The sequence below is a fragment of the Prunus dulcis genome, chromosome 6 (assembly GCF_902201215.1).
Source record: "Prunus dulcis chromosome 6, ALMONDv2, whole genome shotgun sequence".
Lineage (NCBI taxonomy): Eukaryota > Viridiplantae > Streptophyta > Magnoliopsida > Rosales > Rosaceae > Prunus > Prunus dulcis.
Window position 1 is genome coordinate 5,557,935 of NC_047655.1, and position 68,871 is coordinate 5,626,805.

Consider the following 68,871-nt stretch of genomic DNA (forward strand, 5'->3'; position numbering starts at 1 on the left):
AAGCCCTTTATAAAATTCTAACAGTGCCTTAGTAAATGCTTAGCATAATTAGTAATCTGCAACCACCCCACCTCACCAAATTTAATAACTAAATTACTTTCCAAATGAAACCAAAATCTCAAAATCAAAATTCCATTTCAATACAAGGTCAAGCACTCAAAGCCCACCTGCGAGTTGACAAAGCACATCGCACACGCAATCATCCCGTGCCACGTGTCCCTCATCCCTTGCATCTCATCAATCCCCCTCTCCCCCGATCCAACGGTGCTCGCGGCACGCTTTTCCAGGCCTATTTATTGGCTTTTGCTCTTTGACATTTCGATGCTGCAAAGGAATTTCACCACGTCATGTCAACGCTTCTCATCGGCGCGTGACCGAACCTCCATTACAAATAAACCACGTCTCTTCTCTTCCCGTGCATTCCACGCTCCGCAAAGAAGGTAATCATGGCGAAGCGAAAACTAATCTCGAAATTAAACCCACGAGTTTACTTATTAAACCCCCCAACCTTGGTCAACGCCCGAAATAAATAAAAAGCACAAAAAAAACATTTTCAATAATTAAAAACAGAAAATAAAAAGTCTATATTTTTATCTCCCATTTCAAAAAGCTTCTGCCTGAAAGTCAACGCCTCTCCCTCTTCTTCTTCTCAGCTTCATTTCTCTATCTGGCGTGCTCTCTCTGTCTCTCTATCTCTCTCAATCGGCCATGAGAGTGAAATCAAAAGCTTGACATATTCAATTGAATTTTATTTATTTGTTAGGGTACGAATTCGATCAATTTATTATGGGGAACGGCTTTGGGAAAGTGAGCGGGTGCTTCACCGGCGGCAAAGAACGACGCTGTCACGGGGGGCACGACGTGGCGGTTGTAGCTTCTGACTCATACGACGAGGGACTCGGGCACTCCTTCTGCTACGTCCGACCCGACCCCACTTGGCTCGCCTCGTCCAAAGTCCACTCTGAAGAAGCAACCACCTTCAGAACCATCTCCGGCGCCTCGGTCAGCGCCAACACCTCCACCCCTCTCTCCACATCTCTAGTCGATCTCTACTCATACAACAGCATCGATCGAGCGGCGGCTTTCGAGAGCTCGACCTCCTTCGCTTCGATTCCTCTGCAACCCATCCCGAGAAATCTGATCAATTCGGGTCCGATTTCAGGTAATCTGGGAGCTGGAGTTCCCGGGTCGGGTCCGCTCGAGAGAGGGTTCTTGTCGGGTCCGATTGAGCGCGGGTTCATGTCGGGTCCGCTCGACCGCGGGATCTTCTCGGGTCCAATGGAAAAGGGTTACTCCGAACAGTTCCAGAGGAGCTTCTCAATTGGCGGTCTCGGGTTTAAACCGAGATCCGGGAAGCGGAAGTTGATTCGGGTTTTGCAGAGGGCGATATCGAAGACGATATATCGGGGTCAAAACTCGATTGTTTTGCCGATAAAAAGCCGGGTCGTATCGGTGAAGGAGGATTGGGTTGTTGGTGGACAAGAGAAGTTTCATCATCACAATGAGAACTTGACTGTGAGCAGTGTGAATTTCAGCAGCGAGGGTAGTTTGGAAGACGACGAGTCATTGGCAAGTCAGAATCTTCAATGGGCTCAGGGGAAAGCAGGGGAGGATCGGGTACACGTCGTTGTTTCGGAGGAGGATGGATGGGTTTTTGTCGGGATTTACGACGGATTCAACGGCCCAGATGCGCCGGATTACTTGTTATCCAACTTGTACTCAGCTGTGAACAAGGAGTTGAAAGGGTTGTTGTGGGATGAGAGGGCTGAATCGGGTGCGGTGGCCGCCCCTGCAACCTCCCCTGTTCACTATGAAGATTCGAATTCGGTTTCGAATATGGAGAGTGATGGTGATTTGGGAAGGAATCCAATGGTGGATGACTGTGCTCAGTGTGTTGAGCAAGAGAATCATCCTTCTGCAAGTGGGGATGGGAATTTAGATTCCAATTCCAGGAGAATGGAAGGGAGGAATTCGAAAACCAAGTACCGGGGCACCGCAAGGAAATGGGAGGATAATCAGAGGAGGTGGAGGTGTGAATGGGATAGAGAGAGAGTGGAGCTTGATAGGAGGTTGAAGGAACAGCTCAGTAAGTTTGTTGGCTCTGATGGGTCATCAGCAGGAGGAGCTACTATTAACCACTCTGATGTTTTGAAGGCTCTGTCTCAAGCTTTGAGAAAAACAGAGGAGGCCTATTTGGAAGTTGCTGATAAGATGCTTTTGGAAAATCCTGAATTGGCTCTGATGGGTTCTTGTGTTCTTGTGATGCTGATGAAGGGTGAGGATGTTTATGTGATGAATGTGGGCGATAGTCGGGTGGTTTTGGCTCAAAAGGCGGAACCCGATTATTGGCTAGGGAAGATTAGGCAGGATTTGGAGAGGATTAATGAGGAAACTTTAAATGATCTTGAAGCCTCTGATGGCGAGAGAGCCAATACAATTCCCAATTTGACTGCTATTCAGCTTACCATGGATCACAGCACCAGTGTAGAAGAGGTGGGATATGATTCCTTTTTGTGTTGTTTTTTGGTTGTTAGTTTGTGAGCTTTGCCTCATCATTTTGTATGCTGCATTTTCCAGGAAGTTCATAGGATCAGAAATGAACATCCGGAGGATCCTTGTGCTGTGATGAATGACCGTGTCAAGGGTTCATTGAAAGTCACTCGGGCTTTTGGTGCCGGTTTTCTCAAACAGGTACTTAAACATTTTACACTTGTTGCTGTTCTTCAACGTTCTTTTTGGCCTTGTTTGATTTAGAAATCCATTACATCTCCTATAATTATGGCTGTGAATCAGTAAAATTTAGCATTAAGGCATTACAGCCACAGTGATTCGTAACGTCCAATCGCAACGATAACTTACTCCTTCACCTCAAGTCCTATCTTGTTAACATGTAGTATGCTTAATCCAGTAAAGGATCTGACCTGAATGAATATGATGATGATATTAATGTGTACCTGGAACAATATAGACCTGCTTTTCTTACTTCACGAAAGCAATGGGAAGCACTTACAATAATCACTGCTAGAGAAAATTAGAGAAAGATTTGAGCTGCTAGATGCAACAGATGGAGGGCGGAACATACTGCAGACTGTTACTTATATACATATATACACATCTATTTTTTGTACTTTGAAAGATCACTACGATTAGATTTACAGTGTGTCATCAAAAAATAGTTTGCTTATTTCTTTCTGTCATTTCTCTCTGTGTGCAGCCTAAATGGAACAATGCACTTCTAGAGGCGTTTCAAATAGACTATGTAGGGACTTCGCCGTACATCACTTGTTTTCCATCTCTCCACCACCACAGATTAGGCCCAAAAGACAGGTTTTTGGTACTATCCTCCGATGGGTTGTACCAATACTTCACCAACAAAGAAGCTGTTTCTGAAGTTGAACTTTTCATCACATTGCAACCCGAAGGTGATCCGGCACAGCATCTGGTTGAGGAAGTGCTTTTCCGGGCTGCGAAAAAGGCCGGTAAGATGTAGTGTTCAAAATTGTTCTTACAATAGAAAAGTTTTATCCATTGCATTGCAGGATACTAACACAGTGAACTTGGTTTTTGTGATTCTCAGGTATGGACTTCCATGAGTTGCTCCAAATACCACAAGGGGATCGAAGGCGGTACCATGATGATGTTTCTATCATCGTTATTTCATTAGAGGGAAGAATATGGAGATCATGTGTATATAAGTAGAGAAAATCACAGATAAATATTTATTAAAAAAATTATAGAGACAGCCCGGAAAAAAGTCAGGCATTTTCCTCATCTTCGTTTTTGTTTTTGTTTATATCCTTAATCACCTTTGTAAAATACCAATTAAGCTTCAGGAAGTGGCTGAGGAACTTGGTTGTCCAGTTTTCTGGGTGGTGAGGACTGTAAAGATGTAAAAGCTGGTTCTAGTTGATTATAGACTGTCATAGAAAAAAAAATTGTAATTTTCTAATAAATGACATTCCTTTCAAAAAGGGTTTTGTTTGGCACTATCTCTACCCATCATTTTCTTTCGTGTAATTCTTGTATCAAAAACTTTATTGGATTGGCAACACTAGTCATATCTCAGCATCTGCATCTTCTACTTTTTGTAAGCAATTGGATAGTTGGCTATCCAAATGTTAATTATATGCCAAATAAGAAAATACTAGGTTTTGGTATTTGTATTCCCCTTTCAGAATAACTAGATATCTTGGTTTCAGAGCCAACGGGGTCTAGCCCAGTGAAAAATGACCTTGACTTGCTCTCTGCGTGTATGTTAGGAACCCTGCAAGTGTCCAAAAACCTGGGCATCCCTCTAAACTATCGCTTGTATTTTTTTTTTTAAAGATATCGTTCCAGAAAAAGTGAACCTCTTTATTTGTGTTGCACTCATTCTATGGGGCATATGTTCTTCGTGAGCTTTCTGTGGTACACCTAACCCTTCAATCTTGTGCTTCAGCTTGGAGGAAACTTCACCTTTTCTTATTTTAAAAATCACGAGGAACCTAAAGTTGACTTCTGTAAATCACAGATTAAGTCTAGCTGGTGGAGAGTTTCCTACTCATTTCGTATCTACTTAGTGCAAAGTCAGCAGCAGATTGGAAACAGTCAAGCCTTCTTCAGTTGACCATGTCCTAAAAATCCAACCCATTTCTTTAAAACAATGAAATCCAACTATACAAAAAAAACCCAAGATAGAAGAAACCCTTTTGAGTTTTGACTCTAAATTCTCACATACATATGTCTTTTGGTCGTGCCACGCAGCAGAATGAGAGCCCCATGCAGAGCAGGACCTTGGCTTTGGAGCTTTAATTATAAATCATAATTTCTCCTAACTGTTATCTACTTCTGAATTCATAGTTAATGCAAATGCAGGTGGGGAGGTTGGATGAATAAAACTCATGAATGATGTAAACCTGTCCGGCATATTGTTGTCATCAAATTGCAAACTGCAAAGCTTTTGATTTCAATTTTCAGTTACATCCTGCGACAGTTAAGCCATTTCAGCCTATCCCAACCAGCTCCTTCTTTGAGAGGTAAAAAGTACAGCATTTTTGTGCCGTCAATTGAAAGTTTTTCTTTGACCCTCCAGAACAAGAGGAAAGGTTTTGGATTTTTGCAATAAATGATGTTTGGTTCCAGTTTCGAAAATTAAAAGGAGGTTTTTGCAGATCACTTCTTAATGTAGTGGTTTGGAGTAATTACTCTTCCAGATAAGGTCTTGAGTTCGAGTCCTAGCATCAGTAGTGTAACATGTGTGAGTCGCCTCTCTCAATAGAAAATGTTCTCAAAAAAAAAAAAAAGAAAAAAAAAAAAGGAGTCTTTTAAGACTGGCCCAAATTTGTAGTGAGCTGAGCTTCCAATTTCCCAATGAGAAAATGGGCTAGAAACTTGAATCAGCCTAATCAAAGAACATGGGCTTTCTTTACTATTTGTGAAGCTTTTTGGTGGCTGTACATCAGACTTGAGATCGCACATTCTAGGCCCAAAATAATTTCCCAAATACATACCTGACTTTGATTAGAACTTTTGAGAAAAATCCTTTTCGATAAAATCATAACTTAATCAACACAATACAAAATTATATGTATTTTATATGATATGAACGCAGACTAGAAGCAGCAGCAACAAATATTTGCAGGTCAATAACAAAAGACTGCAACAAGAAGATTCTGGGATTGTAGAAAAAACTTTTAGCAGAATAATAAAATATGTATGAAGGACAAAAGGAACCATCCATAACAATGATCATCTCTCCCTTTTACCAAACAAATAGCAAATGAAAAGATGAGCAGAAGTACAACTTTCTACCTATATTTGTTTCATGGAACAAGGGCCTAGGAAAAGGAAATTCCTTTTTTCCCATGTTTGGATGGATGGCACAATAAAGCACAAGTTTTGCAAACCCAGGTGTCCTAGTGGGTTTTGTGTTTTCATTGGAATGAACTTCGTATAAATAAGAATTATCAACTTGCATGAGTGCTCCAATGATAAAATGGTTAGTATTAGTAACCGCAAGGGAAATAAAAATCAGAATAATTTAAATTTTTTATGTGTTAATAAATACGTAGAAAATCAGGAATCGAAATTATTCCAACACTTACTGTATTTAAGTAAATATATGCAAAATTAATCAAGTTTGCTCGGTGCTTGTGATTGTCTGTGTAATTTTACTCGACTAGGATAGGAGAGCCCAAGGAGTTTTTTTTCTTCTTCTTTTTTGTCTAAAGACTGGAGTGCTTTTCAATTGTTCGTATAATGAATGTTACATGTGTCCCTTCCTACAAGGAATTAAAGCAAACTTTGATTCTTATTTGTTCACGAACCAAACAAATGAAAACATTCCCACCATTTCTAAACACTCAAATGAAAATAAGTGGTGTAGACAGTAACTTAAAATGATTCACATTTAAGGAATAGGTCCACGATTCCAAGAGCCAATTTCTCAAAACTACAAACAAACTCAAAAACACATATATAATTCAAAATTCAAAACTCATTGCGGGCCTCGCTTCACTACAAATTCAAACCAAAACACCCTCTGCTGTCCAGTAGTGTAGTAGAGAGAGAGAGACAGAGAGACAGAGATGTTGACTTCACAACCTCGATGCCTTTCATACAATTCAAAACTCCAACAACGACTGATATATATATATATATATATATATATATATATATTTACACAACTTTGCTCTCAAACTGGAAATTTCAATACAAACCATCTGACATATGTGACCCTCACGTTGGTTCCAATATCACTCAAATGTATTTATTTTTTTGTACTTAAAAAAAAAAATAAAAACTTTGAAACCTTCTCCTATCCTGTAGCACTCTTGAAATTAACTTAAACTATTGACATTTGTGTCTCATTCTTCCCTTTGATTACATATGCAAGTCTAGCTTGGTCGAATAATACCAAACTGGTCTAGAAAAATTTCTTCTTCTCTTTTGCTCTCTCATTTTTCTCATCTAAGACATGTCTATCCTAAGCAACAACAATAGCAGCAATGGTGCACCCTCATTTCATGAGTTCAAGAAACAAGCTTCTTTTTTCTTTAAGGAGAAGATTAAGACTGCAAGATTAGTCCTCACAGATGTTACACCAGCACAACTGTAAGAATACTTAGAAATTAGCATTTCTCTGTTTTCATTTGTTGAGTTTTGATTTATGGGATTTGGTTTGTTGGTCTGGTTTTGGTCATGGAACTTGTTTCTGGCTTCGGATTCTGATGTGATGAACTTTCTTGGTGGTGCGTGATTGATGTCTTAAGATTGACTGAAGAAGCTACAAATGGAAATCCATGGCCACCAGACACAAGGACCTTGGGTTCAATTTCAAAGGCTGCTTTTGAGCTTGATGATTATACAAGAATTGTGGAGATTTTGCACAAAAGGTTTCTGGGTGTTTTTGCTTTCTTTTCTTCTATTTATTACAGAAATTTTGTGATTATATGATGATGTTTCTATGTTGTTATAAATTGTGCATCAGATTTCTGAAGTTTGAAAGGAAGAACTGGAGGGTCTCTTACAATTCTCTGATTGTAATAGAGCACTTGTTGACTCATGGACCAGAGAGTGTTGCAGTTGAGTTTGAAGTTGACAAAAATGTAATTGAGCAGATGGGAAGCTTCCAGTACATAGATGAAAAAGGGTTTGTAATTCTGATATAGTTCTTCCTGCAAATGTGTCTTTTGCTGCTATATGTTTTCTTTTCTCAATGAATATGGATCTAACAGATCTAAATATTTACATGCAGATTCAATTGGGGCCTTGCTCTTAGGAAGAAGTCAGGGAGAATAGTGAAGCTGCTAGAGAAAGGTCCTCTTCTCAAAGAAGAGAGAGACCGAGCTCGGAAGCTAACGAGAGGGATTCAAGGGTTTGGAAGCTTCTGCCAAAGATCATCTGATTCTCCAGCACAAGGAATTTTAAGAGAATCATCCTTTGAAACATATGGAAGGTCTAATTCTCAATCTCACTTCAGCAACCATGAAAACCAAGAAAATCAGTTTCCGTCCCCCACCGCGGATGATTTTACTAAGAAAGTTGAAGAATCAAAGCATGGCAATGAAAATGTTGTGATCATTGAGGCTGGCAAGGGAGCAGAGAATTCAAGGTCTTGTGGTAGCTTTGGAGATGGTGAGGTGGCTCAGAAACCTGAAACTCAAACAAGTTTTAAAGAAAACATGATTCCAAACAAGGAAGAGTTAGATAGATGGAGCTGCGTGGGGGAGTCTAATCCACTTTTGAGTGGTAAGAGAGATGGGACCAGGGTTGAAAATTCTGCTGAAGATGAACACCCTTTCAATGAAATTAACAATCAAAGTGCTGCTTCATTGATTGCTGAAAGTAATGCTCTAATATAAAAAGAAGAAAAGAAAACTGTCTGCAGATTTCTTCCACTGAATGTGGAATCAGCTACTTGGTTGAAATTTTATTGTTCCTATATAATGTGTAGTTTGAAAATTAGGCAATAGCCAAGACTAAATCTTCTATCTTGATTTTCCTCAATTTTGGTTAATTTAAACTTAAACCATGGTTGATGCATAATGATTCTCTCCATTTAACTTTATAAGGCTTTCATATTTTGGTAGCTTTTGTGCAAGATGCCATTTTCCTCAATGCTTCGGATGCCAACCAACTTTCCTATCATTTGATGATATACAATGGTTACAAGAAGCATCTACACGTGAGAAGGACAAAGCGACGTAAATACATACATACAGACATACATTAATGAAATTATTGAGATTTCAAGACTTGCAAAGCCAATCTTGTATAGCATGCCGTAGGGCATGGTTGGGAGTGAGATGCAAGTTACTCAATTTCAAATTGGTCATCGGAGACGTTTCGCGACAATTTTGCAACCAACCACGCAAAGCTTCACCTTCGTAAGTGAAGCCATCAGCTGCCACCTGAGGGTCGTGCATTATTTCCTGAAACCAACCAATAATGTGCGTAAGCCATTAGCCATGAAAGTCGAACTACAAACTGGACAGCAAATTCCAGCTTAAGTTTGAACCCTGTTTACTACGTTGCCTCTTATGTTCAAGTTAAAAGCTTGGAGCTTTTATGGTGCATATTTTGCAATTCATGAGCTCTCACAAATGCAAAACCCTGGTCGAAATAAATCCAGGTCTAGGGCTTCACAGCACCTTCTTGAATTGAAGAGAAAAAACCAAATGAACCCAAGGGGTTATTAGAATTTAGAACATATAGCAACTGAGCTTGGAGAGTCTGATCCCAACTCTTTTTTTGGTCAATGTCTGATCCCAACTTTAGACTTATGAGTTTTAGGGTAACCTAGTGGTTGATCAGCTGATTTAAAAAATTCAGCACTTCATAACTGGTCATTATAATAGTGCTATTCCTCAACTAAGTTATATACGCGAGTATTGCTCACCTGAAGGATCGGGCACAAGAAAAAAGATGGCACTGGTCGCTCTTCAGGGGCATGCAACTGATGCAATTCCCTCACTAAAGCCGGTGTAATCTCTGGTCTTTCGCTACTATTTAATTCACAGCATTGCAGCCCAAGGTCTACCAATCGCCTTGCCAAAGTTATAGGCCATTCTCCAGCTGAGGAATCCAGAATTGATGCCAAGTTTCCACATAAAACTGCCTTGCGCACCTCACTTGCTAAGCCAACTGGAGGCCGTCTGGTGACTAACTGGAGAATGATTAGCCCAAAGGAATAAATATCAGACTTGGGAGTCAGGACTCCAATTCTCTGAAGCTCTGGATCTGTGTAAGGAAAAGCACCCTTTGGCTCAGTACCCCGGCGGAAACTTCGACAATAAAGATTGTCTTCAGTTACCAGCCTGCAAATCCCAAAATCACAAATCTTGCAGCTAAGTTCTGAATCTAGTAGTATGTTTTGGGGCTTCAAATCACCATGGACAATCTTTTCAGGTTTAGAAGAGTGCAAGAAGCAAAGGGCACTAGATATTTCAGCAATTATCCGTGTTCGGGTCTTCCATGGCACTGATGAACCGTTGCTTTTCCTGAAAAGATGGTCTTGGAGGCTCCCATTGGATAAGTGCTCGTACACAAGCGACCAGGCTTCTGGACACACACCAAGCAAGGTCACAAGATGAGGATGCTGTAATTTTCCAAGTACTTGTACCTGCAAGCACAAAATAAATATTATTGCAGATCTACAATTTTAGATGAGGGGTACAGAATCAAAGAAAGGCAAATATGTGAGCATTGTTTGAAGTACCATAGATATTAACCACTCCATCAGTTTGACATAAATTATGTGAGAGAGGGAGAGAGAGAGAGAGAGAGAGAACCTCTTGTTGAAACTCTGCTTGTCCTTGCATGTTATGTGGATGCAACTTCCTTATAGCGACAGTTCTACCCATCATTTCCCCCTTAAAAACACAACCATATCCTCCCTGCCCAATTTTAAAGCTCTCAGAAAAATTGCATGTTGCAGTTTGTAGATCTGACAATGAGAATTCTGACAACTTTGGCAGTTCTTCAGCAGACCCAACGAGCCCATTGCAGTTTGCAGCTCCAGCCTGTCGATGATTTCTCCACCGCTCAAGCCAGCGTAGGGCTTCCATCTTCTGTCGTTGAATACTCTGTTTTTCTTGCTGAAGAGTTGCAATTGTAGTCTGAATTAGTTTCACTTCCCCAGAAGCTTCATTAAACCTACGATTTGCTTCCTGTGCTCGACTGTCTAGAAGGGCAATATTTGTCATGGTCCTCCTTATCTCTCTACTAACTTCTTCTTTCTCTTGCAAGAGTTTCTGTTGTTCCCCTATCGTAGTTCTCAGGGCATCCTCAGCCTCTGTTCTAAGTTTAACTTCACAGGCCTGAGCTAACTCAAATTGCTTGACCTGAATAAAATGGAGCGAAACAATTTGGAGTTCAGTAGTAATTCACAAGATTCAGGAATCAATTATTTCATTTAAATTCATAACCCAGCTGTGAAGATGATCAGATCTGTTGTTATGACCCACAAATACAAAGTCCTCAAATATACTTCTCCTAGAACTTCCTTAACCAGAATTTTTGAGGTTACTAATTTTATGGTGTCTTTCCAGCAGCCAAGTTTTATATTAGTATCAAGAAGACATAAATGTTGGAAGCCAAACAGAAAATGAAGGTATAAGTAGAATTTACTTTAACTTCTTCTAAAGATGGTCATCTACTGCACCTGCCTAAAAGGATTCACAAAAGCAGTATGGATAACAGCCATGTTTAGAAAGATATATTTGCATTTGTTATATTTCAGGTGAAAGAACCTTTTTTGCTGTAGAAGGAAATTGAAATTTGAAAGTATTGACAAGTTCCCTTAGTCACATAACAAAAAATTACTTTTAGTGATAGCAATGGGGTGTACGTCAGTTTGAAACCAATACAATTTAGTCAATCCGCATTGGATGATTGATTTTGATAATGGAAAAATACAAAAATGAAATATTAAACATTTATCCTTAGGTTTAATCTAATCAAACATATTAATAGACGTAAATGTAAAATATAAATGAAGAACTAGAGAAAATTGTTTTGATTATATAACATATTAAACATAACTCCATTAAATGACTTAAAATATTCATAACATTTTCAACTACAAATACCTACAAGAGCAAAATAAGCATAAAACTAACTAGACTGGATTGGATTTGATTGGATTCTCAAAAGCAAATCCGTCATCCGATCCAATCATGTCAGTTTTGAAAATTACAGATCCAATCCAATCCGCCAAATCATCGAAACCGATAGAAATTGGATTGGATTGATCGGTTTGGGCGGATTGGATTGGATCTTGCATACCCCTAGATAGCATTCATAGTCATAAACTTGAACTAAAATTTATCATGTCATACCCTAACTCCTAGGAGCCATAATACTGAAAATGTAAGTCCTAAAACTGAAATAGGAACACCAACTCGCAGTTACCTTGTAGATAGCTTTCATAGCTTCTGATTCTAAATTTTTGCGCTTCAATAGCTCTGCAAATGCATTGTCCTTTGATGCCTCAGCTTCTAAAGTAGCTTCTGCAAGCCTACCATATAAACTCTGTTCCTCAACATTTATATCAGAATCTGAAGGCATCATTCCCTCGGCAGAATTATATCCTGAACCAGAGCTTGTACTTGAACTAATTGAATTATGAATATTGTAGGGTAAGGACGTATTTGTAGAACAAGATAAAGTTGGTGATGCAGCCGATTCTTGGTGAAATTCCTTATTTTCTCGAGGGAGAACTTTGGCAATCTGCAGTTGCCTACATGAAGGTGGAGAACTTTGGCCTTCTGAAGCATCTCTCGTCCAGACATGTTTCCCTTTGTTGATAAACCATATTTCACAAAACAAGGCAGCATATTTGGCAGCATAATTTGCTTTGCTGGAGTTCTTTTTCACCTTCATGCAACTGTATTAAAATATTAGGAAGACATGCTTTGCAATTATACTAAAATTTAAAAGAAATACATAACGAATAATATATGTCCAAAAATATAACATCTAAGTTTCACGAAGAAGAACAAGAAAACTAGCAACATGTACTTTTCATTGCATTATCTGATAAAGGCAAATTTTCAGAAAACAGAAGTTCACACGTACTTTTTCGTTTTGTTTATCACTTGGTAAATGTACTTAGACAACTGGGGTGGGTTCAACTCCTACTTACTGGAGGAGGAGTATATCCATGGACCCTGAAGGAGCCCCACCCTGAAGATTTTGGGGCACAAGGTGAGTTCTTAAATAGGCCCACAAGACAAAAGTGCTGAAATCTATACTTTCTAAGACAAGAAAAAACAACACATAATAAAAGTTAATACAATAAAACTTAAACCACTTGAAATGAGGTCACCTATCTGGTGTATAAGTAAGCATAATTTTATTGTTCTGTCAAAGATGATACGTGCACGGTTGGACTGAAGTCAGGGCCCTGGCCAAAGGTGAAAATCTGGTGGCCCTAGGCGGCCGCCTCATTTGCCTACCCCAAGGCCAAGGGAGGAGGGATGACCAGTGGACTATAGCATAATCAGTTCACAAATACACTTTAACAATGTCTGAGGAAGCTCTTCATTTTTTTTTTTTTTTTTTATTGCAGTATGAATAAGCTGGATAAGAAAATTTTGTTGTCTAAGTAATTAGCAATTTAACACAACCACAGATTTCAATCCATTGTGCTCTTTTACAATTATGTTAACTTTTGAAAGTAAACTATTCAACTTCCAGTGGAAAATTACCCAAATGTTTTGTGCACCACTTACTTTTCTGGTACAGCCCCCATAACAAGCTTCCTAACCCCATGTCTGTTGACCAAATCTACAATTCCCTTCTGAATTTCATTAGCTTCAACCATGGCAATGCTTGCTTTAACCTGTAAAGTAAATGCTTACAGTGACACTAATATACTTCTTTAGAATAATTGAATTTTAGAAGAGATGTGTAAATTTCTAATCAGTAATGATGCAATTGTCATTTAAAGGAATGTCGGATTTTGCCGCATAGCATTTGACAAAATTTTAACACTAATACTCAACTACCTATCGCATAATATTCTCAGCCCCGACTCAAAATGTATTGGGAGAAATAAAGTAATGGAATAAATCAAGGCTTCTTCCGAAAATAAAGAACATCATAATTGCGAGCAACTATGTTTACCAAAATTTTGCAGCATACAAACTGCTCAAATTTATAATTGTAATGATACTAAATGCTAAACATAAAGAAACCAAGCACACCTTTGCTCTAGAGCAAACCCTCAAATAATTTTGCAAAATCTTCATTTTCCCTTCCCCTTCCTCCCTTCTGAAAGCAGACACCACTTCGGCATTTGCTTGACTTGCTGGTAGCTTTCCTACTGCACAATGTAATCATGAATGAAACACAATTTCAAACAAATCAAAGTAGAACAGAGAAGGTCTCAGATTGCTTAGCAAACTCCTGGGAAATAAGAACCGAAAAGTGGACCCGGTAACACAGCATAATTGAATAGATTTTTCCTCGATTGTTCATTGTCTTAAGAACCCTCTTATTTCTCGGATGCCAAATAGAGCAACAAACAGAAAATAATTGACAATATTCCCAACACGTGGTTAAAGGGTCAATTTTTTTTCCACATTTTAAAATGTTTTCAAACACTTTCTTAATTCAAAGAAAAACCTAAAGACCAATGTATGCATATTCCTCAGAAAATATATAATTAGAGAGTTTCAATAAGAACTTAATAGAAATCAAAGAAATTTAGAGCCTTCCCACAAAAAAAAAAAAAAAAGAATAATTCAGAGCCCTTTACAGAAACACAGAGAGAGAGAGAGAGACTTACAGAGTGTCGGAATGAGCTGAGAAGGCTGATGAACATGAAGTATACAAATTTCTTTACAGCCAAAGTGCTTGAAAGTCCAATGAAGCAAGCTCACAGCTTTCTCAACAGACTTGCCAACTGCCACATGTACCTTATCAACGCCGCCACCATTATCTTCTTCTTCAAAAATCTCAGCCAAATGAGAGGTAGTGGGCGGCCGGTCAAACCCACGTCGGAAACTCACCGGAGACGAGAACCCAGAAAGGGATTCACCAGCTGAGCCGTGCAATGGATGTGAAGGCTGTATGAGCTCCATGGAAGGGTCAAACTCAAGCAGCTCCGGTGATGGTGGAGTTAGGCTTTAAGCTTTGTGGGTTTGTGTTGAGAGGTAATTGGCATTTGATATTACTGATATTTGGTGGAATAGGTTTGGATTTGTTGGAGCTCTTTCTTCTTTGTTTCCGAAGGAGGCTTGACCTTTTGTGCTGACTTGATTGTGACAGAGGAAAAGTTGACGGTGGAGGAAGAAAGAGATTATCTTTTTCCTGTGTTTTCTGGTCAAGACTTTATTTTAAAAAAAATAAAAATTAGAGAGTATCTTCATAGTCATGTGGGCATCTTTGGATTCTTTTATTGGTATTTTCATTATTAAAAAAATTCATTAAACTTGATAATCATATACAAAACAACAAATAGCTATAGTTGCCCAATAAGATCAATGAATTATTATTTTATAAGGAAAATATTTCATAACCCAATTGTTTTTTTCAGTTCTTTTCTGGAAAGTTTCTGATAATAAAGAATTTTGAAAAGGAAATTGGACTTTACATTATTTTCCATCTTTCTGTTTTTGTTATATAATTTCCAAGAAATTATATATGTGATAGAGTTAAGAAAAAACAAAATAGGTTTCTCATCATCTTTCTTCATTTTATCATCTTGTTTTTTTGTTTTTCATTTATGACTTGCAATCTGAAAAGTGAAAGATGTGGATGGCAGTGCAATTGTCACACATGAAGATTGCAATTATCTTTTTCCTGTGTTTTCTGGTCAAGACTTTATTTTTTTTAAAATAAAAATTAGAGAGTATCTTCATGATCATGTGGGCTCTTTGGATTCTTTTATTGGTATTTTCATTATTAAAAAAAATTCATTAAACTTGATAATCATATACAAAACAACAAATAGCTATAGTTGCCCAATAAGATCAATGAATTATTATTTTATAAGGAAAATATTTCATAACCCAATTGTTTTTTTCAGTTCTTTTCTGAAAATTTTCTGATAATAAAGAATTTTGAAAAGGAAATTGGACTTTACATTATTTTCCATCTTTCTGTTTTTGTTATATAATTTCCAAGAAATGATATATGTGATAGAGTTAAGAAAAAACAAAATAGGTTTCTCATCATCTTTCTTCATTTTATCATCTTGTTTTTTTGTTTTTCGTTTATGACTTGCAATCTGAAAAGTGATAGATGTGGATAGCAGTGCAAGTTGTTGCGTTCAATTGAGCATGTGCTGTTATTGGTTAGTCAATTAAAGAATTTAGTATTGAAAGGTTGGTCTATAACAAAGACAAAAACAAAACAAAAAACAAAGCAAACGACTCTTTCCAACGACAGAGAGTAATTAATTAACAATTTTCTTTTCTTTTAACAGTTATTAATCCTTGCTGTCTTTTCATGGAATAAGGCAGGGAAGGGGCCAATTGCTTTGAGTCATTGGATTGGAGCCTTAGATGCAAAGCAATTGTCAAAATATACGTTTCGTTTCGTTTCATTTCTTATCAATAAGACTTTAAGCTTAACCTAACTAATAGCCGTACATGAAATCCTTACCTATCTAATATTTAAATTTAACGGCTATTGTCTCAAGTCACCAACACTCACCACACCACACCAACAAAGAAGATGTCTCAAGTCACCAAAGTAAAACTAGTGGGGCAGCTTGTGAGGGTATCATTCCACCGTGAATAACGGCTACTTAGTAGTTAGGAATTTAAGGAAAAATTATTATATATTAATGATGCTTATGTTATAATAACGGCAAGTTAGTAGTTATATCACGTCATCGTATTTCAATATCACATAATATTTACTTAATTTCACCAACGAAGGCATGATAAATGCCATTGTTGGATAAACACAATGAACGCTCTCTTAAAATGATTATTGGGAGGAACACGAGATATGTTCTATTTGCAGCTTTGGTTTGATCATCAACAGTGAAGTCACTTCCAACTAACCACCATAACTATCCAACAACCAAATACCAGGCAGCGACCAACAACCAACCACGAAATCAACTTTTGCCTAAAGCTTTCAGGTCAAGTCTTAAGGAGATGAGCAAACTCTTCGGGGACGATCAATGGCCAAGGTCAAGTCTAAACACTAACAGACTAGCTCAAAATAAGAAGCATTGAGATTGAGCTTCAGATTTGGTCTCAACCAGTTGTTTGGTAAGCAAGCAAACAGGAACTAAAGAGACCAGGAAAAGAAAATTTTAGATGCGGACGATTCCATAAGAAACTCCATATCAAACAAGTCCTCGGAAAAAATACTCATTGAAACGGAAACTTCTTAAAACTTAAGTGTATGAACTTATTAAACTAAACTTCAATTCATCTGGGCAATAACAGAGCCACTACAAATATATAAAATGAAGGAGAAACATTAACTTATTAAATCATCAGAGAGGCCCTCAAGAATTTAAATGGCAGCATATTTGATTTTGAATCAGCGGGATGGGAGGACCAAAAAATTTATAAATGGCAGAGGCCAGCATTGAACGAATACTTGTTCAACGCTTAATACAAAAAATAACAACTAAACAGTTCAACTCTCTGCCATAACCTCCACATCTCGTAGTTCATTGTTTCAACAACACTGGACACAGAAGTTTTGAGAGAAGCAAAGGTAGAGTAAAAACTTGCGAGCTGCAATTGTTGTGCCGTAAAATACTAGACATCACACACTCCATACCAGGGCCTTAGAAGCACTTCCTGTGTACAATTGATGGGCCAGATTCGTCATACTCTGCCTTTGCGATCCACATCTGCGTTCCAAAAGTAAACAATAGCGCTCCATTAGCATTACTAATATAATAATTATAAAGACTTAGCTATTCCCTTAAGGAGAAAAGTAAATCAGAGAAACAGAAAACTATGATTTGTTAATAAGGGTTGGTTAACAAAAATATGGTTCGCTCAGTACTCTCAGAATCATTATTGGTGTCATATATACTAAGATAACATACCTGCTGGAAAGTGCTAAGAGATGCAAGGATGGATCCACCAATCCAGACACTGTATTTCCTCTCAGGTGGAGCAACAACCTTGATTTTCATGCTGCTAGGTGCTAAAGCTGTGATTTCTTTGCTCATTCTGTCAGCAATGCCAGGGAACATGGTAGACCCACCACTAAGAACAATGTTTCCATACAAATCTTTCCTAATATCGACATCACACTTCATGATAGAGTTGTATGTGGTTTCGTGAATGCCTGCAGATTCCATTCCAATCATAGACGGCTGGAAAAGTACTTCTGGGCAGCGGAAACGCTCGGCACCAATGGTGATCACCTGCCCATCAGGCAATTCATAGCTTTTCTCAACAGAAGAACTAGTCTTTGACGTTTCAAGCTCCTGCTCATAATCAAGGGCAATATATGCAAGCTTCTCCTTCATATCCCTGACAATTTCACGCTCAGCTGTGGTGGTGAAGGAATAACCACGCTCCGTCAAAATTTTCATAAGGGCATCAGTGAGGTCACGACCTGCTAAGTCAAGACGAAGGATAGCATGCGGGAGAGCATATCCCTCGTAAATGGGGACAGTGTGACTGACACCATCTCCAGAGTCCAGAACAATACCTGCATGGACATTCGAGGGAGAAAATTTACAAACAAATAATTGAGATGGAAGTCAAAGAAACATTGTACACCATAGTTGGGGAGAGAGGGGGGGGCATTGCTGTTGGTATGAACATACAGAAATCATTTTAGTTAAGTTAACTAACACCTGCGATATAAAAAAAAAAAATTAAAAGAGGTTATAGAAGGCAATCCCTTGCTGCAGTAAGAATAAATTTCACCTAAACTATACTGAAAACAGAAATTCCATCAACCCTATTGGTTTAAACTTGGAAGCACAAAACTATCCTCCCTTATAAACTTATAAAAACCACTTCACTGTTTTATTCAATGCTTAACACGGTGGCACATGCTTTATCTTAGGAACACTTCAATACTGACCAGTGATCACAAATCAATTTGCAAACCAAGCTCTTTGAAATGCTAACTAACAGCATCTTAAACACATTGCATGACTTGATCAGTCCATTTAAGTCATTCACCACAGAAAATCAACTGACACCAAATAAATTCAAATCCATCACATGCTAAATTATTCAAATTGCTCACCAGTTGTACGACCACTGGCGTATAGGGAAAGAACAGCCTGGATGGCTACATACATGGCAGGAGTGTTGAACGTCTCAAACATAATTTGGGTCATTTTCTCACGATTAGCCTTTGGGTTCAGAGGTGCTTCAGTGAGTAGAACTGGATGTTCTTCTGGAGCCACACGAAGTTCATTGTAGAAAGTATGATGCCAAATCTTCTCCATATCATCCCAGTTGCTCACAATACCATGTTCAATCGGATATTTCAAAGTCAATATACCACGCTTAGACTGAGCCTCATCGCCAACATATGCATCCTTTTGACCCATGCCAACCATCACACCTGTGTGACGTGGGCGGCCAACAATGCTAGGAAAGACAGCCCTTGGAGCATCATCTCCAGCAAACCCAGCCTACAAGTTCACATTGCAACAGAACCATTATATTTTAAGACTGAAACTGCAGATCATGCACATCTTTGCCAGACAAACATTATAGAAAAGGTCAACAGAATCAAATTTAGTCAGCAATATTTGGAGATAAAAGTGTCCTGATGTCATACCTTAACCATTCCTGTGCCATTGTCACACACAAGTGGTTGAATATCCTCAGCGTCGGCCATTTTTCTAATACCAGCTGTAGAGACGTATCAACTGAAATATAATGGGACAAAATATGAACACTGGATAAATAAAAACACTGCAGAGGTAAAATATAAAATAAAATAAATCAATGAATTTCATAAACATACACAAATATTAAGTTTTACACCAATTTATTTAATTTAACACACATAATAATACGATAACTGAAATGATCAACTAGTTTGCACACCAATGGTGGTGAATGTACCTTAACAGATTCTTAGTTTCATCACTTATAGCAAAACAATACAAATTTTCTTAATCATTATTACCGGAATAATTCACAATTCTTGATGGACGAAGCCCATACAATAATATGACAGGAAAACAAAAACCACACTGAAAATTCCATCCTAACAGCAATCCATTCGAGTGATATTTCCATGAAAACATGACTTATGCGAAAGGCAATAGTCAATCGAGATAAATTCTTGAATCTCAGCAATTTGTGCGCCTCATTCATTTCACAGCTATACAAACCATCTCAAAATTACGTTGCTTTGCATTATGAAATTATTAAATGTTTAATCAAGAACCGAATTCTCTCTGAAACAAATTAATAATATATAACAAACAAAATCAGATTGTATATGCCAACGGATTATTCAAAATCCAATAGCCACCTCACAAATCAAAAAGAAACGACAAATAATTCCAACAAATTCAAATTCCCGCAAATTCACGATAACAGATTAACAATGCAGGCGATCCAAAACAACAGGTCGGCCAAAAGTGACAAAATTGCGAACGAAAATGAAACTGTCCTATATCCAAAACCGTCCAGAGAAAAACTTGAAATCGGCAATGACGACATTAGATTAAAAAGATTGTTACGCTTTGTTTGGTTGCAAGGAAAGCGTTTGATTTTCTCGGAAAATGAATGCAGAAGAGAGATCTGACCTTTGATTTGGCGTCGACGAAGGAACACTTGGATCTAAACAGTGGTGCGCGCCTTAGGGTTCAAAATTTAGACCTCAAACCCCACCTCAAATTCGCTTTTTAAATCCACCACTCTCTCAACGTTCAATAAGGGCCGTCGGATCTGTTGAACGAGATCTCAGTTCGTGGCGACGCGTGCCCTTCTTATCTGGGGCTCTCCCGTAAATACAGGCTGTTTCAAATGCTTTGTCAATCAATCCAGGTGTTATAGGAGGGAGAGCTATACTTTTTCCAATTTCTTAGTTTTCTTTTGGACCATATTCCTTGGGCTTGGTTTTCTGGGCCTTAAAACACATTAACCCAAATCTCAACTAACGCATAAGGCTAACCCAGTTATTGACTGGGGAAAATGAAATTTGGTATAGTGGGTTTTGGGTTTGATAATTTTTGACATGACTTGACAATACAACTCGAACTTGAAAAGGCTATAATAAGGGGTTGTGGTGAGGGGGTGGTGGGAGAGGTTTAATCCCACTATCTCATAAGAGAGAGAAAATATTGAACTTGAACTTTTATAATAATTCGATGGTTGAATTGAACCCTCACCAAAATCTCCCTTATTATAGAAGCTCCCACTCGAACTCAACACGAAAGTAGTTGATTTCAGGTTGATTATTGTTTGACAAGTATACTATGGCATAACGTAGAATTTTATAGTAAGGACCTTATTAAGGCCCTTAGATGAGGCACTATCTCTTAACCATTAGATCAAATTGGTTAGCCATTAGATCACATTGGTTAGTTTGATCCAACTGTCAAGAGATAGAGCTTCATCTAAGGGCCTTATGGCATAACTCACTAAACACGAACAATAAACATGTCATTTTAGTGTCAAATTGTTCTTTTTTCTTTCTTTTTATTTTTTGCAAAACAGAGAAGTATTTCATTGATAAACAGAGCAATTACAGAGAATTGATGAATAATATAGCCCACCGTACATAAGGCAGGGAGGGTTCTTGCCATTTGTAAACCTATAGACAGAGACAATGAAAAATATCCATTGCAAGCCAATGAGGATAACAAATACGCATCCTAGCCAACTATCTCACTTGGAGTTGAAGAAGGAAAGGACCCAAAAACCTTCATACCCAGTGCCAGAAGCAAACCAAGCCATCAATGAACTCTGTAATACATTGGGGAAGAAAGCATCAACAAGTGAATGGCAATGACCACTCAGCATCCACCCGAACATTTCGTAAAATGTCACCGATATTCTCCATATCTCTACATGATTTGCAAGCACCAATTGATAGAAAAGGCCCCCAATCAAACAAATCCACCTCTTCTACAAACAAATCTAAATATATCTAAAACCTAAAACCCAAAATTGTAAAAGTAAGCATATCAGGGGCAATATGCACCAAATATATGAAGATTGATCATAAAACCAGCCACACAGACTGGTATAAATCCCAAAAAATTGGGTAAAAGACAAAACCTTGCAAGATTGCAAGGAGGCAAAAACCTAGCACTAAAAGGATAAAAGGGAAAATGATGCAACGTGACAATTAATCGGCTAAAACTTTAGCCAAAAACATGTAACTCTAGAATGCACCAGGAAATATGAGAGAACCTCATGTTTATTTGATAAACTGGAATAACAAAACATAACATTAACCACGAGTAAAGTATGTTTAAATATTCCTAGAAACCCTATGAATAACAAAGGAATTGAAATAGGAAAATAACAAAGTTTTCAAAAATTGTAAAAACTTTATAACTGAATTTCGGGCTAGTAAACGCGCGATGTTCTCTTCGAATTGATGGGTCATGGGCCCAATTCTGAGCTCGGAGCCCAAATTTGCAGCTTACCTTATTTGCCTTTGAGCGCGAGTCGCTCTGGCTCATCTTTAATTGCTTCCACCATCTGTTCTACATCAGAAAAACTCTCCACATACAACTGGGTGGAGAGCCCGAATATTGTTTCAGCTGGAGTGGTTCTAGGGGAAAACCCCTGAAACCAAAGGGGCGATTGTGCTATGGTTTTATTTTGGCTTCTTGAGAAGAAGAGTGAGAAGAAGCAAGAGAAATCAGTCTCTGTCTAAATTGTTCTTGATCACTAGAACTACAAGGCCCTTACCACATTTAATTGATATTGCATTTGAAGAAAATGATTCGTTTTATTCATTTATTAATGTTGATGCTTAAATTTGGTTCAACGGTGGGACGACCTCTTCGCGATCGAGGTTGGGCAATTTGTCCAAACTAGGTTGGCATGACCAACCAAATTGTCCTCCAGAACCTGCAAAACATAAGAGCTAATGAGGGTGACGCCAGTGTAGTGTTAGCCAAAGACGTTCCGATACTTAAGTTAGTCAATTATTTGAGAGAAAAATGCACAATAGATTTTGGGGCTTAGAATTGCATCAATTTAAGGAAGGGTTTATTCACCCTTTTTATGTCATCCTAGATGACCTAATCCTTCTAGGAGTATAACTCAAAAGAACCTAGTCCTCCTCGAACTAGGGATTGAAAGGGGTTGATTTGACGCTAGGTATGGCAATATCATCTCTATCCCTACTCCCCATCCTCACCTCATCCCCACCCCCATCCCTAATAAGAAATTTCAAGGAATTTCCATCCTCATCTCTGTCAGGAGGTTGTCTCCCAAACCCGCCCCAAATTCCCAATTTTTTTATAAAAATAAAATATTTACTTTACATTATAACACTTAAATTTCACTTTAAAATATCATTTAACTTAATTATATGGAATTGAAATATAAAATTCAACTAAACTAATCAAAACCATCTCAATTTTTTTAATTTTTTTAAACTTCATATTATCTACACCAAAGTCATCTAAATATAAAATTCAACTCAACGACCATGTAACTTTTTGCTTGTTATATTATATTATATATAATTATTAAGTAAAAATAAATATATCATTTATTGGCCCGTTTGTTTGGAGATGGAGATAACAATATCATCCTCAGCCCATCCTCAATCAAGGATTTTTAAAATTAAGGAATTCCCCATACCCGCCCCAAATTTTCCCCCAAAATCTTTCCCCGTTAGGGGCGAGGACCCAATGTGTACTGGGCTCGGTGTGGGTTTTTGTCATCCCTAACTCGGACTGGGACTCCCTTTAGATAATTGTCTAAATGATCTTGAAACATCTTAGCTTCTCTAGTTAGCCTTACGCACACTGGGCCCAAACTCATGGACCAACAGACCTACAAGCCCACCTGAGCTACGATCGGATAATTATATGACGATCTGGCTCAAGCCCAGCTCAACCACTAGATATCTAGCTCAGCTTGACCACCTTGAGCTGAGCTCAGCTCGATCACTTGTGTTTTTGCTTAGCTTAGTCTAGAGGAATTTTACCTCACAAACTATTAATATGTGTTCGTATGAGATGTGCTACAATATGACTATTTTTTATGGCTTATAAGTGATATGTTCAACTTAGAAATAAAGGAAACTTACTTTTAAGCTTTTGTTGATAATGTACGTGGGTCAGCCTAAACAAAACAAGATAATCAATAAATTGAGCTAATGTTGGGTTAGTTGACATGCTTAATTAAATAAATTACCTTTGAATCAGATCATATTTGAATCGATTATTTTTGACACAAACACGATCCATTAGTACAAATTGACACCCTAACTGATGAAAGAGGGGGAAACAAGTTGTACAATGTGATTCCTCGTTTGCCTTCTACCTACTAGCCAACTTCCCATGTATATATATGTGGTAGGGTTTGGCTGCAGGCACACCAACTTTTGGCCTCACTATAATTACCTAGCTTCAAAACTCCCCCATCTTTTTCCCACATCCTAATTTTGCCTGCAGAAAATGGTGGGCAAGTCATCATGAGCAAATTTCTTTTTTTAGTGTAGGAAACAAAAGCGCGCGAAAAGAAAGGAGGAAAAAAGGGTTGAAAAATAGGAGGGGGTAAGAATTTTCCTTGTGAGAGATGGGACATGATGATCGAAGATGGAAGGGGGAAGCAAAATGATTAGGCATGAGCATGAGATGCAATTATGTGCCATGAGAGTTTGTGTGTAATGTACTCTATCTTTACTTTTTTTATTATTATATATTTTAGCTTCTTACCCCACGTTATCATAACATGCTAATCCTTTCCATCCCCACAATAATCATGGATTAATAAATTAGTTAATTAAACAACCTTATCCCAGAAAACAATAAAGAAAAGCTAATTGTACTTATGGAACATTTATTTGGGACTATTTTTACATGTCCCCCCCTTGGTTATAAGTTTTATGCATACATTTATCCTATGTTAATTAATAAACTATTAGTCTGGATTATACATCATATGATTGCATATTCTCAGTGAGAAAATAAACATTTCTGAATATCATAGCAGTTTTTTTTTAAAATTTTAAATATAATAATTATTAGAATTCAAGAATTATTATTTATTTTTGAGTTTTTACTATTAAACCTGCATAAATGTTACTAATAAACCTGTGGCGGCTAGTACTAATAAATATAAGCGTATTATAACACGAGTAGATAGGTCACACAATGTGGCATCGTTAAACTTGACTAGCACCATGTCAATGTGTGATTGCATTGTGCTATAGTCCTACACGAAGAAGATGAAATTGTGTGTACATTCCCGATCTCTTGGACTACAGAGGTTCAAGAGATTTGTGGTCACTCATCGTTAAATGTAAATTCAACGGTTCACTCACTCTTGCAATTTTTTTAAGAAATTTTTTTGAACCGTTAGATTAACATCCAACGATAAGTGATCATAATTTCTTAGACCCCGAGACTGTTGTGCGTAACTAATTAAGAATGTAATTAATTGGATACATTAAGGGCAAACTATAGACCTCCAAAACATGAGCCACGAGCCATGTCCTCAAATTTGGACCCTGTTATATTACGATGTCCAAGATGCGGTGAAACCCAAGCAATCCAATTGGGTCCCCTACTTTGCAGACATTAATATCGTTAATTTGTCGTCTCAGGAGAAACGCACGCATGGGATATTTCTGCTCACTCTTAAGTGTTTTTTTCTTTTATTATTATTTTTATAAATAAATAAAAAAACAAAGTTGTTTATAAATTTAACCAGATCGATCTGAAATTGGATCTTCCAGGGGCCGGCATGGATCGGAAATTCCACAATGGAATGAAGAATCCAAGGCCATAATTCTCCATGCATGATGCCACTCCACAACATGGTCTGCAGTTGGTAAGGGGGACCCATCATGTGCAAGCAACCCCATATAATGCAGCCAAGGCAGCCTTCTCTCTCTCTCTCTCTCTCTCTCTCTCTCTCTCATGAAAAAATAGTCTTCTGCAATGTATGCAGTGGTCACCACTTGGCCCATGAATCTGAGGAAATTACAGGACGTGGGGGCTCACAGATTATGTTTTTGTCAATCATTTGGTTTTGGATTAGCGTCGAATTTTAGATTCACTAATTCCTTTCACTTGAAATTAGTAAATAAGATATCAAAGAGAAAGTTAAAAATCTAATTAACTTTGGTTTTATCAAAGAAGAATAACATCATTAGCTGGCTGAAAGAAATCACAATAAAATATATGATGACAAAAAACGAGTTGCCTTATTAAAACTTTGACCTTAAAAATTCACACAAGAAGAAAATCCAGTAAAAAAAATGTACCCTTCAGCCATCCAGCAAATCGAACTACGCCAATAGATGAGCCAGGCCGTATGATTCTTGATAATTTATTTTTATTTATTTATTTTTAATTATAAGAGATTCTAAGTTCAAATTCAGTTTCCCTCGTTGAATTAAAAAACAAAAACAAAATCATATTGAGAATACGAGAAATGCTTGTAACAGAAGTTTAAACAACTTTTCAAAAAATGGAGATGATGTTGGTTTTTTTGTTAAAGAGTAGATGATTTTGGTTTAAAAAGAACATAAAAGGACATCAAAAGCTGGATTTCTCTCACACTTCTTCTACCTACTACGTTCAACCAGTCCCCCACTACCCAGAGATATGTTCGCCACAATATATATTATATAACCCACCCTATATATATATATATATATATATATATATATATATGATATGCAGTACACATTGACATAACCTGAGGCTCAAGACACCTCCGATTCCCTTAAGGTAATCCATACGAAAAACATCGTCGCAAGCTTCGGTTGTCATAATCTTCGTCTCAGGATCCATAATTAAATCGCTAGAAAATAGAGAGGAATTCATGGAATCCTTTATATTGCCCAATTCAACACAACCTGTGGTTTGGACGGAACTATCTCTCACCCTTCGTTGTTTGATGAATTTATAACTGCTCAAATTAAACTTATTAAATTGGATAATATGGGAACATATTGTGTTTTACAAGTTCCACAGAGAATGGTGAGATTCATCAAAATGAATCAATTCAAATACAATCCAACCCAAACCATCATGAGTCTGCACATTAGTTTGGAATTTGGTACAAATTGTCACTTGTGAATCGGGAATGAGTTCTTTAAAAGAACAGTCACTAATAAAACTCGATGCAATCTATAACTTATATAAAAGTTTAATACACGACGGATGTGAAAGGACTGCCATATGTGAAAGGAAAGCAAACAACGCAGTTTCATAGCTAGTAAAGGCATGCCAGTAAAGGCATTTTTTCTTTTTTAATCACCATCAACTTAATTATACCAAAAACATAAATAAATGGCAAAATTCTACACCTAGAGATAATTCTTCATAGGTAAAAACCAAAAGAAAAATTAAATAAGTTTCAAATATAAATATATAAATGCCAGCAGGGAAAGCTCAAACTGGTTGTTATAAATGTACAACAACACAACGTGCATGGTGTGGAGCTCATTTCGCCATGCGTGGTGGTGGAGCAAATAAAACAATGAATAAATATGCATATGGCCTGAGTGTCAGCCCATTATATACACATTATATAATATATGATATATATATATAGAGACAGAGACATATTAATTTGTAGTTATTCTTGCGGCCGGACATTTAAATAAGAACCGGCTTCGTATGCGTCCATGGAGAAAAAAAAAAAAATTCTCGGGAAAGTTAGGTTAGAAAAAGAAAAACGCAAGAAGAAAAGTTCCTTTTTCTTTCGGAACAAACAATCACTATCCGACACAAATTCTTCCAAAATATCGCGAGAAGACGAGAGAGAGGACAAGAACAAATGGAAAACATGCACGTTAAGATGGGATCAGATCAGATGGTTTCGCTGTAGTAAACCACGTGAAGAGATGCATCAAAGTTCGTCCAAATCAGAAATAAAGAGATCCCTTTTTGCCTAAACCAGATTTTATTGTGGTTATTTTAACGGCTGACCTCTGTGCTTCCTTGAGGAAAAAAAAGTGACCCCACTCTCTCCCAGTTATAGTAGAGCAACATAAGAGAGAGAGAGAGAGAGAGAGAGAGAGAGAGAGAGAGAGAGAGAGAGATGATGTGTTGAGAGGTGTATATTTGCTGCATTGGATCCTTCGCCGAAGTAGTGTTTTGAAAGCTTCCCAAATTCTCTCTCTCTTTCTCTCTTTCTCTCTTTCTCTTTCCTTCTTTCTTTCTGTGTATGTTTTCTTGAGGGGGGCTAGAATCCAAAGAAGCTGATAGAAAAGGTGCATGGAGATTTGGAGATAATATTCCTGGTTCATCAATCCCATTTAAAAACCCGTGTTGCCTTGTATTTTTTCCCTTTGTTTTGTTGGTGGTTCTCTTTTTCCAAATCTCATTCATTCTGTCATTGAATTAAAACCCTTTTTATGTACACGTACACCTTCTCCAAGTCAATTCCATTAATCATGGATGGCGAGACAAATATTAGCCCTCCTCCAAATTCTCAAATGTTGGTTTCTCAGAAAAATCATGGCCCTCTGAGCTCCATGGACTTCAATTTCTTGGTGAGACCCACGTTGGATTTCCATCGCCGCGAGTGCCAAACGTCACGTTGCAAAAACAAAGAAGAAGATGGAGGCCAATTACAAAGCTCAGAAGAGAAGCAAGAAGACAACTTCGACATGTTCGTTTCGTCTTTGAAGGTCCAAATTCCATCGGCAGGAGAATTCTGCAGGCTCCTCCAGCAAGACGATAATGTTGATGGCGTTCTGGATGATGAAGGGTTGAAGACTCCTACATCTTTGGATCACAAAATCACAATGAACCTCCAGTGTCCACCTGCGCCAAGAAAACCCAAGTCACTTCCGCTAAAGAAGCGAAAAGGAGCAGGCCACCCCAGAATTTTACTGCATCTATCGAGCGAGATCGAATCGCTGTTTCCTCCGGTGGATGATCTTCTTGCAGATGTTCATGTCGGTGGTAAGATTAAGAAGAAACTTAGAGTGTAGGAGGCTAAAAAAGCAAGGCATATGGTGATCAGCTTGATCTCTGAATATGTGGAACCAAATTTACATTTTATACCAATTACTGGAATATTTGGTGATCAATGTTATAGCGGTGTACTCTTCTCCATGTTGATGTGTAGTGTTCAGGTTTCTCAGTTGATCTCATCAAATTCATCTTCTTAATTAATTTCCTTGTTTTTTCCTTTTTTTGGGACAATGGGAAATTGGCCCAGATCTGAATCAGATTATGTAACTTCTGTAATTTATCAAGGATGAATTTTGCATAGGGTTCCATTCCATTAATAATATATAGGCCCCCAAGTTTTTTACTTTGAATCCAGGTGTTATATAATTGTAGTACCTTGTAATGGAGGTGAAATAATGTGTCTTTACAGAAGGGAAGCACTGTTCACAAAACTGAAAGGAATTGATGATGATCTCTCTCTCTCTCTCTCTCTCTCTGTAGTTTCTATAGAATGGCGATTGGATGGCATTGACTTTCTTAATTTGTTTGGAAATGGAGTGGCCTGCATTGACTTGTCCAAGAGATGCAAACATCCTTAGCCTGCATTGTTTTTACCAGAGGTGAGCAAACCCATGTGGTATATTCCTCCATAGACGACATGACAGAAAATTATCAAATAACAGCTAGCAATAATAATCAAAGAGTGCTAGTACTTCTACTACTACATATATGATCTATCTCTCTCTCTCTCTCTGAATTCAAGGAGGCCTTGATTGGCCCCTACCTTCTCTTAATGTTGGGTCTCTTTTGCAGCTCCCACCACAAGTACATCAGCCTTTTACTTGACAACCAATTGAATATGTCCAAAAATTATTGCACCATGCAACCAGAATGCATTCTCCAACTATCACTTCCATCCAACTAATTCTTCCATTTCCCTCCCAAAACCCCAAATGGATAATGGGTTGAATGGTAGGTAGCAAGATAAGCTCTGTTTGTAGTGTGTGTGTTTGCGTTTTCAAATTTTTATTATTTCAATCAATATGTATAGACCACGAGGAATTTTGGTTTGATGCATATATACTTTCTTTTTTCATTTTTCTGTTGGTTTTGGAATATTTTAGATATAAGTTCAAAGTAGAAGGTTTATTGAAACTTGAAACCAACTCTAAAATAATCCAACTCTCGCTTGTTGATGAATTTGAGAGATCTACTCAATCCTTGATTCTTCTTAAAAGATGGAAATTCTGCTACTAGTTGAACTAATTTATATATGTTGAGGGTTTGATCCACAATTTCTAACAAGTTGACCTTTAATTACATATTGGACAGAATTGTCGTATTTGAGCTAGAGACGGGTTGGAGATCTTTCTCCCAAAATTTGTGTCTGGTTACAAGGATTAAAAAATGATTAGTCTAATTAATTCATGTTTGCATAAAGAACACAAAGAAGCAATGCGGTCCAACTTGGTGGATTTGGAAGATCAACCTACCCAAGGACATGTTTTACATCCATGACCATAATTAAGCTTGTCCATCGGTGTAGGTTTTTTCTGATAATCATTCCAAGCTCTCACACTTACAATTCTAATAAGAGATAATTTTAATTATTGTTTTCGCTCCTATTTTGGATGATGATAGATTAGGCCGGACGTATTTTTTATTAAATCTTTTTTTTGGTTTTTTTGTTTCGTCCGCCTTGTAACCCAAAAAAAATGAAAAATATGAAAGCAAAATTGTGGCAAACATATTGATGTTTATGTGTACTGACTTCCTGCAGAGAGGTACCCTACTGACACCTCTCTCTCTTTCCCTGTTTTGTTTTTTTTCTTTTTGAAATTGAAATTAAGAAGAAATATGCCTGATGAAATATGAAAAATATCAATTCGTGCAGGTGTTAAGGAAGTCAGTGCAGTACGTATATAATTGGAATTTGGATGTTATACCTGTTTTTTTGGGAGTCGGAATTATATGGGAACTTTCCTTGTATGCAAGTAACTCGTATATATTTACACACACACACACATCAAAAAAATATTACTTTGTGTCTTCCTGTATAGGGCCAAACCAATTGACTATGAAACTGAGGTGTCTGAATTTCAGTAGGTTAGGATTTGGTGGTACCGTTGCTGCATGCAGGTACAAAAAGCCAGCCATATCCATCTACTACATCAGCTTAGCTACATGTCAAATTGAATGGTCATGGGCCGACTGGTTTCCTGCAGCAACTTGCAGTGCCCTCTTGCAATATATAAAGCCACAAACGTGATAAATGCAGTTTTGCTAGCTAGCTAATGAGATAAGAAAAATTAACTTGCATTCATCCCGTCTTTCTCTATCACCTTTAATATGTGAGGAGAGAGATAAGGAGAGAACGGTAGGTTTAATCCGGGTGTATGCAAGTTTCCATATTTCGTCGCTCTCTATCATTTTTTTGTACGTCACTTATCACGTAATGAGATAGATAAGTAAAGACTTGTAGGTATCTAATGTATGCAAGTATTTTTTCTTAACTAGGATAAGGTGGTCTATAATTGCAGTGAGTGATGTAACACAATGATTGAAGAACCCCTCCTATACCCAAAACAAAACACGAAAAAGAAAAGAAGTTATTACTTAAAAAGGAATAATTTAAAGAAAATATTAAGACAAGATTGTCAACTCGAGCTCTATCAATTTTGTGGTTTTGCATGCTCATAGACATCTGATCACTTCATTTCGAACGTGCATCTTGCGAAGGCTTCGAACATGTATTTTGAGACATTAATATATTTTCTTTTCTATATTTGCTTACAATGAGAATATTTGAGCTTAGGATCTGCCCCTTTTCCATTCTATCAAATGTCATTTGAGTTAGAGCATCCTTTTTCGTACGGATGGAGCTAGGCTATGTTTGTTTTGGGTGTTTTCATTATACGCTCGGACTTCGGGGAGGTTATGATCGCTTCAAGCCTATATGTGACTATACTCATTTTTCAACATTAAAAACGGATACCATTATAGTAAATAAGAAACAGGTCAAACGAGATGAATATTCAAAATTGTGAAAGAAAATTATTATAACTCAAAATAAATAATGTCAAACATGCACTAAAAGATGTTTGATATAAATAAGTCTCAATTTAATTGTAATTGGGTGCATATTTTGTGAATAAAGAAAATAATTTTAAAGTTCATGGAGAATGGTCAAACTATTTAGTCCAATATCCAGAAGATAAGAGCATTTTTCTTGAAATGTGCTCTTCCCCTTGGTTTTAGGAGTCGTTAATACAGTTGAAGATCCACCATCCAACTTCAAAATGAAGTGCCAAAAGTTTTCAAGTAAGCCCAGACTAGTTGTCGTTAAATGGGCTAAACTTCTGCAGCCACAAGGAAGCAACTTGTCTTATACAAAAACAACCCCAAAAAACTGGGCTTTGGTTGAATAAGATCTCTGGTTTGGGGTTTTAAGGGTCAAAGCAAACATGCACCTGCTCTTTTTAAAAGCCCTGTCTCGTCAATCATACTTTACGGGAAAATTATGGAGCGATTTGCGATTATGGGTCCTTGTGATGGGAAGATGCTACAATTAGGGGATGTGGGTGGTTGAGGTGGTTGAGTGAAGGGTTCAATCCGTAAACTATATTCTGATTTGCATTTTAGTCAATGAAATCAATTATGTAGTCCTCTTAAACTCTATTATGAGTGGCATTTTAGTCATTTTCCGTCATTTGTGTCGATTTGAGCATCTATTTGAGGGGTAAAACGGTCGACGTTGGTCTCTTTTATTCCTTCATCGGTCTAACTAGTTTTCCTCCAAATGCACAGCTTACCTTTAAAGATCGTTATCATTTATACTCAAAATTTAAAGACCAAAATGCAAATCGAGCTCTATTTCAAAAAACATTTGATATAATTGATGTTAGAGGTTGATAAATGCTCTTGCTGTGAACAGCTGGATCATGGAGTAGAATACCAACACCTGGTAAACGTTTTTACCCCCACAAAAGGAGGAGATATGGAAAAAGCAACAGGTCATATTGTGTGGGCCCAGTTAGTAAAAGTTTGGGCTTGGCCCCACGACAAAAGGGACTTGTGGGCCAAAAGAAGAGAAACACTCAATGGCAGTATGTGACCGTTGATCCAGCAAAATAAAAGTCTCTCTTTTACAAATTAATATGCACCAATTGATCTCGTCCAAAATTTATTTTTTTTTAAAAAGCACCAATTGATCTCTACGATCTTGAATAATCATATGTCAGTATATTTAACGATTAAATTATAGACCATATGTCTCACATAATCTTTCAAAGATGCAAATAATACAATCAATAATGCAGTCAATGCGATACAAACGATTTTATTTTCTTCAAACCATTTTTAACCATCATAATTTATTATATTTGAAGATAACATAGCGTCACGTATTGGCGACTATATCATTATTTCTTTAATACAAGTGATATTGGAGAAAATAGAATCAAACTTGAGACCTCACATAAATAAGTAAATGCTCTTAACCACTTGAACTACAAACTCTTATATGTATTAACGTTATTATAAGTCTACATGAATGATAACACATGTACTTAGCATAACGCTCTCTATTTCAAATTTGAAGTGTATGTATTAATAATTGGATAACAAAGAATTTATGGGGCTTTGTGAGAGGCCGAATTAATGAAGAACACTGCAATGAAGAGTTTGTTAATGTTCTTTTGTTATAAGAACACTGTTTCACTTCTTACATGTAGGGTTTCATTCCTACTCCTTGGCAACTATGAAAGTATACATAAACAATTGATTAAAAATACAACAACAAAGAATATATATACACTAGTCAAATTGTAGTTCATTTGTAAAGCGAAATGACTCCTTACATATAAGGAGTCAAGTATTTTCCGTATTCCAATAGCAATACAGAAAGGGAAAATGTAACTGTTTATTGTATTAATCTATTTGTAGGGAAGGATGATGGGGTATATACTTATATCATTTTATAGAGCAGCTTCTGAACCTTTCTTGGATTTATGCTTTTGTTTAGTCTTGATTTTCATTTTCTTAGTACAAAATGATTCTGTTTTCTCTTTCTAGTCAACACTCAACAAACCCAAGAAAAGCAGAGAAACAGTGCTAACAAATGATTACCCCTCTTACTTTGGATCTCCTCCTTCTTGCTATTTACTCTCTCTCTCTCTCTCTCTCTCTCTCTGTCTCTCTCTCCTTCTAATGTACAGGTGATGTTCTTAATCTCCTGTGCATAGAGATGACCTCTATATAGAGTTACCCAATTACTTTCACCTCAGTCATCTCTGAGTCACTGCAACTCCTTTGTGCTTATCTACGATGCCAATTAAGGAAATGACAGTTTCATTTACCTGAGGTGACCTCATTGAACTTCACCAAAGCCAAATCAGTCACAGGAGCAGCACAAGTGCTTTTGGCCCCTGTCAAGCATGGCTCAACAGGTACTGCTTTGTCTTCTATCGCATTCTCCTTGGATTTTGTCCCTCTGGGTTCAACACTAGCTCTGATTCATTTGTTTTTCTTACTAAATTTCTATGGCCGGTGGATATGTTTATTATTTGCTATATTGTTTCTAGCTTTGTGGGTCTATTCTTATCACATTGCTCAGTCATGTTGATTTTGTCATTTTTTGTTGGAGGCTTATGCATAATTGATGATTTTCCTGACTGATATGATCGTAGGAGGAAGGCTGGCCTCTGGGTTTGCAGCCAATGCATGTGAGAGTTGGGTTGGCTCAAAACAATGAGTTTTCCGGTTCAGTGTCATTCAACACTTTACTCACTGGTTCTCCAACTTCCTCTACAGATTCCTCTTCAGATCTAGACACAGAGGTTAGTATAAATTACAGATATTTAAGGTATAAGTTTTCTCATATATACTAGTCTTGTCTTTGATGGTTCATTTGGGATTTTGTAGTGAGACAGGTCATACATATAGGCACAGGATTAATTAGTTTGTGTGTATCTGTATATTATATGTATATTTGATCTGAAAATGATTGGTATATACTATTTGCAGTACCTTCTATTTTGTTTCTTTCAGCTTGTTTTCTTCATGGACAAAATATGCTTGAATGAAAGCTGTTTTTTTTAAAAATCATTTCTTTTGGCAGATTTTGAAAAAGAAAAGAATTGATAATTGATTTTGAAATTGAAATAGAACTGAAAATGCCATTTAATTTGTCTGTTTGTTGTAATAGTAACCCCTCCTAATGACTTGAAATTTAGGCTGTTCCTACACTTTCAGTAAGGACTGTAAGTTAAAATTGAGCCCTGAACAGTAACTATTAGCATCAGTCAGAATTGGCTCTGAATGAATGGTCTTATTGATGACATAGTGGCAAGACTATTGCAATTTGTATGGTAGTGTTATGAAATAAAAATAGTACATATGTACAGTTGTTCACTATATACTAAAAAAAATGCCCTCAAATGGTCTGCTCAGCTGCAAACTTAACAATTCTAAGTTTTTGATGTCAGTTTAATCTTGAGAATTCGTGTTAATTTCTTGAACAAATTGGTGAAAGAGAGTGTGCTGATATGTTTACATGTTAATTTCTTTGGTGGGTTGCAGTCCACAGGGTCTTTTTTCCATGACAGGAGCATTACACTTGGGAGCCTTATTGGAATCAATAACATTCTAGAGCTATCAAGAAGATCACTGAGGGGAAGAAAAACTGATCAGGTCTGTAAAGACAGGAAGAGCAACAACTCCACCAAGTTCAGATTGTGTTTTTTCTCTCTATGTTCCAGGGACAGTACAGATGGTGAGAATGTGAACAAAAACAACCATCCTCCATCTCTTGGTCACTTCCTTGCAGTGGAGAGAAGAGCAGCCAATGAAAATTATAGAGAAAACCCACCAATTTATGGACCAGATGATGAGGTTGCTTTAGCTGATCATCAGCCTGCTACACAACCCAACTCACTGTTTGTTGATGGTCAAGTTGCTCCTCCTCAATCTAGTCCATGGCTTGGTTCAGACCATGTTGACCAGAGAAAACCAGTTCTGTTTTCATGTATGTGTGGTGGGCAACTCTCCCAGTGACCAAAGAATATATTCATGTTTCTCTCGGTTTTTTTTTTTGGGGGGTCTTAATCAGAATTTCATGTTATTGGAAGACATAAAGAGGTCAATTGACAATTCCAGTGCAGCCATTGCAGTTTAAGCAAAATGTATCACATTAAGCAAATTTTCATACCAGTAGCTAGCATTTGGTTAATAAATCTCCTTCTGTGATATGTGTGTTAGTATAAAGATGCAAACGTTCATGATTCCAAAAGGATGGTGACAAAGATCCACGCCTGCTGGGGCCAAACTCTGCTGGTATCCTAGGTACCATACCCTACCTATTGACTATATGGCTCGAGATTAGGGGAACAAGAAACTTTTTGTGTATACTATTCAATCTTTCCCAAATTTACCACCAATAGGATCTCTCCTTCCACACTTGTAGAGAGCATCTTCAATACTTTTATGCTAGCGCAAATGGCTCAAAATTATCATAGGGTTGAAAAAGGGAGCTAAATTATTGGTACTTCAAAGAGGTTATCATGTCTTTCTCTTGTAAAATTATAAATAAATAAATAAGTATATATATATAAAACAGTTTTTAAATAAAAAATTACTCGTTTGTGGATTCAACATTCTCTAGTTTACCTAAAAAATAGAGACATGTACATGTGGTATATTTGATACTTTAAGGGAAGTGTTATTCGAGCACCCTTATATCACTTTTGCAACCAGAAGCGCAAAAATGTAAAAGCATGAAAGGCGTGCGAAAGTATAAGAGCATGGAAGGCGTACTCACATTTTAAAGGCGTATTTGATAACCCTGATAATTTCTCCTACTTTAACCACAATTCAATCAAATGTAATACTCAATTCATTCTACATCAATGTAAACCGAGGATTGCTACTTCAAATGTGACACATCCTTCTACGTACACGTAAACTCCTAAGAAGAAATACCTAAAGATAGACTCACTTGTTTCGGAATCTAAAAGGGACCCCGCATGGATAAGTGGAAAAAACACTTGAAGCAAAGCAAGTCAATAGCAATGTCTACATCAGTTGAGAAGAGATCTTTATACCGTCCTTACATGCATAATTTGTGAGCATCATGCAACTGACATATGGAGAAAAAACCAACCATATGGGCCATACCAATCTGGTACTTGGTTCTTTATATCCAAGGAAAAAGGCTGGGCAATCTAACCCCACACAGTTAAGTGGGCCTTTGCTTATCTCTTGGCTTTTCACACACTCACAAGCCTAACTTGTATTCTTTTGAGTCGACATCTTGTCAGGTAGTGTTTCCCTGTTGACCCACCCAACTGTCCTTGTTGGTGATCAAGCTGACTTGTCGACATTCATAATTTGATTTTGGAATCATACGACCAGTAAACGGACACAATCACATGAAATCCATCGGCCAAGGACTTTTATTATTTATTTGTAATTTTTGTATCACATCATCCCATTTGTATACACAAACAAACTACAGAAAAATAATTTAAAATTTCCAGCAAAAACAATAAATTTAATATTACATTTCTCACAAGGAAAGAGAAGGGCTTTGATTAGGATCAAAAGCACAACATATCCTTGACTCTTTCCAAGGGTCTTTTTTTGACTGTCTTTCTAGGTAGAGCAGCCATTCAAGAATGTTGAATTCTACCTTTGAACAAGAAAAAAAATTTCTTCCACTTTTTTGTCTTTTCTTTTTTCTTTTTCCTTCCCAATTCAGATATCTAACAGACTCTCAAATCACCAACTAATAAGATCCTTGAATCTCAAATTTAACATGACCAACATAACTAATCCAACCAATGCCTGCAACTCACTTCTTTGCTTATTTCCCAAAACTACATACCAAATGGATTTTTATCTGTACATACCAAATGGGTCAACCGCCAACAGCAGCCTCTTGAATTTTTCTCTCTTTCACTTACATGAAAGAAAATCCTCAAATCACACATAGATTCTTTTTCTGGTTGCCAAATGCCTCCAAGCATCAAGGCTTGTCAACCCATTCATTCTCAGTAAGAATCCTTCCTGAGCCACGGACACCCATCTTTCCAAAAGAACCCAATGCCGATAACCCCTTGAAACTGCTGCTGCCCTCACTGAAGTTTCGGGACCTCCTTGCCTTTCTTAGCTTGGAGGAATTGTTATCTCCGGTGTCATTATCAGCATCATCATAAATTTTAATCTTTGCAACTACCAGACGGGCAATGGTGCTTCGACAAAACGGGCAAACTGGTGGTGTTACACATAATGTTGTTGGGTTAGGCTTGTTATGGCAGCAGAGGGCTAGAGTGCATTGTGCACACATTTGGTGGCCACAATTCTGGACTTCAATTGTACACACCTGCTCAAAGCATATGCAGCATAGATCTAAATCGCTTTCCTGCAATAAAACAATGTCCCAATGAATACTTTGGTCCCATGCATCAAACAATATGATAAATATGAGTATACAGTTCACATGACTGCTGAAAACATGTCTCCTTCTCACCTGCTCAATTCTAAAACGTTAAGAAAAATTTACTGAGGCACAGCCTACACTAGTAAAGATGCAATTATGCAGCCACATCAAAATCTAAAGCCTTTACTTGGGGACCGGAGCCAAGGAAAGCATACCAAGCAAAGACAAAATAGTACAGTGTCCAAAGTTAGGATTCAGAGAACTATTATTGAGACTCATGGTCCAAATCACAGGTATGGGAAATAAAGCTCATGAGTTTGAACATTTTCAGTCAGTTTGGATTCTGGGGTTCAGAAACAAAAAATTTAAATTTAGAGAGCAAGATGATTTTTCTGCCAAAAAAAAAAGAGCAAGGTAATTCAAAAACATTTTAAAATTTTCTGTCTGAACTATTCAACCAAGTTCATTGATTCCCTCTTTAGGAAACATTAAAAGGAGAATCCAGCATCATGTCAATTATAATTAGAAACTAGCCCCCACACATGTATGACTCTGTGAGACGGGACACCATCTTTTGAGTAGTTATAAATTAGTGATTATTTTGTATTGTCTTAGACAAGTAGGAAAATAAAATACTACACTGGGTCGGTAGATGCAAATCAAATTCTTTTTTATAATAGAGTAGTATTGAGAAAGTTCAGTAAATTATAGACACCTGGATGGGTTAAAGTGGGTGAAACCCACTATAAGCTCCTACTTTATATAATAGGATATACATCTAACTTAAATATGAAGAAAGAGAGGAGGGCAGGAAATTACCACAGACAGATTGTCATCCATCCCAACATCAGAATGTGATGGAGATGGAAGCGAATAAGCAGTTCCTTTCAAGATGTTCTTCTCCCTCTCCCTGTTTGCCTCCATTAAGGCCTGTTCTAGCAGAGCTTTTGCCTCCTGATTAAGCTCACTAATAAACTTCAGCGGTGCTGGCCACACAAGAGGCTCAGCTGATGAAGGATTTAGCATTGCTGCACAAGCTCCATGTTTGTGTTTCAAAGCAACTATATATGGTATTCTCCTGCATATACACAAGCATATATCATATAATAAGCTCAAGTGGAATTTCTAAAATAAAGTCAAGGGATATGATCATCAGTTCAGGTTCTCTTGAACAAAATTAAATAAATATACAAGGCACACCATTCATTCACATGAACATTGAACAGCTCTACTGGCATCATGAAAAAATTTCAAAACATGCATACTAAGAATGTGTTGCATAAGTGTTAACACAATGGTTATTACATGAGACGATATAAACATCGCTTACACAAAAGGGATCCATGTATGTTATAAAATTTGGTTATCAAATATAGAAGGAAACGAAAGTATACTCAAACATAGAAGGAAAATAAATTATACCCGGATGAATCTCTTTGAATACGATCTGCACCCCATGCCAACAATGCACGTATGCAATCCAGAGATCCCCCTCTAGCAGCCAAATGAAGTGGAGTGCTCGCAGGACAGCTGTAAACAAAAATTTATCAATCTACAGAACAAAATCAACGCCGTAGATGAATCAGGATTAAGAAATTTAGTAGAATTCATACCAATATCCACCAGTTGCAGCACAAACAAGAGCTCCGTTGTCTAACAGAATATGTACACATTCAGGCCTACTTCGACGGGCTGCCAAATGCAATGGTGTTGCTCCCCGGCCATCTCTAATATTCACAAATCGTGAAAATCCCCTGATATTCAGTCCAATATATCATGGTATCAATAAGTATTTAGCCCCATCAATCAAAGAGAAGACGAAATCACTCGGTAGAGCAAAAAGGAGACCAACCAAGAAACAGCAACAGGACTTGAATGAGCAGAAGAAATAATAGCTTGAAGGCAATCAGAATGACCATAGTAAGCAGCATAATGCAAGCAGGTTCGTCCATGAAGGGAATCAAACATTAAGACCTGACAAAATAACCGACATTAATTTCTTAGTTCATATTTCGAAAAGAAAATTTGCAAATCTAAAATAAACAAAAGGCTTGTTATCACAAAACGTCCCTAAGGTTTACGAAACTATCAGATTGCATCCTTAATGTTTTTTTGTGTCACTTATGGTCCTCAAGGTTAGTATGTGCAATCACAAATGGTCCCTGCCGTTAGGTTCTGTCAGAAACTCTGTTAGTTTGCTGACTTAGCATACATATATATCACAAAACATCCCTGAGGTTTACACACTTATCACAAATGGTCCCTATGAATTTTTTTTTTTTAAAATTTAAAATTCATAAAATTTTGGTTTTCTTTTTAAAATTATTTATAAATGAAAAAATTATTTATAAATGAAAAAACAATTTATAGAAGGATTTTAATCTTGAGGACCATTTATGAACCCTAAACCTTTAGTTTTTTTTTCATTTTTAAATTTTATGAATTTTAAATTATTTTTTAAAAACTTCATTAGTTTGTTGATGTGGCATATATATGGAGCCAACATCTACAATAATATAGTGTCACATGTATTTAAAATTTAATATATTTTTAAAAATAATTATAATTCATAAAATTTTAAAAAGAAAACAAAAATGTTATGAATTTTAAATTTAAAAAATTAAAAAATTTCATAAGGACCATTTGTGATAGGTCTGTGAACCTCAAGGATGTTTTGTGATATACATATATGTCACGTCAGCAAACTAACAGAATTTTTGACAAAACCTAACGGTAGGGACCATTTGTGATCATGCATACTAACCTTGAGGACCACGAATGACAAAAAAAAACATTAAGGATGCAATCTGATAGTTTCATAAACCTTAGGGACGTTTTGTGATAATAAGCCTAAACAAAAAGTTGGGATATTAACATACATTTGCTCCGGCTTCAAGAAGCTTTTCTACGCACGAGATCTTGCCATGCATTGCAGCCAACATAAGTGGAGTCTGAACCATTTCCAATCAACAAGACAAGAAGACAATTAGAAGAAGCAAAAACAGAACACCGAAGATCAAACATTTCCCAATCAATAAACCTACACATTCATAGCCAAAAAGTAATTAAATTTACCTGCTTGTGACGATTCAACGCATCTGGATTTACAGATCGTTCTAAGAGCATAGAAAGAATCTGCCAATCAGACCCAAAAAAGAAAAAAAATCATCAAAAATCCAACATTCAAAAACAACAAAAAGATTCCACAATACAAAAAACTGAATTCCCTCCAAGAAACAAAAACCCATTTGCCCCAAATCCAAAAAAAAAAAAACTTGAAACAATCAATGAAATTCCAATGAAACAAAAGAACCCACCTCGATCTGGCCATTAGCAGCAGCAATATGAAGAGCAGAGTGGCGGTCATAGACAGTCGAGTGGCGCAAGAGAGTTGGCTCTCTCTCTAGCAAAGCTTCCACGGTGTCCAATTCCCCAAACTGCACGGCACGGAAGAGCCCATGTTCATCACTCTGTCTGCAACTCAGCCCCTGACCCATCTCTCCCTCTCTCTCTGTCTCTCTCTCTCTCTCTCTCTCTCTCTCTCTCTCTGTGTGTTTCTCTCTCTGTTTCTCTCTCTGACCCAATTAATGAGTCAATGGACGCCCTTCATTCACCTCTATGCTGAGCCACCTTCAGCAGAAGGCAGAAGGTGGTGGCTTCCATCGCTCTCCGAATAGAAAGGTTTACATTTATGTATTTCCAAGTCCAGAGAGAGAGAGAGAGACCATTGAAGTTTGGAGCTGCCCCAAAGCGAGAGTGGGAGCTGACCGAGTCAGTGTTCGGGCAGTCACTGGGACTGACTACGGGCAGCAGTCAGATATTTCTGGGACAGTTAGATTAGATTCCTAAACAGTACAATGGGCCAACCAGCCTTGAACACCGTTCAATCCGACGGTGGGCCTTCAGAAACAAATAACAGCCGTTGTTTTTTTGACTTGATGGTCTCTGGCCGTTAGATCGGTATGCTAAGCTGAAATTAGGGACGTAATTTGATATTAATTTTGTTTTGTTTATTACGAAAGTTGTTTACCGCGTTTGACTGACTATTATGTTTATTTTGGGTACCAGCAAAATTGACACTGTCTAAAATCATCAATGCAAAGACTGCGTCGTTTTCGCCTTCACATAAAAATATGGTGTGGTTTTTATTTTTATTTTTCAAAGTCAAATTAAAATATGGAATAAGAGCTTGCATGCATCTTACATGTAAGGAATTATTGTTTGTTTAGGATTAAGTGCTTCATGCCTATTAGAAATACGATCCACAATATATTATATTTAATAATAAAAGAGGAAAGGGAGATTCGAACTTGAAAACTATCGGTTTCGCCCCCTTGTTAAAAACTTTTAATCATAATGGTGCCCACATCAAGAGGGGAGTTGGTAGCTTGTATGTTTTCTTTAATGGAGTTTGAGTTAATATTAGAAAATGGAAGGAGCAAATGCATTGATAATCACAATATACATTTGGTAGAACCAAAAAAATTTGATGGGTGTGACAATAACGTTCATCCACTCTTTTTTAATACAATCAATGAATCTTTACAATAACATGGGTCCACAGATTAATTTGTGAAGGAAAGTATAGAATAAAGTCTTTTTGCTTTCTTATTGCCTTCCTTGGGATCAAGTTCTTTTTTTTTTAAATCTTTCTGTGCAAATTCTATATTTAATTGGTTTATTGTAAACAGAGAAAAAATCTCTGCAAAAAAAAACTTATATACAATGGAGATAACATTGCTTTGTTATTTTAAGTCAATAACACAATGACACGTTGAAAAGTTACATGAGAGTTTCTATCTTGGTCTTGGAGGGTTAATTTTTATTTTTGGAAATTAATTACAAAAATAGGTTTTTCTTTTTCCTGTTTTTGGTAAAAAAATGCAAAGGATACTTAATGATTCTCAGCATATGATCGGGCTCTAGAAGAAGCAATCTCCTCGTCCACCAAGCATCTGGTACTTCGCTTTTGTTGAAGAATCACATGACTTATGATGTCCAAGCCAAAGCAAAGAATAGGCTCAACCGCTATTTTTAATGGCTTCTTTCTTTTTCTTTTCCTGTTTATAGTGTAGAAGCATTAGTTTGCTTATGGAACTTAATTACTTCAAATTCACTTAAACAAAGACATTGGCATAATAATCGTGTTTTAGTGGAGCCATCAACATGATGACATTGTTATCTAGGCTCAGGTAGTGTGTTCGTCCATTTGCACCCGAATTTAAATATCTGAATACACTAGAGTAATTTATAATATCGCTTTATTTAAATTAAAAAATTTCAATTTAGAGTCGATTGGGCTGTCTATATTTGAAACAAGGAAGAAGTTGTTGCTATTCTTTTCTATATCTGTAATTTATTTATTCAACTACCAAACACATGCTTGTATCCAATCCAAATTTGCTCTTGATGTTGGTGTTCATGTGGGTTTCTCTGCATCGTTTCTCTAGAAATGAGAGCAAGGGTGGTGTTACTGCATCGTTTTCGGGAAACGAAAGTGATATTGCACTCAAAAAATTGCTTGACAATGCTCCTCAATAGTGTATCTGTACACCCTTCAAAAAAGAATAGTGTACTCTGTACGTGTTTGTTTTATTATTTAACATTGTGTACTTTTATTTTTTAATAACTTGACCCACTAAAAAAAAACACTTCGAATGTACAAGATGATTAGCTAAATGCACTATTAGTGTCTAATAGCACAACTAACACCAATAAATATGGTTATTAGCTAATGTCCGTGAATTTGTAGTGACCGTAAGAAAAAAGCATAATTTCATATGAATTTGAGTCGACAATAGTAATAAAGAAATATAAATAAAGATCTTTGACTATGTCATGAGTAATAATAATTCACATGTATTAAGGGAAGAACACTCATCTTATTTAAGTGCCAAAAAATTCGATGACTAATTGGAGAACACAATTATACACAAACCTAAGAGCAACTGTTTCCAGAGTTTCACACCCGAAACCCTACTGTATAGAACATAGGTCAAAGAACGAGGCTGAAACCCTACTCCAAATCTCAGCATCAAAACGCGGATTAGTTAAACAATTTATTTTGTTTAAGGATTAATTCTTTGAGTTTGAATGGCTACTTCCTCTCCGTTCCCACCCACCCACCTATCATCAAGCAAAGACAGACTGGTTTTTTATTTTGTTGAATGAATTTTCTATATCAGGCTTCATACTTTCACTTTTCACGATCTTGTCGGCACCAGAGCTTTATAATTGCCTCAATGAAAACTATATACTCATAGCAAGGACAAGGAGGGCCACACATATTATATTTTGAGGCTTGTATAAGTTTTTGGAATGAAAGCGAGGCATTTCTGTCAAATTAAAGAGCTATATAATATCTCATATAATAAATATTTGGGTTTTTTTTTGTTTTTTTGTTTCTCTTTCTGTTGCTCTTTCATTTTCATTTTGATGTTGATTGTTTTTTATGGATCAGAATCTCAGGTTAACATGGACCGTACAAGTGTAGTGTTGCTTGTAGGAGGCAAGATGTCGGTAATCCTATTTTGTTAATGTAATAGAGTAGATAATATTGATCTATCCAAGGTCTGGTTGGAGCATCCTTAATTGGCTTAAATTATTAATAAATAAATAAAGATGACTGGGCATCAATGCGCAGTGAGCACAGTTAATTACCAACAATGTCACATGATTATAGTAAAGCTTACTTATAATGTTCTTAATTATGGGGACAGTCTCATGGTAATTGGCAAGGGCTCACAGTTAACCAAAAACCTGAAAAATACTAGATACAAGCTTGTTTTGAGAGCATTATCTCCTCCTTCGACTTTTTCCAAAACGTTGAAAAAATAAAGTTGACGGAGTTTGTAATTTGGTCATGTTTAAAAACGTTGAGTTTCATATTGATGAAATTGAAACCCTATAGCACATTTCGATAATGATGCTGACTTGCAGGGAGTAAAATGTAGGGAATCCTAATTTCAACATAGACTCCCTCTCATAAAAGCAATCCATTTGAAATTGGGCTACCATCACTTTTGGTTAGATGCCCCTTATGCTTTTGAGATTGCTTATTCTCCCAACAATATGAATATACCCCATGCAAAACCAAAAGCAAATTCCCACATAAGTTAACCAATTGTTGAAAGCAATTCCCTCTATATCTCATTTTAGTATACTAAGTGCCAACACCTAACTCCTCCTTTCCTTCAAAGTTGGATATTTTTAGCCAAAAGCCATCACTAGAATTAAGGATCGAATGATGCATGCCTAGTGGTGGAGCATCTGTCTACCGATGACCACAAGAAAACAGTCATGCTTTTTGTCTATCATCCACTTAAATATTAAAATACAATTCGAAATTATCTGAATTTGAAAATAAATATCCCATTATTGGTCATCACCATTGAAGCTTCCTTCAATTTTGAAAGGGACTTGCAAAGAGAATTTATAAGGTCAGAAGGGTACGTGTACATTGGTTGTTATTTGGTAGCCAACTTGGATGAAGATATTTATTTAGCCGCAAATCAGGATTTTTTAACTTAATTAATTATATTTTTAGATGACATTTCTTTTTTTGGGTGTGTGGAAGAAGGACATTTCGAGAAGTCTCTAATGCTTTCGTCTTTCTTTCCTCACCAGAAGGCCCAAAGCCTTTCCCACTTGCATTGCACGACAGCAGATCGGATTGCTCCCAAATTTAGCTAAGCTTTTTGCATGGTCAGCCCAATTTAGCAAAAGCTTACGTCTCCCTCCAAATCATGAAGTTTTTGTTTGTTGCTGTTTGCATTTTGCTGGTGTTAAGAACATAATTAAGGTGTCGATGACTAGCTAATTATATTTTATTAATTAACGTAAGTTTTACGATTGATTTTTCATCAATCAACGACTAGGAATCATTCATATACACGCAAACGACTAACATTAATAGCGTGAATGACTAACCTTAAAATGTTTGTAATCATAATATTGAATGTCTTTGTCAACATGTTTTGAAAATACCAACTACTTTGTCAATCTTTCTTTCGGGATTCATTTTTCAAGATGGTTTCTTCAAGCAATAGTTTTCTCACAGGGGTAGACAATGCACTTGAAAGTGATGTTTAACTTGTTAACGTCTAATTCGTCTACTTATTTTGGTATTAGTTAACGTATGATTTATTGAATTTGTAATACGCATTTGAGAAGTAATATTCTTTTACCAAATTTACGTTGTCACATATATTTATACTGTTAGATTGTGAATTCAAATTACACTTTGAGGTAAAATTGGTATAATCAACGGTCTGCCACAATTGAAAAATTAGTTCTAAATGATGAAGATAGAACACCAAGAACATTATTTCTTATGAAAGAAAAATTCTATTTTCTTGATTTCTTTGTTAGAGAATGGAACAAGTAAGAGTAGGGTCAAATATGATATGCAAGTTGGAAAGCTGATGTGGTTGTAACTTGTACTTGTCATTGATATTTTGGAATTAGATTCCGTAAAATATAAACATCCATGTTAAAGATTCATTGGTCTAGAATATACCAACCATTAAAATATTTTGTTGGGATCCAATCAATTGTTGAATATAAGTCCTTGAGAAAACCAAGTTGTGTGTTAGAATGGGAAAGAAAGATAACGTAGAAGTAGCGATCAGTCCAATTTAGAATGGACCCTCTTACATATCTGGTCAACAATTGAACATCGTCTAGATAAGTTGGCTTCCATTTTTTCTACATTTTGTTGTATAAGAAATTGATGGTGGACTCTAAACAAAACCCAAAACGGTCTTTTTCTGTTTATATTTTTTATGATAATGAGAGGAAAAATCAGCTATAGAAATTGCTAGTGGTCAAAGTCATTGGAGATCTGTTTGATGATTGAAATATAATAGAAATTGGTGACAAAAAAAATATAAACGATGAGATTCTGGCGCCTTATGAAATGTAGGAAACAACAAATGAAAATTTGAGATTATTATGAACGATAATTTACGTTGTTTCCTTATGCTAAAGAAATGCAAGCAATTGTATCGCTAATTCTAAAAAATAAATGCAAGGAATAAGTGATTAAAAACAAACAAATTAAGGACTATTAAACATGAAAAATCTGACGTTGCTTTGTCATAAGCCCAGGTCCTCTTTTGTAAAACCATTAATGAGATCAAATCCCTCCATCACTGGGCCTCTTTTGGAAACCCATTAAACATCCCAGGTCACAAGAATTATCCTGAAAATTTCTCAATGAAGCCAAGAAATGCTTCAATTCAGCCATTTCGTTCATATTAATTAAACCCTAAACCCAAAACTTTATAAGGATAGTTTCGGATTTCTAGTTTGCTCCAATATCTCAAACTTATTAAGGTTTGTTCTGCGTTTCTAATAAATCTACCATTCAACAAATGTGTGTCTATCAACTTGATATTCTACAAATATATGAAGTTCATCATCATGCATATGTGATTATAGAATAAGCAATAGATGTTGCATGATATATCAGTAAAATTTACTTTCTGACATTTTATTTGCTTGGCTTCGGGAGGTGTGAGAACCATGCTATTCAAAGTTAGCTAAATTATACTTTTGTTCCGTATGTTTAGGTTTAATTCCACTTCTATCCTTACAATTCTAATTGCAGCAATATAATTAGCTAACGTTTTAGAGGTGGTCTAACTTCTCATTTGCCACATTGATGGATGAAAATAATTAAAAGATTAACAAGTTCAACTATTAGACGAATTGTCATCTATAAGGGTTACACGAATTGTCAAGCTATTTACCTTTCCTGATATGGTTAACAAATCACAAATGATACACATATATAGGCTGCAAATTTGCATGAACCAAGACATGTATGTCCATGAAGAGGAGCCATTTCAATGTTATGTCAACTACTAGAATGGTCGCTAACTTCTAAACAAAATTGGTGCTAGACGAAGTATTTCCGTCGATCAACATGCTTGTCCTGTTGCTCCAAATACTGGAATATACAGGAAGCAATAAGTGGAGAATGGTTTTTGCATGAGTGGTATGCAGACAACTATGCAAGGCTTCTGGGATAGGCATTGACACTACTATGCTCTTAATGCTAGAAACTCCTCCACATTCTGTAGAATGCCTTTGTCATACGGATTCCTGAACCTAAAATTCGCAAAGCTTTGCCCTGGATGGGCGAAAAATCAGATATATATCGTGCATATAGATTTGTGACAAATATGAATATCCAGAATTGGTGCTGCGACTTGCACTTACCTGGCTGGGGTTGAACAAGTAGTTGGAACTCTGGATACTTCTTCCATTTTATCTAGAAAATAAATAACCAAAAATTAAATATTCAGAAGGGTCACTATTTCGAACCGGACAAGGGTCAGACATTGTGAATAAGAGCACAATATATGTTAATACTTCCAGTTTCTCAAACACACAGACGAACGAACATGCAGACACCACAACCACATCAACCCATTCTTTTTTCTTTTACCATCAGAATCCGTTTATCATTGAGGAACTTACCCACTCATCAGTTCTGATGTTGACGCATACACAATATATATGCCATATCACAAACACCACCTACTCATACACCAATGGGGATAATTAGATTTCATAAGAAGCTAGCTAATTACTAATATATCATTTAGAAAGCAGCAGAACTTATGTATTAGCATTAGTGATACATACCTGCCATACCAGTTGGAGAATCATGAACAGAATTGTGCTAACAGCTAAATTTTCAGAAAGAGTAGGCTACACAATTGATTTAGAAAAGAAGAGTAAGTTGCAAAGGCATAGATGACTAATGATGTAAGTAATTTTATACTGAAGTGTGACAGAAAGCCACACTGTTGAATTAAAAATTTGTTTAAGTTGCAGGGTTCAATGACCTACCTCCATGCTGGGTCTATCTAAGATCCCGGATTTGGCAGCAACTGAGAAAATAGTATAGGGATCCAAAAATGAGTAATAGAATGTAAAACAAAGTAATTTTGGAAAGACATTGAACAGGAAAACACAAGATTGTCTGCAAATTGGGATCAGAATCAGTAACAACAAGAGGGCTAGCTTACAAAGTGATGCGCATACTAAATAAGAAGCTTCAGTAGAGATAAACCCAAACAGAAGAATTAGGAAAAGGAGATGATTGTTTTGGCCTGTACAACAATGGCAACAATAATATCATCAACTACTAGGGAGTAAATACAACCAACATGAAAATCAGTTGCAGGCCAACTTAAAAGGAAATTACATAGGATATAAGTTTTTCTAACTAGCTAGCTTGAACTTTAAATACAACTTACATGGAGAATACTAGTAGACAAAGAATGTCCCTTACCTATACAGTTCCCAAAAGCAGGACAATGGTGGTCAAGACCTTTTATGTATGCCTTGCAGCTTCTGCAATATCGTACCCTCGTCCCCAAACCAGAACCCTGAGAAGGACAAAGTACATGACCAGCATCCAGATTACAATACGTATGATACCACAGCAGTTGTATTCTTTAAAGGAAACTGTTCTATTATAATACAATCTACCGGACTATATTATTGACTGTCAATCTTTACCGCAGATTCAAATAACAAACAGCTTATCATCATGGGTTCAAGTTTGACATATTACATATGACAACATAAGATGTTACACTGTCTGGTAATAAAACATTTCCCAATCTGTAATGCTCAAGAAATGGAGAGAATGAAAACTATTACTTCAGTTGATTCATGACATGGAAGCTCCAACTCCTGCACCAATAATAAGATTATTAGCTGAGTCTCCCATTGTTTCGGCATAAAATAGTTCCACGAAAAGAGAAAAATTTTCCTCAAAATTATGTTTCCGTAAATAAATTTAAAAATGGAACCCCAGTTGAAAATTTCCAACCTCATCATGATTATCAACTTGAGAAACTGAACTATTCAAAGGTTGGTCTGAAGAGGCAGACCCATATGTTACAATGCCAGGGTCACTTGTAAGTATACTGCCAATAGCAACCCACTTGTCACTGTTAGAATTTGTCAGTTCAAATTGAGTTGAAGACCAAATTAGCAAAGTGTAGCTTATATTATAACAACCTATAGAGACCAATGACGAGGAACACAACCTCACCGCTGAAAACGGCGTCGTTTAGTAGTGGCACAGCTGCAGCAGGCACATAGATTATTGTTCAATCAAGTTTGTTCAACACCCAAAATCTTCAATTAATTACTGAATTAAATAAAGCTGACCTTGTCTGATAACAGAGACGTAAAAGCCCCAAATAAAGAGAATGTTGAAGAAAACGAAAGCCGGAGCTGAAGCACGGACTTGAAGAAGCCTCCTTCTGCACCATCCACCAAAACCCAGAAACAGCAGAAGCAGTAGAGCTGAGAGCGCGAGTTGGGTGAGAAAGGATGAGGCAGAGAAGAAGCGGGGGACCAAAGAGAGGACCAATTGAGTGAGGAAGACGAAGATACAGGACACTGTGCAACGACCAATTGACTTGGACTGAGCCAAGTGCTGTCTTTGATCTTGTGTTTCAACCATGGTTTTTCAAATTCGTTCCAGCAAAGCTTATGCTTGGATGTGAAATGGAGTTTGAACAAGAAAAGAAAGAGAAGATAAACAACCTCTCCGTGTAGCTGTAACTATGCATCATGTCAAGAAATTACTCCGCTATGGAGCCAACCGGTGTTCAGATTAAAATTTTGAATTAGGTTTGGTTTTTCAAAAAGCATTTTAATTTATATATATGACTTTTTTAAATATTTTTGGTTTACGTGGAAAACTTAGGGTAAAAAATAGTATAGCCGCACGGCTATTCTTTTTGACATGTGGCGCTAAATCGCTAGTTGGGCGCGTGGCGCGTCCTCGTTGTTTTTATAAAAAAAAATAGTATACCGAATGGCTATACACGGAATTTTTTATTTTTAAAACAGAAAAGCCGCGTGGCATAGCCGCACTGCTATATAGCCGACCGGTGGCACCAGGCGCTGGTCGGGTCCTTTTTTCTTCGCAAATAGTATAGCCGTTCGGCTATACTTGGATTATTATTTTTTTTTTTTTTTAACACCTCGCTGCTTTACTCTTTTAAAAAATTCCTTATAAATAGTATAGTCGCACTGCTATACTCTTTACATTGATACTGTGATTTTATTTATTTATTTAAAAAAAATTTCTCCGATTTTTGTTTATCGATAGTTTAAAGTATTATCCATTACTATTAGACCACGCGGCTAAACTCGGGATTTTTTTTTTGAAAAAGAGAGTATAATCGCACAGCTTTACTGGAAGTTGGAAAATTATGCTTATGATGATAAGTCTTCCGAAAAACAATAATTAGAATATCTTTTTTTAGTGAAAAGAGCAAAACCTATAATGAATTTGGCATTGAATGAGCAAAATATGAAGAACAAATATGGTAGACGAAAAAAGGAATGTGCGACATTATTTTGGATTTTATGATTAGACTTTAATTTTCACATTTTATTTAAGGGGCTTCACTATTATGCTCAATACAGGAGCTCAAACTATAGAACAACTCCTATAACAAAACCCCTATGTGAAATAAACTTTAGAAATACACCCGAAACTCATTTACAACATAAAAAACAAGTCTGTAACTTCTTATAAATGACAAACATGCCATCGCATTTGTTAAAACAAGCCCAATCCAACACATATTAGGTTGTTGTAGAGTTAATTTTCATATTTTATTTAGGAGCTTCACTAGTATGCTCAATACAAGGGCCCAAACTATAGAATGACTCCAATAACAGAACCCATATATGAAATAAACTTTAGAAATGCACCTAAAATTTATTTACTATAAATAAACTTGGACTTCCTATAAATGACAAACAGGGCATCGCATTTGTTAAAACAAGCCTAATCCAACTCACCAGAAAAAAAATAAAAAAAAATAAAAAAAATAACCCCAAAATAATACAAAGAAGCCCACCTCGTTGTGATTGTTAATACACATTCTACGACTGTTAATGCAGTTTTTATAACTATAAATACACTTTATATGCATGTTAATACTTTTTTTAAAAAAAAAATGTATGTTAATACACATTTTACGTCTGCTAATACTTTTTTTTTAATGACTATTAATACACATTCTATAACTGTTAATGCACTTTATATGCAAGTTAATATATTTTTTTTAATGAATTTTCATACATATTCTAAGACTGTTAATATCCTTTTGGGCCCTTTAATTCATTTTCTTCTCTTCCCCAACCCAACTAGAGCAGCTTTGACCATTCAAAGTATTTGAAATGAAATTACATGGCTCAGTATAGTTTGTTTCTTCAAAGTTGGTTCATAAAGTGTCAAACAAAGTATTTAAGGTTTTTTCAAGGATGAGCAAAATGTGAAATGAAAAGGAGGCATAAATAGAGAAATACAAATTCAAAAGTTATGAATTAACTAATGCTACAAATAGTTAGAACCTACATGAAATCACAAGTTATCCTTAGCAAGAAGCACACGCAGGGTCATAGGCCTCAATAAGAAGCTTTGCACTACCTAGATGTCCTCATGCAGCCTCATTATTTGCATAAAACACCAAAGGAAATAGATAAAACACAAAAAACTTTAATTGCTATAGAATAATCAAATGTTACACAAATAATTTAACATACATTGAGAAGAAGCAGACAGTCAGTGTCCAACAACTGCAGAAGCAGCTTGTGACTATAGAAATGCAAGTAAACATGCATCTAGTTCTGAATCGTATTTTGAAGATCTACTGAGTGGAGCTTTTAAGTTTCTATTTTCTAAAAGCATAGCCGCACCAAAGATTTGTTTACATATACAGGACTCATCATAGCATGGAAGTCGATTTTTTCAGAATCTGATGCTAAAACGGGAATAAAGGTATTTTATTTGATTAATTAAATTTAAAAAATGTACAGGTGTTTCAATTTTGAGTTCTTTTTTGATTTGTTTATAAAAATTAAATAATTGTGAGTTTCTTAATTAGTAAAAATAAGGCGGGATATACTTATCAATCTAATTTATAGTTTACTCCAATATCTCGAACTTATTAAAAGTTTAATTAGTAAAAATAAGGCGGGATATACTTATCAATCTAATTTATAGTTTACTCCAATATCTCGAACTTATTAAAAGTTTGTTCTCGATTTTTAATGAAACCATCATTAACCATGTCGACTGAATACCCTGCAAATATATACAAAATATATGAAGTTCATTGTCATGCAAATGCGACTACAGAAAAAGCAATGTATGACATGTTGCATGATATAAAAATATAAATTTCCTTATTGGAGAATTGGGTAAGAGCCAGAAAACATACTACTTTGTCATGGAAATAACGAATTGGATATCTGAAATAATCAAAACAGAGGTAGAGCCAGAAAAAAAAATTTTAAAAAAAATTAGAATGGGCCAAACCATATTAATTTCTGGACCACCGTGTAAATGAGCTGTGGGCTGGAAATCATCATGGGCTAATTTAAATGTTATTTTTTAATTATAGAAAATAAGCAAAATAGACGAGCACTTTTTTTCCAAAAGAAATCAAATAGTATTCACGTGTGCGTGTCTGTGTTTTTTTTCCGATTTTCTACGGCGTTGTTTCTTTTGCCCAATCAAAACAAGCACGGTGAGATAAGGCTCCTGCCTCACCTACGTGTGATGCAATAAGTTCCCACAGTTTAAGGAAAGGCCGTTGCGCAAAGCACCAGGCTTCGTTACAGTCATCTGCGCTGTCCTTTACGGCGGGTCACATGCACCTGCATAACCCCCTCCCCGCCACTGTCTCCTGTGCCCCACACGAGGGCCCCACACGTGCGCATCGACGGTGCATATAATAAAAACTTCCTTACATTATTTCTTCTCAGAGATGCACCGAGTATCATGATATCCCAAACCGACGGCTCTGATTCGTCCTCAACTCCGAGACCCGATCCTGCCACGTCGGACAGCGCAAAGGGATCATCATTGCCTACACGTCGACCATGTGCCGCAGTTTTCGCCTTCCTCGTGGGACCCCACTACTGTTCTCCCCTCGTGTTGTTTGATCCGACGGCTGGGAACAGTTTTAACCGGGCTTACGAGGCTCTTGAGCCGAGCCGGATGGCAATGGGGCCAGCCAGCCACTGTGGCGCTGCCGCGTGTCTATGTGGTGTGGAGTGAAGCGACGGTCTAGCTTTTCCCACCACCCACCCGATTCATGTGGCCCACGTGTATATGCGATTCTGATATGGCAGGCTGTGTACACACTGGGATAGGGATCGGACGTCTCAAAAATCCCGTGAGCTTTCTACGTGTACGGGTGGGATTTATCTTCAGAAAATAGTCAAAGGCTTCTAGGTGTAGCCCCAGCAAACCAGTTTTTCCAGTGAGGTCCGTTTGGATTTTGTCTGTGATCAATCCTAGTGCAACAAATGGATCATTTTGGTCAGTATGTGATTTTTTTATGTCCACCTTCTGTATCCGAATATATGTTAATATTATTTAATATTCATAACTTTTGAACGTGACATTATAAAAAAAAAAAAAAAAATAGTTAGGATGTCGTCAAGTCAATTTATTGATTTGACAGAATTGTTATTTCTCAACATTTGTGTGGTACAGTAAATGATATAGTTTAGATACAAGTGGTGTGGAATTAATTATTGATATTTGGTTCTATGTGTACCCAATTATTTATTTTGACTTGAATGAAGCCATACAAACGCTACAAAACAAAATGCCTTGTCTCCGTAAACAATCTCACATTTGCTTTTAAATTTCTGGAATCCTATCGTTCACACCTTTGTCACATAAAATAACAAGGTTTTATTATGATACACACCTTAAAAGAGGAGAAAATTTTGTATATCACGGGTTGTTATTATCTAACTAACCACGTTTTTGTCACGCTAATAAATTTTGTATATAGCGGAATGTAATTGGTTGGGGATAGCAAATTAGTGCTATCCCCGTGCCATGCAAATTCTTTTAAAAGAGGTTTATATCACGTTGCAAGAAGCTTGTGTTCAATTCAATCTTAATATAAATATATATAAGTTATATATTATGTGTGCCTCATAATTCGATAACCTTTTAAAAAAATATATATAGTTTACCTCAAATTGTAAAAGAGACTTGCATGAAAACTTTTTCTTGAGTATGAATAACGCTTCTCTTGATTAAGGTTGAATGAATTTATGTAATTGGGCAGGTCCAATGCTCCGCTTATTTTTCATCACAATTCAACCTCATAGAGAAAATGTCATAATTTTGCTGCACTTTGCACCCGACACAAACAAAGGGAATGACTTCTAGGAAGGTCATCAATGGAAGACTAATAAGGACCCAAGAAAAAAGAAAAAGAAACAGAGGCCTTTACCAACTGTCCCTAATTTGTATATCACGGGTTGTTATTATCTAACTAATCACGTTTTTGTCACGCTGATAAATTTTGTATATAGCGGAATGTAATTGGTTGGGGATAGCAAATTAGTGCTATCCCCGTGCCATGCAAGTTCTTTTAAAAGAGGTTTATATCATGTTGCAAGAAGCTTGTGTTCAATTCAATCATAATATAAATATATATAAGTTATATATTATGCGTGCCTCATAATTCGATAACCTTTTAAAAAAAAATATAGTTTACCACAAATTGTATAAGAGACTTGCATGAAAACTTTTTCTTGAGTATGAATAACGCTTCTCTTGATTAAGGTTGAATGAATTTATGTAATTGGGCGGGTCCAATGCTCCGCTTATTTTTCATCACAATTCAACCTCATAGAGAAAATGTCATAATTTTGCTGCACTTTGCACCCGACACAAACAAAGGGAATGACTTCTAGGAAGGTCATCAATGGAAGACTAATAAGGACCCAAGAAAAAAGAAAAAAGAAACAGAGGCCTTTACCAACTGTCCCTAATTTGTATATCACGGGTTGTTATTATCTAACTAATCACGTTTTTGTCACGCTGATAAATTTTGTATATAGCGGAATGTAATTGGTTGGGGACAACAAATTAGTGCTATCCCCGTGCCATGCAAGTTCTTTTAAAAGAGGTTTATATCATGTTGCAAGAAGCTTGTGTTCAATTCAATCTTAATATAAATATATATAAGTTATATATTATGCGTGCCTCATAATTCGATAACCTTTTTAAAAAAATATATAGTTTACCACAAATTGTATAAGAGACTTGCATGAAAACTTTTTATTGAGTATGAATAACGCTTCTCTTGATTAAGGTTGAATGAATTTATGTAATTGGGCGGGTCCAATGCTCCGCTTATTTTTCATCACAATTCAACCTTATAGAGAAAATGTCATAATTTTGCTGCACTTTGCACCCGACACAAACAAAGGGAATGACTTCTAGGAAGGTCATCAATGGAAGACTAATAAGGACCCAAGAAAAAAGAAAAAAAAGAAACAGAGGCCTTTACCAACTGTCCCTAATTTGTATAGATAACACATGTTGTCCTAAAAGCATGTCAGTCCTTTGCAGTTTTTGCACTAAAACCACATCTCAAAATATCTTATTTCAGACCGAGCTTCCTTTTGAATTAAACAGCGACAAAGAATTACTATTTTAACATTTATTTAATTGATATTCCCCACACTCTCAATCAAGGCCTCATACTAGTTGCCATTGTTTTTGATTGCCACTACAAAACGATGTTGCAGTTCTTATAATTTAATGCAAGTTGGCTTTATTTTATCTTTAAGCATAATTAACTCTTTGTTAATGCTTTAGTTAATTGTGTCGTGTCTTTACATGAAACCATTTCATGTGCTTGGCACATTGCATCAGATACTTATAATACATCAGTATTGTAGCACGCTTTATATTAGGGGAGATTCACTATTATACCCAATATAGGGGCCCAAATTATAAAAATACCCTATATAAAATGGACTTTAGAAACACACCCAAAGCCCATTTACAACATAACAAAAAAGCTTTTAACTTCTTATAAATTACAAAATTGCCATCAATTTCTTAAAAAAAGCCCAACCCCAAAATCTCATAAAAATACCCAAAGCACTCAATAGGGCATCAAAGTAATTTAATAATCAATATTAAATTCAATAAGACTAGCTATCATTTTTTGGGTTTTTTTTGGGTTTGTTTATAGGAATTCAATTGTGTAGGATTTATTTATAATATTAGTGCTAGAAATGGGTATATCACTAAATATCTCTTATATTAGTGCTCGACGCAATGTATCAGACACGATAAAACTTCTTTTATTATATTTTATTATTTCTTCAACAAATTTTAACCAAATTACAAGTCTTAATTAACCAAATGTAAAGAAAGTAACATTTGAATAGAAAATGTATCTGTCACAATCCGAATATTGTATTGCATTGGACAGCTAAGATTGTTCTGGAATAATTGTAATTTGGAAAGTGGGATTGTTTACGCGTATGGTTTGAGCGAGGCATTATCCAAATATAAATATGAAAAAGTAAAGCATAAGGACTTGTTGGGTATTTGGTGTATGTCCCACATCGGAGGAGCACTTTTTTACATGCCATAATTGGAATGTTTCCAACCATGCAATATATGCATGGCTAGCATTTTAATTTTCTTATTTTTCGTAGCGTAGCGTGTGTGCAAGAGATTTGTTGCCTCTATGGTTTGACTGGCCGACATGGTGTTGCCTAATTGGTGCATGCTTCCTAGAAGATGAAATTAACGTTGGCTTGGTCTAGTCTCTCCTCTTCTTTGATTAGACTTTTGGGCATATTTCTTCAATACTCTACTAGTTTTTAGTCTAACGATACGTATTTCAAGTTTGAATTTATCTACGCTGATATAAAAGAAAATCGTTAACCAAGATGATTTTTACTTAAATATATACTCTATATATTCACAATGTATAATTTTCTACCTTCACTATTGTTAAACATGGAAAAAAAATTCCTAAAACCAAAATCGAACTATATTGGATTAGACTGAACTGTATTATACTATGAGGAGATAGGATTTGTGTCAAAGAATCGTAATACAATACAATAGTAGTTGCATATAGGTGTACCAAACAAGAAGCACTTTGACATGTAACACTATTTGGGTTAATTATTTTTTCCAAGATTAAATTAATTCTGCATGTAACTTTTTTCTTTTGTGAATTTTATATTTTACATTCCTAATTGAGTTTAACGGCGGTATATCACCACTTTGTGTTTTTTGTTTTTTGTTTTTTTTACCGGCGGTAGCTAAACCTAAGCCAAATAAACCGTCCGCCTACCGTAACACCAACCAACCAACCAACCAAACTTCAGCCGAGTCGACCAACTCCACGGAGCACAGCGCAGCTAAAGTTTAATTCCCAACCCAACAACAACTCAACCCTGGTTAAGAGCCGACTCAGCGACTCAGATTGACTCGTAGCCGCGCCACATTAAAAAACTCTCTCTCCCCGCTTTCCTACTGCTCTCTCTCTCTCTCTCTCTCTATCTCTCTCTAAAACTCCCTCTCTGACTACGAGAGACGACCCAAGACCCTGCTCTCATTTTGCAGTCCCCTCCCTCTGCCTTAAGCCCAGACTTTGCAGAACCAAAAACCTTCTGAAACGCTGCGTTTCAGCTGAGATCGGCGAAGACGAGCTATGGAGAAAGACAAAGTCGCTCTGGTGCAGAGCCTGATCGACCTAGTCAACGAAATAGCTTCGATCTCCGACTACAGGTGCACGGTCAAGAAGCAGTACTGTAATTTGGCGAGGAGGTTGAAGCTGCTGACGCCAATGTTCGAGGAGATTAGGGATAGCAAGGAGGCGGTTCCTGGGGAGACTCTGAAGGCCTTGCTTTCCTTCGTGGAGGCTCTGGAATCGGCTAAGGACTTGCTCAGAATCGGAAGCGAAAGCAGCAAGATTTACCTGGTGTGTGCGTATCATTCGATTCTCTTTTTCAGTCGTCCTTACATTTTTTGTTTGTGTGCGTTTGATTATTGGCCTCGATGATTTTGTTGTTTTGATTTTTTTGATTTTTTTTTTCTGTTTGGTTACTGAGAAAATGCGGGAAGGTGAAGGAAAATATTTTATTATTATTGAATTTGATACTGCTCTATTTGTTGCTTCCACTGGATTATTGACTAAATTGTTTGTTACTCGCTATTGACTGCTGTGGAAGCAATCAAAGTAATAGCATACTAACTTCAGATTAACAAAACAGTTGTGTTAGGCTTTGCTAAATTGGAATTCTAGTTTTAGTTAAAAGTTTCAAGGGTTCCAAATTTTTGCTATAATTGAGATTTATAGTTCTAATTTGTTATCAATTGCTACATTCTCAGCAATCAAATGTTTAAAAAAAAAAAAATAATAATAAAAAAAATGGTTCCAATAATTGAAGTTCATTGCTGCTTTCCAGTGCTTAGTTTTTCCTAAAATTAAGTGATACTAGTTAAGTTTAATTCGTTTGTTTGGAAATTTTCGCACTGAATTGAATTGTGGCTTCTTTAATATTTAGGCGAGGAAGACTTGAGTGAAGTTGTTGGATAATTAAAGTAACGAAATAATTTTATATATGTTTACCATTTTGAGACTCAGCAGAAAGTTCCCAAACAGATTCCTTAACAAAAAATTCTTAGTCTTTTATTTGGGTGCAGTTACATCTTTGTTTTGGTGAAAGTTTTATTTGATTTTGGGGATTTTTCATATCTCTGATTAGCAGCAAGCCCAAGTAGAATTTCATGCTTAAAAATCTCAATGAAAAGTTTCTCTTTGTATGAATAGAATGTATTTGCATTAGTTTTTAGGGTGTCCCCTTTCATGTCTGGGGTTTGAGATGTTCCTATTATTCTTTCATGGGTCCTTATAGTTCGGTCCTTTTTGTCTCCATCAGTTTTATTAACTGTATCAAGATATAGTACTTAAGCATTGTTGTGTCTCTTGTTATGGTTTAGGCTTTTGTCTGTCTTCATGGCTTCACCTACTGAGATGAGTGGTTTTTGTATTAAGATTTAGGTGGTTGTGAATGGAATTGTCAGGTCAGAATGGAATTTCACTGGTTGGTAGTCAGAAGTGGGAATCCATATTTTTGTGTGGAATATCCTTGGTTGTTTGGTATCATGTACTTGGTAGAAGGTTCCTTCTTGCATTTCTGAGAGTGATGGTACTATAACTAAGTCAACAAGATTTCGGTTGTTCTTGGTCTTGCTTTTATTTGCTGAGGAACTTTGGTAGTTGATGTTACACCACTTTTGGGGAAGATATTCAAAGTAGTTTGTGGGCGAGAGATGAACATATTGAATTTAGCAGTTCTTGAAAACCACCACTTATGGGCATTATCTTCTGGGGCTTGCTAGAATTTTCTGATTATATGTACACCAAAATTTTGATTTCTTTAGCGTGTTCTAGCTGTTAATTTCCTGCGTGGTGTTAAGGTTTCTGTATGAATGATGATTCTACCACAGTTTCACAAAAGTGTTACTACTTAATTTTGGGAAGAAAAGAGAAAAACATGCAGCTTCCCTCAGCTGTGTAATGAGCTATCTTCCGGCTTGAAAAAGGCTGCATAAAAATAAGACAGAACAGTGTTTTGATGGTTTCTTCGTGTGCTTCGAGGAACTTAGTACCATAGTATAAAATGCCCACTAACTGTTGAAAAGGGCTATGTGGAGCTTTGAGAGTGAATATGATTTATTGTCAGGAATAGTACCGCATGCTACAGGGGATAAATATCTAGACATGGTTTATGATGAATTGGAGTTACCATCTCTCCTTTATGTTTCTGAATGTCGTCTCAATCTCTCTTGCTCCCTATCTTGTTTTTTGGTCATTGTTATTCTCCCTGTTACTAAAAATAAAGAAGCAAATTGATACACATCTTGATCCTAAGATTTCCTAGCAATGGCTGAAATATAGTGAATATGGGTTCGAGGATTGATATTATTTTATAGATTCAGATGAGAAGGGAATAAGATGGCTAAAAATATCATGTTTTGAAACACAATTTACATAAATTGGCTAAAACAAACTGGGAGTGTTCCCAGACTCTCAGTATAAGTGGTTGAGATTTGAACTTCAATTTCAGAAAAAAATTTGTTAACCATGTCTTAGTTAATAATGTGGATAGGAATACTGAATTACAGTGAAGATTGATGCGAAACATGCCTGTGTGAGTAGACTATTTCATATTATAAACTCTGAGGTGTTTTGTGTCATATGGTCTATTTGTCAATGTGCTTTTGTTTTCCGTACTTTGCATGGGTGGGGTCTGTTGAATGTTCCCTGTTTTTCATTGTTAAAGGTTTTTTATAATTAACTCAGCCTTAGATTTTAAAAAAAACTACTAAGATTGCTTCAAAGTTCAAACTTCTAGTCATATGATACCTTGATTCTCTCTGTCTCTGTCTCTGTCTCTGTCTCTGTCTCTCATGAACCTTTTCACCCTGCAGGTCCTGGAAAGGGAGCAAATTATGAAGAAGTTCCATGAGGTGACATCTCAGTTGGAACAAGCTTTAAGTGGAATTTCCTATGAAAATCTTGACATATCAGATGAAGTCAAGGAACAGGTATATATTCATCATTGAACAATCCTGTAATTGTTTTGGGATGTGATAACCAGGGATCACAATGTAATAGTTGTTTTTTTGTTTTCTTTTTCTGGATATGGCTTCACATGTTTACTTTGGAATCCTTGTCCTATAGAAGCTGACATTATAATGAGATGCCAGATTCTTCCTTTCAGAATTCTTGAAGTATTTTCTTTAAAGTTTATTTAAACATCTTTAGATTGCATGTGCACAGACACACACACAGACATTTAACCATACTATGACGTGCAAAACTTATATATATGTGGTACAACAAGAATTTGAGTAGGTCCCGATTCAGAGCTCCTAAATTTATTTGTTATATTATATTTGAGATTTTTCAGTTTTAAATATATTCTTTAACTGTATCATTCATCCAGGTTGAACTAGTTCTTGCTCAGTTCAGAAGAGCCAATGGAAGGTTTGATTCACCAGATGTTGAGCTCTTTGAGGATCTCTTATCCCTTTACAGTAGAAATGATGCAGCAACAGATCCAGCTGTCCTAAAAAGATTGGTTGAAAAGTTAGAATTGGCAGGGATAGCTGAACTTACACAAGAGTCACTAGCCTTGCATGAGATGGTTACTTCCAGTGGTGGGGATCCTGGAGAGAGCATCGAGAAGATGTCAATGCTACTGAAAAAAATTAAGGATTTTGTACAAACAGAAAATCCCGACTTGGATGCTCCTGCAACAGAAAAGAATATATTAGCAAGTTGCAGTGGACAAGCATCTACTGACAAAAATCACAAGGTTCCCCCAGTTATTCCAGATGATTTTCGCTGTCCAATATCATTGGAGTTAATGAAGGACCCCGTCATTGTTTCAACCGGGCAGGTATATGCTTGCTCTTTGACACCCACAACTCAATTGTTCCTTTTTTCTTATTCCTTCATGTTTCATTGGATGTTATTAGATGTTTTTCTCCATTCCATTTTCTGTCGTATGGCTATCCGATGTCAATAACATGTTTCCACGTTCCTGTAGAAAATTGTTATATTGAAATTTGTTTGCTACATTGTATCCTGCTGTTGGGTCAATGATTCGCCCATTTGAGATCAGCCTGGTTGTCTTCTGTTAGTTCCTTCATATGGTTTGTCAGAACAAAACCAAAACTTTTTTATTACGAGCTTGAAAAGATGTCACAAAGACTGGATACTTGTATTCCTATATATGGGGTTAATTTTTTATGAATACATTTGAAGTCCATGCCCCGGGACACAATCCAATTTAAAAGATCTTGTTTCCACTGCTGCAGACCTATGAACGTTCCTGTATTGAAAAGTGGCTTGAAGCAGGGCATGGGACATGTCCGAAAACGCAACAGAACCTCTCTAATACCACCCTCACACCGAACTATGCTTTACGTAGTCTCATAGCCCAGTGGTGTGAGGCAAATGGCATTGAACCACCAAAAAGACCCAATGCTCGACTTAATAAAACTGCATCTGCCTGCTCGCCTGCAGAACGTACTAAGATCGAAATTCTCCTCCGCAAGCTGACGTCAGCAAACCCCGAAGACCAGAGGTCTGCTGCGGGTGAAATCCGGCTTCTTGCCAAGCGCAATGCAGATAATCGTGTGGCTATTGCGGAAGCTGGTGCAATCCCCCGGCTTGTTGTCCTTCTTTCAACCCCAGACTCCCGCACCCAGGAGCATGCTGTGACAGCACTTCTCAACCTTTCCATATGTGAGGATAACAAAGGAAGCATCATATCCTGTGGAGCAGTTCCTGGTATTGTTCATGTTCTCAAGAATGGAGGCATGGAAGCTCGGGAAAATGCAGCTGCGACCCTTTTCAGCCTTTCTGTTGTTGATGAAAATAAAGTTAGAATTGGTGCTTCGGGAGCCATTCCACCACTTGTAACATTGCTAAGTGAAGGTACTCAAAGAGGAAAGAAGGATGCTGCTACAGCACTTTTTAACTTGTGCATTTATCAAGGGAACAAGGGGAAGGCAGTAAGGGCTGGTGTTGTTTCGACACTAATGCAGCTGCTGACAGAGCCTGGAGGTGGAATGGTGGATGAGGCACTAGCCATTCTAGCAATACTGGCCAGTCATCCTGAAGGGAAATCAGCCATTGGAGCTGCCGAGGCAGTGCCAGTTTTGGTTGAAGTTATTGGTACTGGATCTCCCCGAAACAGAGAAAATGCAGCTGCAGTTTTGGTGCATCTTTGTTCCGGAGACCAACAACATATAGTAGAGGCTCAGGAACTTGGGGTGATGGGTTCATTAATGGAGTTGGCACAAAATGGCACAGATAGAGGCAAGAGAAAGGCTGCACAGTTGCTTGAGCGAATAAATCGGTTTGTTGAGCAGCAGACACAGCAGGCTCAGGCACAAGCCAAGGCTCAATCCGAGACTGAGACCCAGCAGTCACAGCCACCACCCTTCACAACAAATGCTGTTGACAGCTGATAGTTTATTTATTTATTTTATTTGTTCACTTTCTATTTGCTTGGTTTCTTTTGTTCTTTTCAAGTCAAAAGAAGCGGCTTTGCTTTGGCAGGGGGAGGTGGAAGATCACCTTCCAAGTCTGTAAGTTATTCATTTTATTTGTGTGGGATGAGACTATACTTTCAGGGGTTCTTTATAAAGAGCATCAATGGGTAGGGGGGTTAAAAAGAAAAAACAAAAGGAAAGAAGGGCTGAGATATATATCTGACATTTGTGTGAAAATTGTACCATTGTAACATGTACGACTGTAATCATCCTCAGTTTTTAGTGAAGAGATGTTGCCTGTATTGAATCCAAAACATATTGGTCTGAGAGATCAAAGTTACATATATTGAAATTCAAAGCTTCAAACATCCACAGATATGTACAATTTTCACATTCAATGAGGGACTCTTTTTTGTTTTGTTTTTTGTTCTTTTGTTTCTGCTGAAGATATGTTGATTCATTTCCCCCCTTTCTTTGTGTATTAGGTAACTTGAAGGGCAGTGACATGAGGAAATTTTATGGTTTCATTGTCACTCGATGTCACTAATCCATGTGATATGACAGAATATGGAAAACATTTTTATACTTTAGGGTAATACTATGTGACCGTATTACGATGAAACCGAAAACTTTGTCAGTGCCGTGCCCGTGGCTTAACCTGGGACGGACCTTAAAGTCAAAGGTTAGGCATGTTACTCGGATTTTGTTACCAAGTTGTTCCTGCTAATACACTATAAGAATGAGAGTTCCTAATCCGAGCCACAAAAGAAATGGACTGATTCTGTCCTAATCAGACCCATTTAGCAAATTTCAATCCGGAAATAATATTTTGGTGGTTCTGAAATCTGAATGGTGTTGTCTAGTCTGAGAGCTTTATCTGGCTCACGCAAAATGTTGAGTCTGATAGGGCTAATAAGGCTAATAACAGTTCTCATGGTGATCTAGACTGATTTTGCTTAAAAAGTTGTAGCTTTTGGATTTTGATTGGAAAGCCTTTTGCCACTCTTTCTTCAAGGGGTATGTGAAATCAGGCTATGATAGGAGCCAGCAGTATGTGTATAATTTGCACAAAAACAGCTTGGAAGAGAAGGGTGTCTCAAAAACTCATATACAATAAAATCTCAAAAAACGATTTCGTGTGAAATCCTTAGTATTTTTTCTTTTTTTTTAGTCGCTACAAAATCAACAATTCCATGAGCCTGGGCTTCTGTTGCTGAAATAAAAACATTTTTTTTTCCATTTCTTCGAATACAACCCATAAGGGTTTGCCATCTCAAGATATTTTATATCTTTTTTTCAATATGTGATATTAGAATCCAACTTATCTTATTCACCGAGTATGAAAGTCTCTGGTTTGCCATTGTTTGGGCGATTTGGCATCTGTCATATCACATGGCATATGCTTGACAAACATTTGATTGAACATTGCTTGTTTTTTTTTATATAAAAAAAAAAAACTCTAAAGAGGATTGGGATTATCAAAAAAGTTGCCTTTCTGACATACTACTTGTCAGCAAAAATATTTTTGCTCACTACCCTTAATTGGTGATAATTATTATCAAAATGTTAATTGTTGTTGAATCTGTTTAATTTTTTATTTTCGTGTATGACAGATAGATTAAATCTCACGCATTCAATAATAATTAACGTAATAGTAATGATTGTGAGATTTATTGAATACGTTTAATTTTTGAAATTCATGTGGCAGGTAGATTAAAAACACACTCATTCAACAATAATTAAAGTAGCGATAATGACCGTGAGATATAAGAGAACTTAAACACATGATGAAGATGAGAGAAAGTAATTGTCAGTGACATAATCTAACAAGATTTGTAATTCTAAAGAATCATCTCACTGGGATTGAGATCGCTGAGTTTATAAGTAGCACTCCAACATGCACAAATTGTTTGAATTCCAACTTGGAAGAAAAAGAAAAATTCGAAGACCAAAGTAACTACCATTTTGATCAACATCTAACAAAAGATCAGTACAAGATAATAGAAGATGATGCATGAAGTAGCTCCATCACAGAAAACCATGCTGAATCATAGGGGGCGATGATGTGACATGATACTAACATGTCACTTGAACCAATTGAAATTCAGATGAGTGGTTTCAAAAAAGTGAAAACTAAATATGCAAAAACCCAAATGATTTGTGACAAAAGTAACTTGCCACATGTTTTGTATACATATAGTATACCTACACATATAATGGGTTGTATCATAACATATGTATCTCAAAGTAACTTAATACCGATGCATTATGCATATGATATTATGGTCCCTTAGGAAAATATGGGACCACTGAATTTACTTTTTCAGATTGAATGCATGGAAGCTAATCTTAAATTTATAAAGACCCGAGTTAAAAATTTAAGTTCAGATGCAAATATGCATCTCTTAGCTAGATTGTATAATCAATCGGAGAAAAGAATGAGAGATCAAGAGATCATGCTAGTAAAGTACTTTGTTAATTTTTTTTTTTTTTTTGGATGAATGCTAGTAAAGTACTTTGATGAGACATCAAATCACATATATTATGACTCTTAGTTTTAGAAAGATGATGACAATTTTAGTTCTTGTGTTTATGAGTTTGGCCTTAATATCGTAAGTGTTACTTGAATTTTTCCAAAATAGACGAGAGTAGTGTTCTTATGCATAATGTCTTGATGTTTAGGCTTCCATCATTTTCTTTCGAGTTACATTATATTAGAAGTGCTGAACTTGCATACCAGAGGTCTTAGAGGTTCGAATCTCCATGGCATCAGTTGTGTGTGTGTGAGAAACCCTATTCTTTGTAGTTTAGACTATCGCTTGTGCTAAAAAAAAAAAAAACAAAGAAGAAGAAGAAGAAGTGCTCAAATCCTTGATCAATTGTCCAACTCCTCACTACTTGGCTGGCTAACACTTTTCAATTCAAACTCTCTATACAAATCTCAAACATTTAACCCTATATTTCAGAAAGCTATAAGGTTGCAAGTAAATATTATCAACCGTAAGAGAGTATATATTATAGCAATCCCAACTAATGTGACGTAGCACAAGTAAGACTCAAACTGAATATGCAGGTTGCAAGTAATTATTAACTAAAAATCTATGAAAAAGCTATAAGTTTAATGGCCCAGATTCCAGAACGTGTATCAGTGATACTGCACAAAACGCTCAAAAAGAAGGTGAAGAAGCAGAAATGTAAAAAGAAATGCAAAATTAAACATGGACCCATTTGGAAGAAGAAGAAGATCAGAAGGTGATAAAGAGGAATAAAGTGAAAAAGAAAAAAATAAAACGCAGGCCCATCTCTGCTTCAACAAACATAAACACTTAACACTGGAGACAGAGAAAGAGAGAGCAAAAAGCAGCGAATAGAAAAAACTAACAATCAGAGAGAGAGAGAGAGAGAGAGAGAGAGAGAGCATATATTTCACGTTTATCAAAGTGTGGGTCAACAAAATGAACATCCATAACATAGAGGGTCTTGGATTTCCGAGCCATATGCTTTGCTTTTGAATAAGGCTTTGAAGCCTTTGATTGCTCTTCCAGCGGTTGTCGTACCTCTCAGTCTCTCAGGCTCATCACCAACAACAGCAACCATTCCTCTTTTATTTCTTTGCTTTCCCTTTTGCCTTCTTTGACGCCCATATGCAGAATGCATGCACATTTTCGACTCACAATAACTGTTTTCACTGTCCACGTCCCATGACCAAACTCATCAAATATCAAGTAGAGAGAGAGAGAGAGAGAGAGAGAGAGAGAGAGAGAGTGTGTGTGTGTGTGTGTGTGTGTCTGCTTTAATTTTTTGCTTCTGGCATTCTGGTTTGATTGCTTTATTCGTCCGTTGCTTGGCAGCCTTGGTTCTTGCAAAAGCAAATCCTTGATTCCTTCTCTTTTTCATAAGATGACCAACCCTTTCTGGCTTACAATACTAATATGTAATTATTACATCGATCTCCGAAGAGATCAACAATACACACATATATCTTTCTATTCTAACGTGACAAAGTTTTATAATTTTTTTGACCCAATTTAAAAGGATGAGACACTGGGGGACCATGTTTGATTTTTAAAGTAGCAACAGTAAACACTGTAAATAAAGTGTTAAAAAAAGACGCATTTGCACTCAAAATCCTGTGTTCGATCACTTATAAGAAAAAGGCAATGATATATTATAGAGTTCTTTTGACCTATATAGCTAGGGTTTTATCATATATAGCTCTTGCATGATGCAGCATTCTCTACCAAAAATTTAGAATACTTGTTGCTCACTTGGATTTGGTTGAGATGCTAAATACTTGCATGCATGGTTTTTAGTGGGATTTTTGGCGTTTTCTCACAATTTCCCTTCAAAGTCGTCAACTTTCACTTTCACCCATGTAAAACAAATAAGTACTACCACTGATCTTATCGTTCTTATTATTATTGAAAAATCATTATACACAGTACTGTTTTGTATGTATAATGATGATGCTCTCTCTGATCTCTTTCTCTCTCTTCCCATCTGTCTCTCTGACTTAAAATCTAAATGTAGTAAACATGTTTTCCTTTGGAGGTGAAAACTGAAAACACATTAACACCTCAGTGAATCTCATAAAAACATGAGACAAGAAGCTTTCTTGGAATTCAAATTTGGCCAGATTTAGAGGAATTGGGGAAAACAGGGAAGTGGAGTCAGTGTCGACCCTCTCTCGATCAAGTCTTGATGACACATCGATCTTTTCCTACATTAACTTGCGAGAGAGAGGAGAGAGAGAGAGGGAGGGAGGGAGACACCATTGAAGAGGATGCTGGTGAAGGACTTAATAAAGGCAACTCTTTTCAGGGCAATGGTGGAATGTGGATCAACTTCCTCAACAAAGTACTTTAAAAACTAAATGAGAGAGACAGAGAGAGACTTGCAATTAATGCACCACTGCAGGGACATAATAAATTAAGCTATACAGAATCTCTACATATATAAAGTATAAACTTCAATCTCCTCTTGATTCATGTACATATATATATACATATAATTTTGAAA

General features: G+C 36.5%; 9 protein-coding genes across 12 annotated transcripts; 5 read left to right on the forward strand and 4 right to left on the reverse strand.

The window, feature by feature from the left end:
• The first annotated feature begins 617 nt into the window (after positions 1–617).
• Positions 618–3,989, forward strand: LOC117632015 (probable protein phosphatase 2C 4). The gene is made up of 4 exons (XM_034365379.1): positions 618–2,493; positions 2,578–2,691; positions 3,215–3,479; positions 3,578–3,989. Exons 1-4 carry the CDS (start codon positions 787–789, stop codon positions 3,697–3,699), a joined length of 2,208 nt encoding a protein of 735 aa, XP_034221270.1. The 5' UTR covers positions 618–786; the 3' UTR covers positions 3,700–3,989.
• A 2,816-nt stretch (positions 3,990–6,805) lies between these two features.
• On the forward strand, positions 6,806–8,393 carry LOC117630912 (clathrin interactor 1). The gene is made up of 4 exons (XM_034363772.1): positions 6,806–7,092; positions 7,251–7,373; positions 7,469–7,630; positions 7,736–8,393. Exons 1-4 carry the CDS (start codon positions 6,956–6,958, stop codon positions 8,340–8,342), a joined length of 1,029 nt encoding a protein of 342 aa, XP_034219663.1. The 5' UTR covers positions 6,806–6,955; the 3' UTR covers positions 8,343–8,393.
• Positions 8,394–8,588: 195 nt separating this feature from the next.
• LOC117630911 (U-box domain-containing protein 33-like) lies at positions 8,589–14,823 on the reverse strand. Its single transcript, XM_034363771.1, has 7 exons — positions 14,273–14,823; positions 13,689–13,807; positions 13,215–13,324; positions 11,893–12,367; positions 10,272–10,823; positions 9,380–10,102; positions 8,589–8,912 (listed from the first exon to the last, which is right to left on the reverse strand). The coding sequence occupies exons 1-7, from the start codon at positions 14,565–14,567 to the stop codon at positions 8,730–8,732; spliced, it is 2,457 nt and encodes an 818-aa protein (XP_034219662.1). The 5' UTR covers positions 14,568–14,823; the 3' UTR covers positions 8,589–8,729.
• Positions 14,824–16,830: 2,007 nt separating this feature from the next.
• On the reverse strand, positions 16,831–20,324 carry LOC117631221 (actin-like). The gene is made up of 5 exons (XM_034364250.1): positions 20,198–20,324; positions 19,216–19,306; positions 18,673–19,066; positions 17,510–18,123; positions 16,831–17,308 (listed from the first exon to the last, which is right to left on the reverse strand). Exons 2-5 carry the CDS (start codon positions 19,273–19,275, stop codon positions 17,243–17,245), a joined length of 1,134 nt encoding a protein of 377 aa, XP_034220141.1. The 5' UTR covers positions 19,276–19,306; positions 20,198–20,324; the 3' UTR covers positions 16,831–17,242.
• Positions 20,325–27,607: 7,283 nt separating this feature from the next.
• On the forward strand, positions 27,608–28,971 carry LOC117631988. The gene has a single exon (XM_034365347.1). It carries the CDS (start codon positions 27,958–27,960, stop codon positions 28,537–28,539), a length of 582 nt encoding a protein of 193 aa, XP_034221238.1. The 5' UTR covers positions 27,608–27,957; the 3' UTR covers positions 28,540–28,971.
• Positions 28,972–33,494: 4,523 nt separating this feature from the next.
• Positions 33,495–35,681, forward strand: LOC117631605 (uncharacterized protein At3g17950-like). The gene is made up of 3 exons (XM_034364854.1): positions 33,495–33,948; positions 34,189–34,338; positions 35,081–35,681. Exons 1-3 carry the CDS (start codon positions 33,937–33,939, stop codon positions 35,552–35,554), a joined length of 636 nt encoding a protein of 211 aa, XP_034220745.1. The 5' UTR covers positions 33,495–33,936; the 3' UTR covers positions 35,555–35,681.
• Positions 35,682–36,928: 1,247 nt separating this feature from the next.
• LOC117631588 (putative E3 ubiquitin-protein ligase XBAT31) lies at positions 36,929–41,660 on the reverse strand. Of its 2 annotated transcripts, XM_034364826.1 has the most exons (9): positions 41,491–41,660; positions 41,255–41,458; positions 41,013–41,072; positions 40,817–40,888; positions 39,790–39,911; positions 39,551–39,691; positions 39,360–39,467; positions 38,757–39,015; positions 36,929–37,919 (listed from the first exon to the last, which is right to left on the reverse strand). In XM_034364826.1, exons 2-9 carry the CDS (start codon positions 41,432–41,434, stop codon positions 37,524–37,526), a joined length of 1,338 nt encoding a protein of 445 aa, XP_034220717.1. In that variant the 5' UTR covers positions 41,435–41,458; positions 41,491–41,660; the 3' UTR covers positions 36,929–37,523. The 2 variants fall into 2 exon arrangements, with proteins under 2 accessions (XP_034220717.1, XP_034220718.1); XM_034364827.1 differs by lacking the exon at positions 41,491–41,660 and having other exon boundaries at positions 41,119–41,304.
• A 5,914-nt stretch (positions 41,661–47,574) lies between these two features.
• Positions 47,575–50,577, reverse strand: LOC117633123 (probable protein S-acyltransferase 3). 2 transcript variants are annotated; one of them, XM_034366810.1, is made up of 11 exons: positions 50,133–50,577; positions 49,980–50,046; positions 49,789–49,885; positions 49,617–49,649; positions 49,243–49,339; positions 48,977–49,060; positions 48,798–48,838; positions 48,591–48,656; positions 48,423–48,482; positions 48,162–48,213; positions 47,575–48,072 (listed from the first exon to the last, which is right to left on the reverse strand). In XM_034366810.1, the coding sequence occupies exons 1-11, from the start codon at positions 50,428–50,430 to the stop codon at positions 47,984–47,986; spliced, it is 984 nt and encodes a 327-aa protein (XP_034222701.1). In that variant the 5' UTR covers positions 50,431–50,577; the 3' UTR covers positions 47,575–47,983. The 2 variants fall into 2 exon arrangements, with proteins under 2 accessions (XP_034222701.1, XP_034222702.1); XM_034366811.1 differs by lacking the exon at positions 48,977–49,060.
• A 7,742-nt stretch (positions 50,578–58,319) lies between these two features.
• On the forward strand, positions 58,320–64,270 carry LOC117630826 (U-box domain-containing protein 13-like). Of its 2 annotated transcripts, none has more exons than XM_034363622.1 (4): positions 58,320–58,759; positions 61,276–61,392; positions 61,794–62,249; positions 62,671–64,270. In XM_034363622.1, exons 1-4 carry the CDS (start codon positions 58,490–58,492, stop codon positions 63,826–63,828), a joined length of 2,001 nt encoding a protein of 666 aa, XP_034219513.1. In that variant the 5' UTR covers positions 58,320–58,489; the 3' UTR covers positions 63,829–64,270. The 2 variants fall into 2 exon arrangements, with proteins under 2 accessions (XP_034219513.1, XP_034219512.1); XM_034363621.1 differs by having other exon boundaries at positions 58,365–58,763.
• Positions 64,271–68,871: the final 4,601 nt, after the last annotated feature.

What these genes read in the sequence shown, in the direction of transcription:
- LOC117631605 (XM_034364854.1), top strand. An exon ending in CTTCAGATCTAGACACAGAG is followed by an intron (nt 34,339 to 35,080) that starts GTTAGTATAAAT and finishes GGTGGGTTGCAG; the next exon opens with TCCACAGGGTCTTTTTTCCA.
- LOC117633123 (XM_034366810.1), bottom strand. Translation starts at nt 50,430, where the DNA reads ATGGTTGAAACACAAGATCAAAGACAGCACTTGGCTCAGTCCAAGTCA. An exon ending in CTCGTCATTGGTCTCTATAG is followed by an intron (nt 49,886 to 49,979) that starts GTTGTTATAATA and finishes TGCTATTGGCAG; the next exon opens with TATACTTACAAGTGACCCTG. An exon ending in TTCTCCAACTGGTATGGCAG is followed by an intron (nt 48,483 to 48,590) that starts GTATGTATCACT and finishes GTGTATGAGTAG; the next exon opens with GTGGTGTTTGTGATATGGCA.
- LOC117631588 (XM_034364827.1), bottom strand. Translation starts at nt 41,304, where the DNA reads ATGACCGCCACTCTGCTCTTCATATTGCTGCTGCTAATGGCCAGATCG. An exon ending in GCTGCAACTGGTGGATATTG is followed by an intron (nt 39,468 to 39,550) that starts GTATGAATTCTA and finishes TTTTGTTTACAG; the next exon opens with CTGTCCTGCGAGCACTCCAC. An exon ending in TGGATGACAATCTGTCTGTG is followed by an intron (nt 37,920 to 38,756) that starts GTAATTTCCTGC and finishes GTTTTATTGCAG; the next exon opens with GAAAGCGATTTAGATCTATG.
- LOC117630826 (XM_034363622.1), top strand. Translation starts at nt 58,490, where the DNA reads ATGGAGAAAGACAAAGTCGCTCTGGTGCAGAGCCTGATCGACCTAGTC. An exon ending in AAAGCAGCAAGATTTACCTG is followed by an intron (nt 58,760 to 61,275) that starts GTGTGTGCGTAT and finishes TTCACCCTGCAG; the next exon opens with GTCCTGGAAAGGGAGCAAAT. An exon ending in CAGATGAAGTCAAGGAACAG is followed by an intron (nt 61,393 to 61,793) that starts GTATATATTCAT and finishes TCATTCATCCAG; the next exon opens with GTTGAACTAGTTCTTGCTCA.
- LOC117631988 (XM_034365347.1), top strand. Translation starts at nt 27,958, where the DNA reads ATGTACACGTACACCTTCTCCAAGTCAATTCCATTAATCATGGATGGC.
- LOC117632015 (XM_034365379.1), top strand. Translation starts at nt 787, where the DNA reads ATGGGGAACGGCTTTGGGAAAGTGAGCGGGTGCTTCACCGGCGGCAAA. An exon ending in ACAGCACCAGTGTAGAAGAG is followed by an intron (nt 2,494 to 2,577) that starts GTGGGATATGAT and finishes TGCATTTTCCAG; the next exon opens with GAAGTTCATAGGATCAGAAA. An exon ending in GTGCCGGTTTTCTCAAACAG is followed by an intron (nt 2,692 to 3,214) that starts GTACTTAAACAT and finishes CTCTGTGTGCAG; the next exon opens with CCTAAATGGAACAATGCACT.
- LOC117631221 (XM_034364250.1), bottom strand. Translation starts at nt 19,275, where the DNA reads ATGGCCGACGCTGAGGATATTCAACCACTTGTGTGTGACAATGGCACA. An exon ending in CGCCAGTGGTCGTACAACTG is followed by an intron (nt 18,124 to 18,672) that starts GTGAGCAATTTG and finishes ATGTCCATGCAG; the next exon opens with GTATTGTTCTGGACTCTGGA. An exon ending in CTCTTAGCACTTTCCAGCAG is followed by an intron (nt 17,309 to 17,509) that starts GTATGTTATCTT and finishes TTTGGAACGCAG; the next exon opens with ATGTGGATCGCAAAGGCAGA.
- LOC117630911 (XM_034363771.1), bottom strand. Translation starts at nt 14,567, where the DNA reads ATGGAGCTCATACAGCCTTCACATCCATTGCACGGCTCAGCTGGTGAA. An exon ending in CTATGAAAGCTATCTACAAG is followed by an intron (nt 10,824 to 11,892) that starts GTAACTGCGAGT and finishes CATTTTATTCAG; the next exon opens with GTCAAGCAATTTGAGTTAGC. An exon ending in AAGCAGAGTTTCAACAAGAG is followed by an intron (nt 10,103 to 10,271) that starts GTTCTCTCTCTC and finishes TTGTGCTTGCAG; the next exon opens with GTACAAGTACTTGGAAAATT.
- LOC117630912 (XM_034363772.1), top strand. Translation starts at nt 6,956, where the DNA reads ATGTCTATCCTAAGCAACAACAATAGCAGCAATGGTGCACCCTCATTT. An exon ending in GTGGAGATTTTGCACAAAAG is followed by an intron (nt 7,374 to 7,468) that starts GTTTCTGGGTGT and finishes ATTGTGCATCAG; the next exon opens with ATTTCTGAAGTTTGAAAGGA. An exon ending in CAGTACATAGATGAAAAAGG is followed by an intron (nt 7,631 to 7,735) that starts GTTTGTAATTCT and finishes ATTTACATGCAG; the next exon opens with ATTCAATTGGGGCCTTGCTC.